Source organism: Cornus florida, unplaced genomic scaffold (assembly GCF_030987335.1).
Source record: "Cornus florida cultivar Cherokee Brave unplaced genomic scaffold, ASM3098733v1 CherokeeBrave_3.0.0_Hap2_Chr09, whole genome shotgun sequence".
In the NCBI taxonomy this organism is placed as follows: Eukaryota; Viridiplantae; Streptophyta; class Magnoliopsida; order Cornales; family Cornaceae; genus Cornus; species Cornus florida.
The window spans coordinates 48,127,981-48,200,069 of NW_026775579.1; the positions used below are offsets into that span (position 1 = coordinate 48,127,981).

Sequence of the window (72,089 nt, forward strand, 5' to 3'; positions counted from 1 at the left end):
AAAATTTATATCATCTTCGTGTTGCTTGGGTAAGGGTTCAGCTAGAACTTGCACTCTACAATTTCCTCCTCTCGGTAGTTGTTGTGGAGGCATGATTAAGCATCCGGGAAGCCAAAACCAAAGTTCTGATACCAAACTGATGTCGTCTTTACCAAGAGGAGGCAACCAAAGCTCTGGTACCAATTTGTTGGGGAGGCAAAAGCACGCGAATAAGAAAAATTCAAAGAAAGCTGTAATACTCTTATATTTTGAAGGATTTATTTAATTAAATCAATGCTTTTAATTTGATTTATTTGATGTCCTTAGTTGTTTATTTGGTTATTGATTAATTGGTATATTTTATTTAATTGTTGTGCAATTGTTATTTGATGACTTGGCGTGTTGGTTTTATTTAATTTGTAGGAAATTATTTGGTTGTGTGCTTGAATTATGTGTAATTAACTAACAGGTCAGTGGCCTAGCGGTACCAAACCCTTACTTCTCAAAGAGAGGTCGGAGGTTTGAGTCTCAGTGGAGGCATGTGTGTGTGAATACCAACTAGGAAAAAAAAATTATGTGTAATTAATGTTTTATTTATTTAATTTTCATTGGATTGAGTTAAGGTATTTGGACCAAATGGGCTTGAAGGGAGTCTTGGTGGGTGAAATAATTAAGGCCCATGGTTATATACACAGATATATATTGAATATATGTGATAATATATGTGTATATATATATATATAATATATGTATATATTACATGCTTGGTATTTAAATTACGTATGTCATGTTATATAGGTCATATGTATACATATGACCTCTATATTAATATATTATATAATTGATTTTATGATTTCGTATAGGCATAATCAGCATTTGAATATGGTTCATGGGCAAGGGCAGATCCAGCCTTGAGCCTACCCAAAATATATATATATATATATATATATATATATATATATATATATATATATATATGGTGGGCTAGTACTATAATAATAATAATAATATAATTAATAATAATTATATTATTATTATTATTATAGTACTAGCCCACCCCAACCCCATTATGCATTTCTGAATCCGCTCTTGCTTGTTATTGTTTAATATTGGAAAGGATTTGAATTTTATTTTCAATAACATTAGAACTACAAGTTTGGTAATTAGAAAGGAAGAGACCAAGCAGCAATTCTAAATAGAGTACCAGACGAGTGCATGAGCGAGAAAGTGAAAAAATCTAAATCGCACAAAGTGAAAGTAAGGGCAAGAGCGCACGGGCAGAGAACAAAACTCATTTAGAAGAATTGTGTGACTTTGGTACCAAGAAAGTGGCATCCCCTCAAATCAAGATGCAGCTATCAAGGACAAGATTTTGGGATGAGCTCTTCAAAATGGCATGACTGAAAAAGTGAAAATTTTAAAAGATATCTCAGTATATTTCTTGAAATAACAAGAAACTGAGTTGACTGAAAACCATATAGTTCAAACTTTAAACTAGTTTATCTCTAGAATCAATTCCAGAAAAAATAAATTCCATGCTACAAAACACAGCATTATAATTAAAGTTTAAAAAAAAAAAAAAAAACACAGCATTAGTGCAAATATTACCCATAAAACACATAAATCATCACTTCATCACCATGTAATCACTTGAAACACTGCAGTGCAGTCTTTAAGCAGGAACATGCCCAGGTGAACTTGAACATTAACTAGTAGTAGTAGTCTACATGCAGTCATTCCATAGTACATCTTGTTTTTCTGCATTGCTAGACCCTGCTCCAAACACACCACATGTGAACAACACAAACGAGGTTTATTTTAAACATCCAAACAAACATTCATGCATAACAAATGGACAAACAGCGATAACAAAAATTTGATATGTTAACCAGCATTGGGAATATGCTGCTAAATATTCAATTCAGTGTACCGGGATCATAGAGCAACAGATCAGATCAAAAGAACTAGTTTACCTCTGATATCTTTTCCCCTTTTCCAATATCTATCTTCAGGCTGTGGGAACTTTAGGGACTTCACTGCTCCTTTCGGCTAAAGATCATATGCATCAACCATTCCACAACATAACCAGTAAAGATCGTACAATAGACAATTGCAAGTCAGAACAGTGAAAACAGATATCCCAACCAGTCTTCAACCAATCTCTTTTCCCTTTTTTTTCAATACCTTCAACCCAGAACACATATGCATACATACATATATGTAGAGAGAGAAGAAGTAAGAGAGCAAAAACCATTTCATTGGCAAAATCACATGCAAACATAACTTCAAGCGGTAAATTTCTACAAAGCACTAAATTTTGTTTCTTATAATGGTTTAACTATTCACCGATGAAGACTAGTGAAATCTCAATGTTCAACAAAAATCAAGAAGACATGAAACACTCGTCATAGTGAGAGAAACTTGAGACGCCTCATATGAAAAAACACAATTATCAAACTAATTAAGATAACCCAAACCTTAAGCTACAATGTACAAAACAGACGCAACCCATCAGTTCCAGATATTTGTGTCACTGGCAAACGCATCATGTCAGGTCGAACCCAATGCACATGATGTCCCAACTTCTGAAGCAGAAGTCAAAGGAACACAAATCACCATTTAGTCGACTTTGAATATAATCAGCTTTCCATAATATACTAGAATTTGAATCAACATCCTGGAAGTGATTGTGCAGAAGCAAACGGAGAAAAGCTCGCAGCTGACTCACTACAATGCAGTGGATGTGGCTGCTGACTAGAAGAGCCAATGTAACTCAGCGAAGCATTGCTAGGACTAGGAATATGTGAAGACAAGTATCTCGAATTAGCAGGTGAGAGAGAAGGGTAACCCAATGAGCAGGGAGAAACCAAATGGGAAGCATGAGATCTTTGAAAGGATGCATTCCTAAGGTCCACTGAGCTTCGGCTTACACTTAGGTAAGGGGATTGGCGGTATGTCTGAGGAGACTGCTGCACATAAGGAGGGCTAGCAAAGGAATGAGCATGAGAAACTGGAGACCAAAACGAAGATGGGGCTATTTGTACTGCCGATGATGATGCTAATGATGATCTGACTGATGACGACACAGCAGATGAAGCAACGGAGGCTGCAGGGCTGGATGAAAGCAATGGTGTGCATTCTGATGCTGGTGGATCAACAATGCTGGTTCTGACATCACGCTTGCAAACTGGGCAAAAGGTTCTCCATGTAGTAAGCCAAGCATCGACACAAAAAGCATGAAATTCTGTCAAAGTCCGAGAACAGAGGTTACTCAAAATTGACATGATAGAACCAAAATGATATGACCAATATTGACAAGATTAAAAAGGTTCTTTAAATAAAGTTCAAATTTAGTAATGCAATACAATAAATGCCTAAACATGAGGACCAATACATATTAAAATCTCAAGTGCCAAAAAGTTTAATTTTAGATTCCATTAAAAACAGGATTTAAAAACCAAAAAACAGCCTCCTGTAATAATTGTGGAAAGAATCTAATTTCTTTTCTACTGATAGAAGAGAACTTGTATCACCCTAAAAACAGCACACAAAAGAATCAGAATTTTCCCAAATCTTGTCGAGTGATGAGATGCCCAACACGTTAAAATGTCTCCATCCTAGCTTTATTAATTAATTTAATGAGCTAGCCCGTACACGAGGCTACCACCATTGTGAGTTATGGAATGGTCAAATGTACGTAGCCTTACCTTTGCACACAAAGAGGCTGTTTCCTGTTTCAAACCCGTGACCTCCAGATCACAATGGAGCAAACCTCACAGTAACACCAAGGCCCACTCTCTTAATTAATTTAATAAACCATTAATTAGGATACAAATTTGACAAGACAGAACCAACAATCTTTTGAGATAAACTAAATCAGACTAGTTAGTGAGCACACCCTCAAACGCAAACAATCTTTTAGATGAATTCTGCAGTGTGTACATTGTAAATTATTATAATTGTTGAGTTCATTTCTATCGGAAAAAAGTATGTTATCATATCTGAAGGTATCTACCATTTCTAATGATGTTTTGCCTTCACCAGAAGTAAATAACCCCCTACACTTTTGCCGATCATATACTTGAAGAGTTCAGCAAGGTAAAACTTAAGCAATGACTATACGTGATTAAAGGGAAGCATCACATAGAAATTGATGCCTCCATTGCGCTTTACATGAATTTCAAGATGCAAAACAAAATCTTGCAGAATAAGCCCAATAGAGAAAATAAAACCCCACAATTAATTGTATAGGATCAGTTTGAAAAGCTTTAAATAATCCCCATGCCAATAAATTTGTCAATGTTGTTGCCCTTCTTTAGTAAATGAACTCTATATCGAGTCCACTCTTCAATGGATCTTATCTTATTAGTGGATTTCTACATAAAACTTAAATTTGCATGGATGAAGACGACTTGCAGACCCAATCACAGAGACCTGAACATGGGTTTAAGGTTTTTAAGAAGACAATGACAATGGTAATACTTTATTACCATTGGAGGATATTGCATAATTTCATTTGGGCAAGTGGGGGTTACATCTGTCAACAACTGTAATAAAAGGGCACTTGGGGAAATTTTAACCCCAAAAAATGCTTACATCATCTGTACACGTTGACTGGGCTAACCATTAACAGCCGTTAACAGAGGGGAACACAGTATTACAAATATATAAACCTCAAGGAAGGTAAGTGTAATTTGGCAAACAAGAGGGGAACAAGGTGTATATTGAAGAAACCTTAGGGGGTTACATCTGTCAACAACTGTAACAAAAGGGCACTAATGGAAATTTTAACCCAAAAAAATTCTTACATCATCTGTACACGTTGACTGGGCTAACCATTAACAGCCGTTAACAGAGGGGAACACGGTATTACAAAGATATAAACCTCAAGGACGGTAAGTGTAATTTGGCAAACAAGAGGGGAACAAGGTGTATATTGAAGAAACCTTAGGGGAGGTTAGTGTAATTTACCCAATCTAAAATCTAAGGCATTCGGTTGCAAGTTTTAAGGTTTTCCACTAAAGGAGAGAGACAATTTTCTTCAAATCATAGCCAAATCTCTTGGATGGGTTTGAACAACAATATTCATCTTAAAACTATATTCTCTGAGAATTGAAAAGGAGAAAGGGATTCGGTGGTGAAGAGCTGAAAGCTATAATAATGTTTTGGAGTTATTAAGTACTTAAATTTTTAACAGGTTTTATATTGGGTTTACATTAATTCATCAAAATAAAAAATAGTGGGCTTACATAAAATATTTATATTTGAGTAGAATATTTTTTCACTCCTTTGATTAGAGGCAATGAGGAGGTAAGTATAGAATTTAGTTAAATGATATTTTAGCGTGTTTATATACAAAATATATATTATTTTGTTTGATTTTATTTCATTCTAACTACCACATAATTATCAAATTTATTTTTAACCACCACATATCAGGAGAAATTTCATTTAATGATGGTGGCCTAACAAGGGGACTAGCTAAAATAAAAAATTGCGACAAAGATCCATGTATAGGTATCTCACCGTATCTGTTTATACTGGTGTAAGAATAAGTTAATCTCATCTATGCATAACATGTCAAAGAATATGTCTTTTGGCAATCAAACAATTGATTTGAATTTCCTTCCAATGTCTATGATGCTTGTCAATCAAACCATTGGTTTGAATTTCCTTCCAATGTTTATCATGCTTGTCAGAAACAAAACTAATCAAAAATTTAGAACTGTGTCATCAACATCATACTTTAAATTATAAAAGACGACTTAACCCAAGTGGTTTCTCCCCTCCTTCCAAATCCTTCCAAATGGAAAGTGGAGTTGATTCTCAAAATGGGACAAACGGCTTGCGTGACTTAGTTAACACCTATAACACAGTACAGAAGAAGTCTACAGAAAGTTAATTAAGGGTGTAAGACCAACTATTCTTACACCAAATATAATAAGTTGATCATGCACTGATGTCCAAAATAATGTTATTGGATATCAAAATGCTAAAAGCCTAAAACTTGGCAATCAAACAATTGATTTGAATTTCCTTCCAATGTCTATGATGCTTGTCAATCAAACCATTGGTTTGAATTTCCTTCCAATGTTTATCATGCTTGTCAGAAACAAAACTAATCAAAAATTTAGAACTGTGTCATCAACATCATACTTTAAATTATAAAAGACGACTTAACCCAAGTGGTTTCTCCCCTCCTTCCAAATCCTTCCAAATGGAAAGTGGAGTTGATTCTCAAAATGGGACAAACGGCTTGCGTGACTTAGTTAACACCTATAACACAGTACAGAAGAAGTCTACAGAAAGTTAATTAAGGGTGTAAGACCAACTATTCTTACACCAAATATAATAAGTTGATCATGCACTGATGTCCAAAATAATGTTATTGGATATCAAAATGCTAAAAGCCTAAAACCTTACCCTATAACATAGTACAAAAGAAGTAAATAGAAGTTAAAATTATGAATTTACAATAATCAGTTTTCTTACAGTGGCTTTCCACATTTTGTAATGGGAACTTTGTTTAGGGAGTACAAAACAGCATTTGAAGGAAGAAATTAAATTTAATATATTTATATATTACTAAAAGTCCTCTTATATTGTACTACAAATTCTCTCAAGCGCATCAACTTTGCAGCACAAGCGTCAAATTTTAAAAAAATGAGAACATTCATTTCAATTTGGACCTAAAGTTGCAAAAGCTCCATCAAAAGAGTAAGCATGCAAGGACACTCATGTGATTAACACGAGCACCCACAAGCAAAATTGTTTCCTAACTACTAAAAAACATATCTTCTAAAATTCCACCCCAGAAAATATTAGCCTGCGAAATAAGTTCTTACAAAATATTAGCATACTAGATTTCTTTAGGATTATAAGAGAAAACTTACTGTGACGACAAGGCAAAATTCTGAGCTTCTCACCAACGCTATAGTCTTCAAGACATATAGCACATGTTGTTGAAGTACAATTATCCTCTAAAACAGCTGTGAATATTAGGCTTGGCATTGCTTTTACTAGACGACTGCTCATCCCATGGAATTCCCTAACATTTGAAGGTTGAGGCCGTTCACGTCTTATGCGATGCCTCCGGACAAAGAAACAAGTAGCCAGCACTGCAGACATGGCAAGTAATGAAATGAAAGATATGGCCATGATTGACCATGCTGAGTCCTCAAAGCTCGGGATTATCCACAGTTGCATGTTGGTAACACCTGCGTACTTTGTGAGTACTTCTCCTGAAGCTTTGGAAACAAGCACAGCAGGTATTTTTACACCAGATGAACTTCCTGCCACTGCATTTTTCATATGTCTGGATTAGATAGTCTCATAGATTCAACTAAACCAAAAATCATCACCGAAGTAAAACAACACCACTCAAAGACAGAAAGAACAACTAAATTAAAAATCTGGGAAAAAAAAGTTCATCTTCAATTTGTCATGAAAACAAATGATAGTTTACATCATCCCAATTATGAGTTCTTCAAATCCTCGCAAAAGGGTTTCAAAGTTTTTGTTTAAAAAGAACCCTGAGATGGAAAATTTTTTACAACCCACCTTTCGGAAGCGCGGGGCGTGGTGGGGGGTTGTTAACATGCTCTACATTTATTGCCATACATAGTAATAGTGTAAACTGAATACATTACATATAACTTACATAATATGTAACCCCCCAAAAAAGGCGAAATATACTTTTAAATCATCATTATGCTTATATAATTATGAAGATACATAATCACCACAACATGGACAAAATGTCCCATAGCACACCCCAAAGTTTATAACAATAAGACGTGGGTTTGGTATTTCAAATCATTATTTGGGAAGACCTATGGTTGGAAAATTCAAATGGGATCTTGTTTCTTCTTCAGCAACAGTTTAAAATGGTGGTGTTCCTTAGAAATTATTTCCGAACATCATGATCAAGAAATGTGTGAACTTGCCCAAAGAAATGTTTGAACTTGCATCTATTATCGTGTTACTAAAGGATGTTTATTTGTCTACATTCTTTTCAGAGGAAAACTTGGTGTCTTGCAAGTAATGATTTTCAATCAAAATTCTTTCTTTAATATCTTATTGAAGTTTAATAATGTCCACATTTCGGGCCAGCTAAAATAATTGAAAGGCAAAGTTATCACAAGTTAAGATTTTGGTTCTGATATTAGCTCTTAAAAATACAAAAACTAAAGAGAATTGAAAAATGAGAATTTGTGGTGTACGAGGAGTTGCGAGACATTTTACCACCAATTTTTTCATTGCCAGTATTCTCTTGCACCTTGACAAAGGCTGTTTCTACAAGCAAGCATTAGTATATCACTCCTTCAAACAATTGATCTCTGATGGTGATCCCTTTTAGGGGAGAGGAAATAGGGGCAGAATTCTGTGATATTGTGCACTTTTTGCCACTATTTGAGTTACATGGCTTTTAAAGAGAAGTGTTCCATTATTAGTATAAGATGAGATAGGATAGCATTTTTAGCCTATGGAGCAATTAGCCGCCAAATTTCTTTGGGGAGTCTCACCAGGAGGATTGGTATCAAATTTGTTCTTTCAGACCAGTTGTGACAGTTTCTCTCCTTTAGTCAACCCACCCTATGAGAGAAATTTAATTTATAATGGTTGCTAAATTGAAAACCTAGGTTAACTCAGTATTGCGCAGGGAGGGATTTAAAGAATAGTGTTTCTTTGTTTTCTCTTGACTTGCAAGAGTGGGCTCTGAGCCTCCACCGTAGAGGTAGGGATCTTTTCTCATTTGGAAGGCTTAAGGGAGCTAGTTAGATGGGCTGTTCTACCATATTGGTGGGGATGGACTCCTTGATCACCAACTACTAAGTGTAGACCAGTTAGTTTCAGCTCAAGGAAGTGTGACCATCTCAAGAGAAGGTAATGGACTTTGGCTAAAAAGTTAAGGATGAAGTCTAGTTAAACATTGAGATGAACTAATGATGAGAATATTAGCCAAAGCCGTTTTGAGATGAACTAATGATGAGAGGGTAGTTAAAAAGCTGTTTTGGACCTCCTCCTTTTTTTTATAAATCTGAAGAAAGATATCACCTGACATGTGACTGGTAGCCCCGGAATCGATGAATCCAATCACTGGGAATGGAAGAAGCAGAAGCAGATCCAGATACCCGACTTGCCATGATTGCAGAATCAGAAGGCCCGAGATCTTCAATCTTCTGAGTGATAGAGCTAGGTTTTTGCCCTTTACATCTCCGTTGAAGAATGCAATCCAATTATGTAATTGGATCAAATGCCCTAAACTTAATAGAATCGGGCAAGTTTTGACATGTTAACAAGCTGCCATAGTCACCACCCTATTATTTTATACTCTTTTTTTTTTAATCTTAAGCAAAATTTGTTTAAGAGCAGGTTTTTTCCCTTTAAGTCCCTCCTTGTAGAAAAATCAACCCCTTTATGTAATTGGGTAAAATCCCTAACTCTTTAACGAATCAGAAAAGTGTGAAATGTTAACAAGTTGTGGTTGTCGCTGCCATATTCAAATCCTATTTTTTTCAGGATGAAATTGGATACCGCATTGTATTTTTTTCCTTAAGCCAAACACTGTAATTGGACTCTCCATCTCATTCCAATATTTCCGTACTGTTGAAACCAAATAAATGAGTGGCCATGGTTATCTCTACTTCTCAGCGTTCTCACTGACTGGTGCCATTCAACTATGCATTTGGATACCATCTCATTCCATTTCAACAAAACAAGAATAGCATGGAGTCCAAGTAAATTGGTGATTACAATCCAATTTCAAGCCTAAATGACTCAAGGACCAAGTACAATAGTATTTAGAAGTTTCTTCCTGCATTGCAATCCCAAACTTCTGATTCAGGTTGCATTCAAATCTTATGTAAATAATTGAATGAAGTAACTCTTAGAAAGTTTTTGTGAGTCGATAGAATTATCTAAATCCCGAACTTCCGATTCAGGTTGCATTCAAATCTTATGTAGATAATTGAATGAAGTAATTTTTAGAAAGTTTTTGTGAGTCAATAGGATTATCTGACATCTGTAAACAGTTGAGTAATTTTTTAGGGTTACAAAATTGATAGTCTCCTAGCATCTATTGCCTTAATGTAAAACAATGTTACAGTTCAATGGAAAAAGTTATTCCCCATACATGAATGATTGTGGAACTTTAACCCCACTCTTAAAACACTATCTGGAGTACTCGGTGCACTTTTGACACCCCTTTCTATCACAAACTCTGATCTCAAGGTTGAAATTGAATTGTTCCACATATGCCAATCTAATTCCACCTTTTAATTGATTAAATTAGTTCAGCCTTAAAACCTAAGGAATCTATCCCTTCTTTCTTAAATTGGAGATTTACAATGTGGATATTCAAGAAGACAAGTTTATTCAGTGCTTATAGTGAAGTCACTGGTCCAAAAGTTTCAGTTGAGCATAAAGAGAATCGCTGCAAGTTTAAATGACGACAACTTAATTTAGTTCAAATGGTAAAATCACTGGTAAAAACATCATTTTGTGCTTAAAGTAAATATAGTTTTTCTTTTCCATACTCCTTATGTATATATATTCCTCTATTAAATGTTGTCGGTCAAAGCATTATTGCAATCGATGTGAAGATATCAATTAACTAAAGGCTATTAATGAGGATTGAACCTATCAATTCGAGATGTTGGGTGGGGTGACCTGCGTGCACACATAATCATTGACTTTATTTGCACGAAATGATGCCCCACTGGCTCAAAATTGTGTTATCATGCTTACGGAGTCTAAAATTTAACCATCACACTAAGCAAGGACCCTTAGGTCTGAGCTAATTAGCACAGACAAGGACGCAATATACCCACTCGACACGACACAGATATGAATCATATGATGACACATTAAATTTTAGTGTAAATTACTCCGACCTCCCTTGTGGTTTGCCTTAATTACCCTTAGATAAAAAATAAAATAAAAATGTAAAAATTACTCTGACACACCTTATCAAAGTGAGTTAATTAACATTACAAAGTATTTTACACTCTCTCAATATCTTAAATTCTTTTTCAATGCCTTCTTTTTTCTCTCTCTAAATTCATCCTCCCTCCACCACCATCACCCCTCCACATTCTATCTCTCTCCATCTCCACAAGCCCCCCCTCCCTCTCTCACAAACACACACAATCTCCCTCTAAGCCCCCACCTCCTCACTGACCACCATTGTTCTACTGATGAATTTTGCAGTGAACTAAATCCCACCATCATTCAAAACTTATTATATCCACCATTTTGCTTAGGATATAAAATTCAAGAATAATCAATGTCCTGTATCTCCTTGAGAAAAAACATATTTGAAATTGATCGAACTAAGATCGGAGCTTGTCTTGTTCGCAACCTTCAATAGACCCTTTTTAACCCAATTCGAGGTTGACATTTAACTCTTTCAAAGCTTCTCGTGGGAATTAAAGCAGACGCATCTGCTATCTTCTACCCCCTGCCATGGATTTTGAATTCAAACCCTAAAAAATTAATTTCATCTACAAACACCTTCACAAAACCAAAAAACAATGGATGATCAAAAAGGAAATTAAGATGATTATACTCATATCTGAATATTAATGGGGAGATCGGTTTCTATTCAATTCTATCAACTGTCAATACTAGATATACTATATATTTACATAAACATGTATGTATATGCACAACTGAGCAACGAAAAATCATCCCATTATATATATGTGTGTGTATATACATACACATATTCAGTAAAGAGGAGGAGATTTGTAAGGGTTTTTCTGGTTACTTTTCGAAGTTGTTCACTGAATCAGCTGGTTGGCGACCTTTGCTTGATGGGCTTCACTTTGACTCTATTTCGGGTGAGAAGTGCTCTGTTTTGGAAGTGCCATTTTCAGAAGAGGAATTTTTCTCTGCTTTGAAGAGCTGTAATGGGGATAAAGCCCCTAGTCCTGATGGTTTTTCTATGAGATTCCTTTTGGAGTGTTGGGAGGTGGTCCGTGAGGAGGTGATGGGCTCTTTTCACGCCTTCCATGTGCAGGGCTCTTTTGAGAAAAGTTTGAATGCCACTTTTATTGCTCTTATTCCGAATAAGGGAGAGGCAATGGATGTTAGAGATTTCCGCCCTATTAGTTTGGTGGGATGTTTTTACAAGTTGATTGCGAAAGTCTTGGCCTCTAGGTTGAGGAAGGTTATGGATGGCGTCATTTCTGACTCTCAGAATGCCTTTGTGGGAGGTCGTCAAATTTTAGATTCAATTCTTATTGCTAGTGAATGTGTAAATTCCGGTTTGAATAGCGGTGTTCCGTGTGTTTTTTGCAAGCTGGACATTGAAAAGGCGTATGACCATGTGAGCTGGAGCTTCCTTCTCTACTTATTGGAGAGGATGGGGTTTGGTGGGCGTTGGAGGAGATGGATTCTTTTTTACATTTTTAGCGCTCGATTCTCTGTCCTTGTGAATGGAGCTCCGACAGGTCTTTTCTCTAGCTCGAGGGGCTTGAGACAAGGGAATCCGCTTTCTCCTTTCTTGTTCCTTTTTGTGATGGAGGCTCTTAGCAGATTGCTAAAGAGGGCTGTGGAGTTGGGTTTTTTTAGAGGTTTTTGGGTGGGCAGGGATGTTGCTAGTCAACTGGAGATTTCCCATTTGATGTTTGCGGATGACACTCTTGTGTTTTGTGATGCGGACGCGTCCCAGTTGAGATATTTGAGATGCGTTTTGATTTGGTTTCAAGTTGTTTCTGGTCTTAAGATTAATGTTGGCAAGAGTCTTCTTGTGCCTGGGGATGTTCCTGAGATTGAGATGTTTGCTTAGATCATTGGATGTTGCACTGGCTCTTTTCCCATTTCTTACTTAAGATTGCCTTTGGGAGCCCTTTCGAGATGTGTGGGGAGCTGGGATCTGGTTGTGGATAGATTCGAGAGGAGGTTGGCGGGTTGGAAAAAGCAGTACCTTTCCAAGGGGGGTCGGGTTACTCTGATTAAGAGCACCCTTTCTAGCCTTCCTACTTATTTCATCTCTCTGTTTCAGATTCCTTCTTCAGTGGCTGAGAGAATTGAGAGATTGCAGTGCAACTTTCTTTTTTTTTGGGGGGGGCGGGGGGGTTCAAGTTTCACCTAGTTCGGTGGGATCATGTGTGTCGACCAATTCGGTGTGGAGGCTTAGGGTTAATGGGGTTGTTGCCTTTCAATAAGGCTCTCCTTGGTAAATGGCTTTAGAGGTTTGGGAGTGAGAGACATTGGCTTTGGAGGAGAGTTATTGCGAGCAAGTTTGGGGAAAGCAGTGGTGGGTGGTTCTCTCTTGTGATGCGTGGTCCAAGGGGGGTGGGGGTTTGGAATTTCATTCGGAGGGGTTGGGTTGATTTCTGCAAGCATGTTCGTTTTCGAATCAAGAATGGTAGGAGGATTAGTTTTTGGAAGGATCTTTGGCATGGGGAGCTTCCTCTTGCTCTTGCTTTCCCACGACTCTATAGGATTGCTTCTCACCGACAGGCCGTGGTAGTTGACTGTTATCACCTTGATAACGGGAGACTGACTTGGGATGTTCAGTTCAGGAGGCATTTTCAGGATTGGGTGATCGAGGATGTTTCTCGTTTTTTGGAGCTTCTGTATAGCCAAGTGATCACTTTTGGGGAGTTGGATTGTTGGTTTTGGGTTCCTAACTCGCAAGGCCGTTTCGAGGTTAGGTCCTTTTTTAGATGTCTTTCGTTTGTTCCCGGAGACCCTTTCCCCTGGAAGTCTATTTGGCGTTCCAAGGCTCCTCGCAAGGTCGCCTTTTTTGCTTGGACCTCCGTCCTGGGTAATATTTTAACCAAGGATAATTTGAGGAGGAGGAATCAAGTGGTGGTCAATCATTGTTATATGTGCTTGTGTGATGAGGAGACAGTTGATCACCTCTTTTTACATTGCAGCATGGCCAGAGATTGTTGGGATTTGATGCTTGGATTATTTGGGGTCCATTGGGCTATGCCTTGTTTCTCTAGAGGGTTGATTGAGGCTTGGAGAGGCGTCTCTGTTGGGGCTATCATTCAGGATGCTTGGAGGCTACGCCTCTTTGTATTTGGTGGTGTATTTGGCTCGAGAGAAATAGGAGATATTTTGATGGAAAAAAGAAGCATGTTTCTATGCTTAAGTTCTCTATTATTTCTACTCTTTTTTGTTGGGTTTCAGGGAGAGATTATAGATCTACGGAGGAGATTATTGTTTTTTTGGCCTCTTTAAAGGTCTAAGGCGCCCTTTGGCCTTTTGTTTCTTTGGGTTCCGCTCCCCTTTTGAGCGTTTTTAATAAAATTTTACTTATCAAAAAAATATATATATAATCACTGTGTCTTTGTGTACAGGGAATTATTGAGAACAGAGAAAATAAAGAGACAATAAAAAAGAAAGGAGGCTGAACATAAGGGTGTTTTAGGGATTTAAAAATTATATTTGACGGGACATAATGTTCATTTAGCAGTGGGCGAGGTCAGAGTGATTTCAAACAAACCTTGAGGGAGGTTGACCAATTTTTTTTTGCAAGTTTAATTTGAAGGTAATTAGACCAAACCTCATGGAGAGTAATTTACTCTAAATCCTACAAAACTAGGATACCTAAAAAGCTGGACAATCTATAAATATAAAACCATATTATATGTATCTATTATAGAAGAAAATCTAAGAATATTAAACAAAACTATAAAGTTGAAGATGGGAAAGGATCATTACTTGAAACCAAATCACCATATACATTGTCATAGATAATGGCTGCTTTGAACCCTGCAGTTTGTGCTCTTCTAACTTTATCCTCAAAATGGCATCCTCCTCTAATAATCAATGCAAATGGCAAACTGGCATTACATTTAGATGAACCAACCTTATTAGTCAATTGTGAACATGCATCAAGAGGCTCCGCTAAGTACAACTTGCCACCCTTCCCAGACCCTTTTACGGGTGGAGCTGAAATTATCAATGGAACAAAAGTCAAAAAAATGGGTCAAGATGACATCCAATCACCGCCTTGAAACTCACTAATCAATCATTAGTCAAAATGACAGTATAACTGACATTACAAGTTACAACCGCCATAAACAGATTCTGTTAATGTTCCCATAAAGTTTTAAATTTATCTCATGTTATTCATCAAATGGATATAATCTGAATTCAATTGACCCAATGTGATTTGATAAAACTTGGATTGGATAGAATATCCTGATCACAAGTCTTAATCTATCCTTACTTACTTACAACTGAACATATCCTTAACCTGTTTGTTCATCCCAACTGAACCAATATATATATATATATATATATAAATATATATATATATATTCAGGAAATTCAAGCAAAAACTGAACCAAAAATTTAGTAAAGAACATTGAGTGATTCTAAAAGTCTCAGATAAGTTCGAGTACAACATGCATAGCCTTTTTTTGGTGCAAATTAGGAACTCACAGAAGCTCTTTCAACACTAATCCCCAAACCCTATAGTCATTCAATAAGATCTTAAAATTTTCTAACTAAAAAAAAAGGAGAGATTAAAATCTTCAAATCTTAATCTTAAGAGTTAAAAATCAAACCCTAGTAGAGAACGAATAGTTAAAAAAACACTGAATACTCACCAAAGGTAGCTTCGATGCCTCGGAACGATAAAGTCACGTTGCTGCCCATCAACACCACATTAGCAGACGCCGTACAAGCCATTAAAGAGAGAAAAAAATAAACAAGAACCACAAGCTTCACCATCTTTGTTATCGAATCGAACTATTCAAAACAAAAACACCAAAAACTCAAAAATCATAAACCTAATGTGGGTTTTACAGAGAGAAAATTAGGGTTTTTACGATGCAGACATCAGCTTCCATGCCTCCCAGGAACACTGAGTTCTCTGAATCCATGTACTCCGTACAACTGAGAGGTAAATTTTGTATAATTAAAAAAGGAAAATCAAATGTTGGGCTATAAATACTAGTGTATGATAAGATTTGGTGACTCGTAAATATGTAATAACCTAATCATTATCCATATTGTGATTGTGAATACCAATATTCTATTTTTGGATTCATGGTTATAATCACCGCCTTAAGATTAGATTACAATATTTGGTTCATTATTTTTTCAGGACTAAAAGGGATATTATCATTATTTTTTCAGGACTAAAAGGGATATTACTTATTGTAAAATTAGCTATACGCAATTAAACGGTCTTGGTTCATTAATATTTAGTGGACCAATTAAATATAAATTTCAGAATTTTGAAAATGGCTTCATAAGGTTTTATTAATAAATTACAAAATTGAATAGTCGGAAACTTTTCATTAAATTAGTTCACAAGTATCAAATAAACCACGACCATTTAATAATTTTTGTTGGAGAATCTAAACACGGGCACCCCTCGGGGAATTAAAAGCCACCGCCCATTAATAAGAAAATTTTGTAAGCATAAATAAGTTTCAGTGTTATTTTATTTGAGTAACTTGGAAATTGGGTTTTAAAATATGTAAAAAGTCAAATTAATTATTTAATGTAAGCACATTAAAAAAAAAAAAACTTTTAAGATGACCTCTTAAGAATATTTCTATTTTTACTTTATTTTAAATCTTTTATCTTGATAAAAAAAAATAAATAAATAAATAAATAAATAAAAATCTAACTCTGTTTTGTAATGTGGTTACTTCTTACTTACATTATTATGATATGGGGGAATTATTAGATAGTTGTTCAAAACTCATATCAAACCTTATTAGAGTGATTAGACAATGTAATTTGAGTCTAATCAAAATTCATATTCTATTTTTTTATTTTTTTATTTTTATTTTATTAAACTCTAGTGAATTTATTTTTGGAAGAGGAATTTTGATTGGACTAAACAAATAAATGGTAGAAGACGGGCGCATGAGTTTTTTTTCAATGAAAAAAAAGAAAAAAACAATAAAAGATTATTAAATAATCTTTATCAGTACATGAACAAATATGGTAGAAGATGTTGCAAATTTATTTTGTTTTCATTGAAAGGAAGAAAGAGATGTAAGGAGAAAATAGAAAAAAAAATATTACATACTAAACTTTTTTTGTTCAGTAGAGATCATAAAAGAAAAGAAAGAATAATAGTAAAAATGATCTATTCTTCCTCCTTATAAATTTTTACCCGTCCAAAAATAAGTTTCAATATTATAAATACATAACCTAAATGAACTATTATATAAATATTATTAAATGAACTAAATTTTAATATTATAAATATTATTGGATATAATGGTAAACACAATTAAAATTTTTTCTTCCCTTCTCAGTTAACAAACATAGTAAATTATGAATTTATTCTCTTTTCTTCTCGCTCAGTGAACATAAGAAATACATAATTTCTTTTCTAGGATGTCTGCCTTCTTCTCTCCCTTCTATCTAATTTATTTATTTTCTAGGAGCTTAATTTTTTAAATTAAAAGATCAATGATTCATATCCCAATAAAGATAAGTGGGGTGTGCAATATACCCATTTAAATATACTCATTTCCTTGAAAAATGGACATAAAAAAAAAAATGTGAAAAATATATATGGGATAATTCATTTTTGCCACTGAGAGAGAAATCGGTCAGGTTATTTTAACATTATACCCAGAATTTAATTCGAACAACTTTATAATTAAAAAATATTTTTTAACTTAATATTTTATTTTTCATTTCTTGAAGTCAATTGTGTAATTTTATCACCTCACTAAAGATTAATGATGAAAAAGATACAAATCTTTTTATAGTTCTGGAAGTTTTTTTGAAAGCTAATAGTATTATTTGCAACTGCAGGACGGCCAAAGAGGGTTTTTTATTTTTTAGCAATTTGCCCTATGAAATTATTTGGCTTTTATTTTTTTTATTTTTCAAGGCAACAAATATTACTACATTTGCCCCATATTAGTAATCCACTGTCTCATTTTTAGATGTCCTAAATTAATTATCCACTTTAAAAAGTCAAAACAAATAAGCCTTATCTTTCCATCATTATCCTTTATATTTTCAAAAAATTTATATACATAAATTAGTAATTTTAAAAGGGGACAATGCATTAATTGCATCTCCTCTTAAAATCTCCAATTTATAAACATGGACATCTAGTATGGAAGGAAGGGAGTAAATGTTAAATTAGTAAATGAATAGAATAAAAAACTGACACTCTAAAGTTTACGGGAGACACTAACCTACTGTGTTATTGAGAGGCAACTGTTTATTTTTATTTTTTATTTTTTTATTCTAGAACAACAAATAACTCTCTTAATTTATATATACATATATATATATATATATAGATATTTGGATAGCATGCCTCGATAGTCCGTGGTTAGTATCTCTGGTAAATTTTAGAAGGATCAGACTTCAACTCTTTACACATGTTAATCTAACTTTTAATTATTCTTACCTTTATTTGGATAAACTCTCCACTTTTTAATTCAAAAGAAGAGGAGGTATTAGGTACAGTGGTACACTGTACGTGTAACCCCACACACACACACACATATATATATATATATATATGTATATATATTTTTTTCTTTGGATAAACTCTCCACTTTTTAATTCAAAAGAAGAGTAGGTATTATGTATAGTGGTACACTGTACTTGTAACAGCATATTTTTTATATTTCGTGATATTTGTGTCAATTTTATTTTTTAAGTATATATTTAGTATTTATATCAATGATACATGCACCATATTAGATAAGACTTTGTCCAAGTGTTATCCTCATTTATCTTTTTGGCTCTTTTTGCTTTTACGAGGTAAATAACAAAGGACCACATTGCATTAATGACTTCTCTTTTTAACTTATCCCAATTATAAGTACTATCTTACCCCTAATCAACCCTGTGATGTAAAAGTGGGCACCATTTTGTACCACAATAGTCCTTTGATGGTGGGTGGGTTGGACCCGCAACCTCTTTGGGTCAAGTTGAATGAACCAAGACAACACATGAATGATACTCAATTATTCATTGGATCACAATGATTATCTCCACCAACCAGCTCTAGATTACTATGAAAATAGCTAGGAAAGAAACAAACTTTGTTTATTTTATGGACAGCTAGGCCACTTGGATGACTAAGTACGAGCAAGAAAAAACACAAACTTCATTTATGGACAAAGTGGGCAAGTGGATGACTAAGTACAGTAAAAGAGCGTTGACACGAGAAACAAAACCAAACATCAAAACCATCAAAATCACGCGCCTCTTCTTCTAATAGGGGTACACAAAGAATTGATAGAATCACTCGGAGACGAATTAAATCGGTGCTTCACTTTTGATTCTTCCGATTGTGATTTTAAAATTTTGAAATCATTAATTTTTCGGTTTAGTTTAGGTTATGGACTAATAATTATATATATTATTTTTTTAATTATATAATTATTAATATATATGCCTATTGATACTTGTTTGGTTGTAAATTTTTTAAAATACCCTGATTTTCATATTAAAAGAATATTCATGTAAAATTTCTCCATCAAAATATATAATAACAATAATATTAAATATATGTTCTCATATACTATATTATATAACAACATGCATTATGAACAAGCTTAGAGTCATTAAATGGTATCGATAAAAATGTAGCCCAAGGTATTGCTAAAAAAATAAATGGGTCTGGATCCACGTCCAAATGGTTCCGATTCCAATTCCAATTTCTAAGAACCGTTAGGAATGGTTCCGGTTCCAGTTCTGTCAAGAACCGTACCTAATCGGACCGTATGCATCCCTATCTAGTAGTGATAAACTTGCACCAAATGCATTAAGTATATGCTTAGTGGAAAAAACAAGGCATGTGTGAAATTTGGGTTGTCGTAGAAATGACTTGTTGTGCGTTTTGACCCACTATTGTTATATTTTTTTCAGGTCCTTGTTAGTAGCAAGATTAGCAATTGTTCGTGCATATAAGAGACTTGACATCATCATTCTTCTGGTGTCATCGACGTAGGATTCTATCTTCGGATTAAATATTTCACTTATTAGACATTTATTTATTTTTCAATTACGCAATTTTATTAAGGGCCCGGATTTGAGGATTCCAAATTTTATTCTATTGGAGAATTTATTTTATGAAGATTTTTATTTATCTCTGAGGATTAAATGGACTTATTTAGAGAAAATTATTTATTTATTTATTAGTTTTCTTTTCAGTAATATTATTTATTTATTTATTTATCTTTTTATATTTTATATTCAATTTAAAATATTAATTATTTGATATCGGTCTCGTGTGCGGACCTCATCAACTTGTGTTCCAAAATTGAGGGTATCACATTGTGAGTCCCCTGCTGGAGGCAGCATAACCAAAATGACCAAGTTGGGTGGCAGCATAACCAAAATGACCAAGTTGGGGGCAAACACCATCCCCACATTAAATTTCTCCCCATTGTCTCCATCCACCTCAATCAATTATTATTTGGCAAAAGTTTTAAATCGCCCCCTGAGCTATTAAAAGTTGCAAAATACTCCCCTGGAGTATTTTTTTGGAGCATGTCAATCCTCTGTCTATCAAAAAGTTAGCAAACGTCCCCCTAAAGCTATTCGGGTCCACTTTTCGTTCGTCAGACATGCACAATTACAAATTTAACCACAGTATTAAATCATAAAAAATGTAACAAATTATCCCCCATGAGTGCCCCTGAAACATCATTTACCTTAATAATTTTTTTTGTCCCAAATCATACTTACTCTTTCAAATCGTCCAGAGAGAAATTGACTAGACACAAGGTTTTCAATTTCTAAGGTTTTTTTATTGAGTGAGATTGTGGGTTTATTACTGTTTGATTTCTAAAGTTACATCATGGGTTTTGCCTATTTGGTTTTAAGGGTTTCGTTTTGTCATGATCGTGGTCTCCTTGAAGTTCAACAAGGTAACCTGTTTTAATCATTCATAAATGGTCTGACTAATTTTTTATGATGGTATATTTTTTTTTTCACAATTTTATGATGGTATTAATTATGTGTTTTTCAATTTTATGTGCCATGTCAACAATAGGGACCCACAACCTATTATAAAAGGTATTATTTTTGTATATATAATATATTCAGTAACTTTCAACATGTTTGATCATATATTGAGTCATCTGAATTTAAAAGAGAAGCGTAATATAATGTTTGATTTTACTCTTTCTAGAGTGAATCAAGAAGCAGCCTCGGTGGATTACCAAAATATGTACTGTGCTTTCTTTTGAATCAGTGAAATCATATTTCTTGCCTTTGAAAAAAAAAAAAACAAACAAACTTTCAACATGTTCAAAACTTTTTGCATCTTCCTTTGGCCTTTAAGGGTTTGCTTATCGTTATTATATTACAACTTTGTTGTCATTTTCTTATTTTATATGCTATCTGAAATTGTTAATTGCTTAACTTAATATATTTTATATTTTATTTGATTTATTTTATTTCATTTAAACACTTAATTAGAATTGTTAATTGCTCAGCTTTATATACTTTATTTGGAATTGTTATTTTATTTGGTATATTTATTTAGAATAACATAGAATGAACAAGTTAATTACACTTGAAATGCACCATAGAGGTTTTTTTTTGTCAAAGCACACCCCCCAAAACTTATACAGGTGACACTATAACCCTTATTGAGAAAGTATATATTGACTATTTATCTAATTTTTGATCTAATAAAGGCGGACAAGGACCTTGGGTATGATGATAACAATGAAATTTATTTTAGGAATTCAATGGTGACCATTGAGGAAGGAATAAAATAAATTATAAGAGATCAAGATATATTGGAATGCAGTAATGTTCGTAACAGATTTAATTTGATTAAAAAAACAATATATTGGTTGAAGATGTAGACATTGTGGAGGAGGGAGTAGAACACATTGATATTGACATTGTGGATGAGGGAGTAGAACACATTGAAGTTGACTTGCAATATGAGAATACAATTTCATCTGATGGAAGTTTTCAAATAAAAAATTTAAAACACCTCATCACTCCACTTATATAAAAATCAATAGACGAGCATCATTAGGTTTCTTGGCAAACAAATACAGGAAGACCTTGAAGGATGAACTTAAATGGAAAAGAAGTGTGATAAAGAAGATAATCTTAAGGGGTTTGGATGTTAATATTTCAAAATATAATGTTTGTAGGACAAAAAAGAAGGCTAACTTGCACATTGAGGGGGACCACTTTAAGAAATTCGCAAGGGCTAGAGACTACAACCACCTTATTCTAAACACCAACCTTGGTAGCATTGATGTGGTCATTGTTAATAGACCGGCACTATATGACCATGCAAGGTTTGAAAGATTATTTATTTGCTTTGAATTCTGGAAACATTAATAAATATGAAAACTTAGAAATACCACCTCAATTCAATTGTGGGTGGCAAGTGGCGTAGCACAGAGGGACAAGTGGGGGCAACTGTTCCCACTGAACTTTTAATTTTTTAAAATTTTATATAGAAAAGTTTTTATATTTGTATTGTTCCCTTCTAATATTTGACAGCTCACATATTCCCCCCACAAAACTTTTAATTTTTTAAAATTTTATATGAAAAAGTTTTTATATTTGTATTGTTTCCAATATAATCATGACACAATTCTAAATATATATAATATATCTATCAATTTATTCTTTTCTAGAAAATATGATATTTTTTTTCACTTTCCCAAAATATTATATTTTTTACCATTTTCCCAAAATATTATATTCTTTACCGCTTTCCCAAAAAAAAAAAAAATCATTTCATCAAGATATTCCACCACACTTTTGACTTTACTACACTTTTGACTTTACTACAAACAAATGGATTATTTTCATCATATCTTCATCTTCAATATTTTCCACAATCCAAACATAGCAAGTGGAGCAACCATTTACCAATAGACAGAAACTCAGTCAGTCGTACTGCAGTGCGACAAACAGGCAATCTGATATATATTTTTTTATCATTTAAATTTATTATTATTCTATATTAATATTTTAATTAAAAAAAATTATTAGTTATTACTATCAAAATTATTTTAGGGCTTGTTGGTCTTTCATATTTATTTATTTATTTTTGCATATGTGATATATTAAAACAGTTAAGTAACTCTATTATTTTCTTTTTCACATAATTGAATGAACTCAATTTTGAAACAATAATGAATAATTTAAAAAATCGTTGTGAATGTATGAAGATGCAAAAATTTTCTCTCTTTATTTTGACAGAGTTTCATTACACTTGAAGAAATTTTTCTCCCCCTCTCCACTCTCTTTTCCCTCTATTTATAGGCTATTTACAGTTTCCTAGAAGATTCCTAACTAACTTCTTCCATTGGGCTCATCCTCGAGGCTTTTACCATAATGGGCCTGATCATCTTCAGGGGCTTTCAGCTTCACTTTTCAGCATTGGGCCTGCCTTATGAAAGCTTGGTTCGGGCCCAGGTCAATTACTAGGCCCATTCTTCATCATGTGAGTTGGATCCGGCCCATGCCGCCTTTGGTGTCCTCAACTGCCCCTATAATCACTCCCTCATTAATTAGGGTGTGATTATTTACTGAACTAATGATGACTTGACGGCTAATGATGACTTGACGGCTCTAGCAATCACGTGGGGCATCGAGCGGTCGGCCTCGGAATCAATGTTTTTGAAATTTGAATTTCTTTAACTTCCTGACGTCTCGGTTGATGGGACCACTTTCTCTATATATACCGTTCCTTCACACCTACAGTCTTCCTTGTCGTACCTATCATATCTCACTGTCAATCCATTCACAATCCAGTCTCTGCAAGCAAATTGAATCTTCTCTGGTCAAACCAAATCTTCTCCGGCGAATCCTGTGAAAGGTTCTTCAACTTCAGTTTCCTTGCAACATCCTTTGCAGCTCTCCATCCTCTCAAGGTTAGTTTCACTTCTTTTTTCTTCTTTAAATCTTTGCATATTTCCCTAAGGATCGTAGATGTTCTTACCATGCCTATAGATTTGGATGTTCTTTGCCATGAAACTCCATCTCCCTTCTGATATTCATCTTAAGGAATGCCCTAAAAATGTAAATATTAAAACTGGTGCTGGCCTTCTTTCCGGTGAAACCTTGTTTTCCCTTCACCATCTCAACATTATTAGATTCCCTCTACACCCTTTCTTCTGTTATGTGTTCAATAGGCTAAATCTTTCTCCTCTCCAAGTTAACCCCAATTTTCTTAGGGTTCTATCCATTCTGTTACTTCTGAACTGTAACGGAGGCCTAGATCTTGACTTAGTTGACCTTCTCCTTTGTTACAAGGTCAGTAAGATCAGGTTGGAGGACATATATTACCACTTTTACCCTATTGAGAAGAGATCCATCTGTACGGACAAACTTAAGTTTGAGAAAGGGTGGAAGAAGGGCATTGTTGTGGTTTGGGGGGCTTAGTTCGCTCCGGCTGCCAAGGACTACCCTATCCCGAACGTATTTGGCGAATGCTCCGTGTCCTCTTACAAGAAATTCAAAACCCATAAAACGGACTGCCCTTGTGAAACTTGCATCCCTCGCTTCTATTCGTTTCTTTGCAATTCTTTGGGTATCCCGCAAGATAATGAACTCAGTTTCAACATTTGCAGGGATAGGTTCATTTATCTAAAGGACCACGTTCTGAACGACATCCCTTCTTGTTCGGAATTCCTCACGTCCGAGAATCTTAGAGATATTTCACTCCTCGGCACCACCATGAGTCAGCTTCGGATTACTTCCTTTAGCAGGAAGAAGGATCCTCCCAGGGTCGTTGCTGCTTCCGGAACTTCTTCTTCACCAGCATCGGCATCTTTATCTACCACCACCTCTAGCACCACTTCGAACGTGGTGACTGTCAGCCCTATCATCACCGTTCCACCTGCCAACTCGAACGTTGTTCCTCAAGTTCGGAATATCTCTGCCCCCACTGCATTCGTTCAGGATAAGGATCGAGGAAAAAGGCCTCAGCCTGAGAGTGAAGGCAGCCTTGATGATGTTCCTCTAGCAAGGAGGATTCGAACTTCTGGGCCGGGCTTGCCTATTCCTCCTCAGGTCAGACCAACTGCTCCTTTTGGGTTCGGCACAGCCACCGCTTCCCCCTCTGGAGAGGCTTCATGGACCCTCAGATTTGTCCGAGCTGATGGCTCGGTAGTGAGGCCGAGCGAAACCATGTTCAGAGAAGGCCCAACCGCCATGGCCTATTACAAGAACATGTGGTCTCCCAAAGACATTGAGGTTGCCAAATCTTTATCTCAAAAGGAAGTCTTCAGCCGCTTTCCTCTGGCTGTTATGGAGGTAATTCCCTACCCTCCTCCTATTGCATTTAAAAATGTCTTCATATTACAATTCCTCTAGACATACGTTCGGCTTAATTAGTACTCATGTATGGTTTTCCAGACTCTGTTTGGCATGATGGCCATGCAAAAACATGTTATGGCTGCTAATGCCAAGGCGCGCAAGTTCGCCAACAACCTTGACGCAGCCACCAAGGAGAATAATATCATTGGCACCAAGAATGCTGAATTGATGGTGCAGCTGATCAAGGCTGAAAATGAAAGGGATAGTCTGAAAAAGGAAGCGGACTCCCTTCCATATGAGAGGGACGCTCTTCAAATTGAGAAGAGCGTCTGGCAGATTGAATGCGAAGCGTTTAAGGCTGAAGGAGACAATCTTCAGCGCTTGTTTCATGATGAATAGGCAGAGCGCATGGCTTTTGAGAAGAGGGCTCTGGATGAGCGTAATGCTTTGCTTGGCGTCATCGGCAAGGTTAACGGCGAAGTAATGGCTATGCAAGGTCGTTTCTCCAGGATCGGTGCCCTCAGGTATACTGAGGGGTACATAGAGGGTTACAATGAACGTCTTCCGACTGAGGGTCAGTCCAATTCCAGTCCAGATGATGTTGATAAGGAGCTGGAGATCAACCCTCCTGGAATTTAGGCTGACCCAGATCCTTCTCCTGCCGAAAAAATCTTTGACGAGTGTCAAGACACAGCTGCTTCTGGGCCTATTCCTACCCCTCTGGCTATCCAACCTCTGGATGTTCCTCCCTTGTCCACTGTGGTTCCCCCTCCACCAACTGCTAAGGGTGGAACCCAACAGGATGGAGCAATCATCCAACTTAACTCTCCCCTCCAAGAAGAGAGTACAGTTGACATTGAGCGCTGCCAAGAAGCTGAGGGCAACTGACTAACATTCTGCAAATATTTCTTTTCCTTCTGCATTGTATTCACTTCATTTGACCAAGATATGTAAATGTAAACTGGTTATGAATTCAATGAAATGAATGATTTTTGACCAATTTTTGTCTCATAGTGCTTTCATCATTTCATTGCTGTCTCCGAACATCATTTGTTGCCATTTTTTTATTTATTGCTGACCAAGATATGTGCCTAGCGCTCGGCTGAATGCCACTTGCCATTTGGCTTTCTATTTTTAGCAAGTATTTGGCGTTCGGCTCATAGTGCTAGCTGCCACTTGCTTTGCTTAAGTGCCTAGCGCTTGGCTAGAATGCCACTTGCCACTTGGCTCTTTTTTTTATTATTATTTTTTTTAGCTAGTGTTTGACGTTTGGCTCATAGTGCCAGCTGCCACTTACTTTGCTTAAGTGCCTGGGGCTCGGTTAGAATGCCATTTGCCACTTGGCTTTTTTTTTTTTTAATTATTATTATTTTTATGTTTTAGCAAGTGTTTGGCGTTCAGCTCATAGTGCCAGCTGCTACTTACTTTGCTTAAGTGCCTGGCGCTCGGCTAGAATGCCATTTTCCACTTGGCTCTCTCTTATTTTATTTATTTATTTATTTTTTATTTTTTTAGCAAATGTTTGGCATTCGGCTCATAGTGCTAACTGCCACTTACTTTACTTAGTAAGAATAGTGCTAATCAAAAAAAAAATTAACAAAACAAACTTTTTTCATGAATCTTGAAAATTTTGTACACTTATGAATCACGCAAGTCAGAACGAACATTGCTCGGAATAAAATTCTACTTCTACTGGTAGTACCTTTTCAGAGATGTGGCATTCCATGGTTTATTGACCAATCTTCCAGCCATGGTTTCTAAAACATATGCCCCATTTTCTATAACTTCTGCAACTCTATACGGTCCTTCCCATGGTGACACCATTTTCTTGATAATTCTAACTTTTCTTTTCAGAACCAAATCACCAGGTGCAAAGTCCCTATGCCTCACCTTTTTGTTGTAATTGTTCATAAGCTTCTGCTAGTATGACGCGAGCCTTATTGCTGCTGCATTCCTTTTCTCTTCAAATAGGTTGAGGTTGAATTTCAACATGTGATCATTCTACTCTTGATTCCACGCTAAGCTCCGAACAGTGGGAACTTGGTGCTCAATCGGTATTACTGCCTCAGTACTGTATGCCATGGCGAATGGGTTCTCTCCAGTCGGTCATCTCGGAGTTGTTCTATATGCCCAGGACATTCGGGAGTTCATTCAACCATTTCCCCTTTCCTTCTCCGAGCTTCTTCTTTATGCAAACAAAGATCATTTTGTTCGTGATCTCAGCCTGACCATTTGCCTGTGGATGGCTGACTGCTGCTAACTTTTGATTGATTCCATACTTCTCCAGCAACTCCCTCACTTGCTTGCTATCAAGATTAGTCCCATTGTCCATAATGATTGACCTCGGTACACCAAATCGACAGATGATATTTACTCCAAATGAAGCGTCTCACATGGGTCTGAGTCACACTGGGATACGGTTCGGCCTCCACCCATTTAGTAAAGTAGTTTGTTGCAAGCAGAACGTACTTATTTTGTGATCTGGCGGTCAGTAACGGACCAACCACATCCATCCCCATTGCGCGAAAGGCCATAGTTTGGCCATTACGTGTAAGTCTTCTGGTGATTGGTGGATCAGTGATCTAAACCTTTGGCACTTATCGCACCTTCTCGAGAATTCCTCCGCGTCTCACGACATGTTTGGCTAAAAATACCCCTGTGTCATCGTTTTGTGTGCAAGAGACCTTCCCTTTAAATGATTACCACAAACTCCGTCATAGATAGTTCGCAATATCTTCCGAGCCGCTGCAGGGGTAACACATTTTAAGTAAGGTCCTAAATAAGCTCTCCTGTACAGCTGATTATGCACTATGGCGTATTTTGCAGCATTCGATCTGATCCTTCTTGCCTCATCCATCTGTTCGGGCAAAACACCATCTCGTATATACGCCATAATTGGATCTATCCAGCTCGGCTCATATGGTATGACATTCACTTGCCAGAGATCTGAGCTCGATGGTTCCTCAAGGATAAATGACTGGCATAATACACCAACCAGAATCACCTTTGCCAATGTTTCGCCTGAACTAAACGCACTGCAAGCCAGTCGATCGGCATCTTCGTTATACTCCCTCGGCAATTGAATGAATTTGATCTAATTAAAACTTCTTGCCTCGCGCATAACAATTAAACAGTATGCCTCCATTGTTTCATCCTTGATTCTATACTCCCCAGTTACTTGCCGAACGATCAACTGTGAATCACTGAAAGCGATTAAGCTTTTGACTTTTAGCTCATTGGCCAACTTCAACCCAGCCAGCAGCGCTTCATACTCTGCTTCATTATTGGTTACCCTGAACTCAAGTTTGATCGCTTGGCTCAGCGTAGTGCCTTTTGGTGTTTGTAACTTGATCCCAATTCCTGCCCCCATTTGATTTGAAGAGCCGTCAACGAAGAGCTTCCACGAAGATTCTTCAGGACTCATCCATATCACACTCCAGTAAGAAATCAGCCACAGCTTGCCCTTTGATGGCTGTTCGGGGTTCATACGTTATGTCAAAAGAACTTAGCTCTATTGCCCATTTCGTCATTTGTAATACCCTTAATTTTAAAAAGGATATTCCTGGTATTTAATGGTATTTAATTTATTATTTAAGTGCATTTTATTTGATTATGTGTCATTATATTTTTTATTAGGTGCTTAATAGTTTTATTTTATGGTGATTTAATTTATTTCTTTTGTGATGATTTAATTTATTTAAATGATATTTATTTTTAGTTATTTGATTAGATTACTTGTTAGTGTTTTAATTATTTAAGTGGCATTAATGGTTTAAGTGTAATTGGTTTAATTATTCTATGTGTGCCTTATTTTATGTGTGTCTTATTGGGTTTACTAATTATTATTTTGTTCAATTAGATTATTTGTTAAGTATTTAATGGTGAATAGGGTAATTAGGTAAATACATCTAACTAGGGTTTTAATTACAGTATAAATTAGGGTTTTATATTATAACCGTCGTAGGTTTCTACGTTAATTGGATGGGCCGGTTAGGATTGTGAGTTGGACTTAAATGAACCTAGGTTTTAGGAAAACTCTATAAGTATAAGGTAGACGTCTGTGTAGGGTTTTTTTAAACAAAGCACACGTTTTGTGGAAGTGGAGAAGGAAAAACGCAGTTTTTCACATTCTGCCAAGGTTTGATCAAAGCTTCGATCCTGCTTCGTCCGTAATCCGATCGAGCTAAATTTTGGAGGAGAAGTGCACGACTCAGTGATGCACAATCTGAACGGTGGAGATCAGAGTTTGACCTCGGGAACAGTGATTCGTACTTGTGAACAATAACTGGGTCGCATAGGTTTTTTCCATTCTGGCCAGATTTCATCAAACATCCGATCCTGCTTCGCCCGTGGTCCGATCGAGCTGAATTTTGGAGGAAAGGTTCAAGACTCAGTGACGCACAATCTGTACGGTGAAGATCAGAGTTTGACCTCGGGAACAGTGATTCGTACTCGTTAATAGTAACTGGGTCGCACGGGTTTTTTTTTCCATTCTGCCCAGATTTCATCAAACATCCGATACCGCTTGGTCCGTGGTCTGATCGAGCTGAAATTTGGAGGATAGGTTTATGACTCAGCGTCGCACAATTTGAACGGTGAAGATCAGATTTTGAGTTTGGGAATAGTGTTTCGTACCCGTAAACAGTAACCGGTTTTGGAACTCGCCGGGATTTTTTAAGAAGACGACGTTGAAACTTTGAACAAAAGTTTCTGAGGCAAGATTCTATCCTTACTCTTTCCCTTAGGCTTCATACTCTTTGCACTCTTAAATGATTTCAGGATTAATGAAGATTAAACCAAACTAAAATGATATCTGTTTTGCTATGAAACTGGTAGTTACAGTAGTGTTGTATGCTTGTTCAACCTAGACTAAACATGTTTGTGGATGCATTGTGGTTCTGTCGTTCACGTTTTTCCTTACCACTGCTAGTATAAATTATTGGAAGGATGGGTCTAGATGATAGCTATCTTAATTTCTGTAATAGCAACTGTTGGAACTTAAATACTAGGAGGATTTGAGTTTAACACTAGATCGGTTTTGTGGAACACTATAATTTGAGCATGTCTACATACATACTGTGAATATTGTTTTGATGCTTACATTATCACAGTTAGTATCAACTGTGGAGGTTAGGATTTTGTGATACATACCCTACATATCTGTATGTCATTTGTAAGGTGTTAAATGGAAGTTTTAATTAATTCTGACTTTATATCAGACTAAAGGGAACAACTTAAATTGGGCATGTATATGTTGTTGTTGTGACCCTGTTTATCAATGCTTATTTTATCACTGCTAACATTGAATGTTGGATGTTGGAATTTAGTTGATATATACTTGATTTATTGGTATTATTGACTACTGGAGGATTGGAAAGTAGGCACCGGTATGGGACGATGGCATACTAAGGATGGGTTTGGTTTTTAAAACAATACCATTACCCACTTACTTGGAATAAGGATGGGATTAACTAAAAGTTAAGTCCCGTGGATTTGTATTGTTATGGCAACTACTTGTTGAGCGGCAATACCAGGGATTTTGGATGGATTTTATATATGTACTGTTATGGTGCCTCGGTATGAGCTTGAGCCTCAGGACCGATGGCTAGGGAGCGTATATGCATCGGGATGTGTAGCTGGCTACGATGGTTGGAGGTGTACCCTGTTTAGGTATAGGTACATATGCCCACTTCGTGTGCGTTTTAGCATGTTACCTCTATTCAGGTTAAGACCGGCCTGTAATCCAGTGAGAGTCCTTTAGTGTGACTATATATATATTTACGGACTATTAGCTATTGTTGAATTGTTTAGGATATACATGCGTATCGGGCCTCTGTTTGGATTGTAGTAGCATAGAACTTGCGCGTGGGCCTGACCCACTTCTATTTTTCAGGTACACGACAGTTCCAGGCTTAGACGTGTTCATGCTGAGCAGAGGTCTCTATTCACTCTTCCGACGATATAGGGCTCTCTCTATAGTTTTATTTCTGGACGTTTATTACAGTTGTGCTATCTTCCGTTTGGATGTTTAATAGGGTTCCACTAGAGATGGATTCCTAAGTTGTAAACTGATGGAGTTTTGGAGTTTGGGTTTGATGGATTTTAATAATTATAATATTTTGCGGATTCTATTTGTAGTTCCTTCCAGCTTTAATTTCATTTCTTAATTTATTTTGTATTCCGTGTTCATTATAAAATATTAATTGTTTAATATTCCCTCGGGTTTGGGCCTGGGCCTGATCAACCCGTGTCTCGGATCCGAGGGGTGTCACATCATTCGTTCGGACAAATCGAGCTTATGTAAGATCACCCTTATGGGAAATGTGGTCATAATGACTATAGGATAGGACTCGAAGTAATGCTCAAGCTTCCTCTTTGCATTTACCAAGGATAAGATTACTCGTTCGGCCTTTGAATACCTTCTCTCTGGCTCGATCAACGTTTTACTTACATAGAAAACCGGGAATTGCTTACCCTCTGCACATTATATCAGTACACCACTGGTTGCAATGTTAGAAACTCCAAGGTACAAGAAAAGCTTTTCACCTGGTTCTGGGGCATTCAAGACTGATGGGTTCCGCATATATTCTTTCAACTTGGTCAGTGCTTGTCTCTGTTCGTCCCCCCAGGACTGTTTTCTGTGACTCCTGATTGTATCAAAGAATGGCTTGCATCGGTCGGATAACTTAGAGATGAATCGACTCAGTGCCGCTATGCGTCCGGTGAGAGCTTGGACTTCCTTGACAGTGCTTGGTTCTGCATTTTTTAGTAAAGCTTCCGCTTGGGCTGGGCTGACCTCAATCCCTCTGTTATTGACCACGTGGCCAAAGAATTGCCCGGATCCCACGCCAAACAAGCACTTAGTTGGATTAAGCCTCATTCCATAGCTTCGTAGTATGCCGAACACCTCCACAAATACTTTAAGTGATGGTCCTTCTGTTTGCTTTTTATCACCATGTCGTCAATGTAAGCCTCTACCATCTTGCCCATTTGATCCTTAAAAATCTTGCTAACCAACCTTTGGTACGTAGCTCCGGCATTCTTCAATCCGAACGGCATGACCTTGTAGCAACAGATCCCTCGTTTAGTGACAAAAGAGGTCTTTTCCTCATCGCTTGGGTCCATTGGGATTTGATTATAGCCTAAATAAGCATCCAGAAAGGTCAGTCGTTCATACCCAGTTGTTGCGTCCACCATTTGATCAATCTTTGGAAGTGGAAAACTATCCTTCGGGCAGGCTTTATTTAGATTGGTGAAATCAATGCAAACTCTCCATTTTTCATTCTTCTTTTGCATTGCAACCACGTTCGACAACCAGATCGGGTACTGTACTTCTCTGATGAACCCAGCCTCTAACAATCGATTAACTTCATTTGCAATGATCTGGTTGGGCTCCGGGGCAAACTTTCTCTGCTTCTGCCTCACAGGCTTGACGCTCGGATCTATATTAAGGGAATGACAAGAGACAGAGGGGTCGATCCCCGGCATGTCCGAATGGCTACAAGCGAATACATCTGCGTTCTGGGAAAGGAAATTAATCAACTGGTGTTTTTCTTCCTCGGCAAGCCCTGAACCTACCTTTGTGGTTTGGTCTGGCCTCAAATAATCAATTTGAACTTCAACTAGGGGTTCCTCGGTTAGCACCGGAAGCTCCTCCTCCTCCCCGTTCGTGTTGGGGGGAGGTTTCTTTAATTGCTATTGTGTGCTAACAGATCGGATGGGAGCTTTTCCCTTTCCTGCGGCTTTTAGAATCACTGAGTAATATTCCTTTGCTGCAACCTAATCCCCATGGATGTCAATCACCTTGCTCCCGTCCGGACTCAGGCATCTCATCACCTGGTGCAGGGTCGATGGAACCCCCTGTACCCTATGAATCCACCCTCTCCCCATCAACAGATTGTAAGAGGGATGGATCTCCACCACCACAAAGCTTTCGACAAGTTCCCTTTCAGCTGCCCGGACCAGTAATTCTACTATGCCGATCGGTTCAACTCGTTTTCCGTCAAATCCCAACAATGGATTCCCAGTACATTTGAGCTCCTCTTGCTTGATTTCCAACCGATCAAAGGTAACTTTAGGCATGATATTGGCACTGCTCCGTGGATCAATTAGCACCCTTTGTACCAAACACTCTGCCACTGTCAAACTAACGACCAGAGGGTCTTCATGAGGAATCTGAACTCGCATCAGGTCTATTTTATCGAATCTTATCTACTTTGATGCGCTCTGCTGGTGTAGAGTGTTGACACTGCCTATTTTCCTCTTCATTTATGCTTGGCGAAGACGCGTTCGGAGCAATTCTTCAGATTCTTTAGTCCGTTCAGGCCGACCATGAATTGCATTTATAATCTGAACGGGTTGAGCGTTATGGTGGTTTGGCTTTTGATTTCTTTTGACTTGCTCAATTGGTCGATTCTGCTATTGTGCTGGCCCTTGAACATATCCTGCAAACTCTCTCCTGGTAATCAACATCTTCACTTGCCTCCTTAGGTTACTACATTTATTAGTCTGGTGACCAAAATCACTATGAAAAGCACAATGTTTAAATTGATCTCTCTGTTTGAGAGGTTGCCTGATTGGTAAGGGAGGGCGAAACTTATTTTTGTTTTCTTGGTATAGCATTGCCAGCGTAACCTTGAGTGGAGTAATCAACTCATCCTCTCTGGGCCTCTTCTCTGCCTTCCAGGAGGTCTGTCGCTGTGACGGAGCTTGTTTTTGCCGAATCTTGGCTTTGGACTTCTTTTCTGTGGAGATAATAGATTTCTTCTTAGCGTTAGCTGCTTCTTCTTCTTCCAAACGCACGAAACCGTCAGCTCGCTCGTTCAGTTCGTCCATGGTCTGTGTTGTGTTCACCACCAGGTTTGTGTGGAATAGTGTTCCACGAGTCATTGCTAATTTGAACGCTTGAACTACTGTGAAAGGATGACACTCTATCACCATGCTCTTGGTTAGGTTAAACTTGGTAAGAAAGGCTTGGAGATGCTCATCCTCATGCTACTTCATAGCGAACAGACTAGAGATATCTTTTGCCGGGCGCTTATTCCCATAGTACTGGCTTATGAACCGATCACACAAACTACAGAAAACTGTCCACTGAGCCCCTCGGCAGGTTCTTGAACTAGTTGAACGCCGGTCCAACTAAGCTTGTAAGAAAACACTTACACATCAAGGGATCATTCTCCGTGTTCAGTGCCATCTTCAACTGAATGTGATATACATGATCAATCAGATCGGTTGTTCCTTCGAACAGAATGAAAACAGGTATGGAAAACTTCCTCGAGCTCGGAGCATTCAGGATCTCGTTAGTAAACGGCGAATCAACCGTCCGTGCTGCCGAACGTAGGGCCTCATTCTCTCTTTGAAACCTTGTGACGATTCTTTGATCTGTAGGTTTTCTTTCTGAGCTCCTATAATCATATGTGGCCATTGAAGGCCGATAAGGTGGATCGAACGACCTTTCCTTAGTGAACTCTTTTTGCCACAGCAGTCTTGTGATAATCAAACTCCATATCCTGTTCGCGATTATGCCTTTCCTGATACAGATTGAAAGCTGTAGCTTCTTCCCGCTTGGTCTGCTCACAATGTGGATCTAGATGTATAGATCCTTCTCGATCTTCAACTCGACGAACATTTGGCGGTAAATTCTCCATCCTGACCTCCTCGCGGTGAAGATCCACGTGGTTATCTCCCTCTTGCTCACTTTGATGTGCTTCATCAGGCTGCACACCTCTTTCGCCCACCGGAGGCGGTCGCGGTGCAACCGGAACTTCTCGGCACTCCATTCCAGCTCTCAATTCTGCATTTTCTTTTCTCGGAGCTTCGATCATGCTCATTAGTTCATCAAGCTTCATCTGCTGGCCATTCTCCACTGGATTCGAACTCTCTCATCCGATCATCATTCCGGATCGTAGCAAAGTCATTAACCGCAAATTTCTGATCAGATCTGAACTTCGCTAATGTGAACGCATTAGATCTGGATTAAAGCTTAGCTGAATTTCGACCGTGATTGGCCGGATCTAAATTACTCCGGCAATGAACTCACCAAATTCAGCAAACTCAATAAATCTCTACTGCACAACTCACCAAAACAAGCACAAATCAAAACTATGTAAATCGAACGCCAACCTCTCAAAATCAACTGGAATCGAGATTCGGCCAGATAAATCACGATTTCACCGATCTTAATTCAGCCTTCAGCGATCAAGCTTTGTCTTCACAAACTACACTGGATCGAATCAATCTGAATCAAACATCAATCAATCCTTATCGAGTTCCCACAGACGGCGCCATCGAAGATGCAAGAATTTTCTTTCTCTATCTTGACAGAGTTTCATTACACTTCAAGAAATTTTCCTCCCCATCTCCACTATCTTTTTCCTCTATTTATAGGCTATTTACAGTTTCTTAGAAGATTCCTAACTAACTTCTTCCATTAGGCTCATCCTCGAGGCTTTTACCATAATGGGCCTGATCATCTTCAGGGGCTTTCAGCTTCACTCTTCAGCATTGGGCCTGCCTTATGAAAGCTTGGTTCGAGCCCAGGTCAATTACCAGGCCCATTCTTCATCATGTGAATTGGATCCGGCCCATGCCGCCTTTGGTATCCTCAATGTACTGAATAGAAATATTATGAATTAATATTTTAATTTTTACATATGCTGTTTTGGTTCAAATTATATATATATATATATATATATATATATATATATATAAAAATATACATACATATATTATTACTATTAAATATTGCCCCCACAGAAGAAAATTTCTGGCTACGCCATTGTGGGTGGCACTCTCAAGATCTAACCCATTTTGAATATACATCTCAACCCTAATTCCAAAACCAATTTTATCCTGAATATGCACCTCAATTCCAAAATTCACTTTATCCCCCACACACAGGACAATTCCAAAATCCATCTTAGCAACCCCATAGACACCTCAATTCCAAAATCCATCTCATCAACCTTTTCAATCATAGCCACTCTTATGGAAAAAGGTTTAAATTGGTCCGAAGAAGAAGATATAGCATTGTGCAAAGCATGGATCATGATTGGTGAAGATCCAATGATGGGTACAAATTAAAATAAGATTGCATTGTGGCAATGAATCCACACTCACTGAAGTAAAAAGAACACACACGGTTCTGATGAACCATTTTTCACACTTCCAACTTGAAGTAAACAAATTTTCAGGATACTACAAAAATGTCCATGATATTTCAACCAGTGGCTACAATTAGAAAGTTTTGGTAAGTTTTTTTACTTTATGCATTTTTTAAAAAATCTTAATTTTAATCCAAATTATTAATTTCAATTTTTGTTTATTTTTTTATAGATGGATACTATGTGAGAGAGCTCTATAAACTTTTTTTTTTTTTAAAAATACAAATTTAAATACGAGCACTGTTGGAATGTTCTTCAGGATACGTAAATATGACATATACATTGCAACACTTATAAAAATCCAACTAGATAAGCAAGGAAGTGATGTGTTGATATAAATATTAATGAGCTTGGAAATTGGTCCAAATCGACTACAACAAAACTAGGTTCATCAACTTCTGCAGTATCAACTCCACCTTCAGTAAACCTTGGAGATGACAACCCACCGGCCGGTACTGAAGATTCGAATATGTCACGCCTCGAGGGACGAAAAGCAGGGAAGATTAGTAAAAAGAAAATGACATCTATTGAAATAGAAATTCTTAGACAATTGGAAGCTATAACAAAACAAAGTGTTGTGTTTGGTGAAGTAAGTGTGGAAAGATAGCGATCCAGACTTCAACTTTCCATAGTGAGACAACGAATTAAGCAGCTGGAGATAGAATTAGGGCTGCAAATGAGTCGAGTCGAGCTTTGCCTTGTTTGGGCTCGGCTCGCTAGTGCTAGAAGGGTGCTCGGGCTCAAGCGAGCCTGGTCAAGCTAAGCTTAAGCTCGGCTCGCGAGAATTTTGGCGAGCTCAGGCTCGGCTCGGCTCGAGCTCGCATAGGTATCAAACAAAAGAAAAGAAAAGAAAAGAAAAATTCAAAAGTTTCAAATCTATATAGAGATGGAAGAAAATCTTGTCCTCTACTTTATGGACCTCCGATCTCCGATCATCTTCCTTAAGAAGTTAACAATAATAATGATTCCATCAACGCTAAAATGGGACTGAGAGACATGAGGGACATCTCTATTGGAAATCAGCTGTCGGAGATAGAGAAATAGAGATATCTCTGTTGAAGAATAATTGTTTGTGAGCAAAAGAGAAGGCAATGCTAAGTTGAAATGGATTATGGGTGTCGTTGAGGCGGTATATAATTAGGGTTTTCCTATCCAGTTCTGTATCTACAGAATACAATATATATATTTGTTAAAGAATCCAACGCTATGATGGGTTAATAGGTTAAATGGAGCTGGGCTTAATTGAATGTATGGGAGTTTGGGCTTACAATGAGTAAAATGGTTGCACTTATGAAAGATGTGTGAGTTTGGGTTAATTTCATATGGAATGGGCTTAAACAATTGCAAAAAGTTTTTATTTTTATTTTTAAAATGAGCCTTTCTAAACGAGCCTAATGAGCTGAGCCTAGCATTGCTCAAGCTTGGCTCGTTTACTAAACGAGCCTAAAAAATGTGCTCAAGCTCAGCTCATTTACTTCACGAACGAGCCGAGCCCGAGTTAATCATGAACTACTCGGTTCATTTGAAGCCCTAGATAAAATCAAATTTGGAAAAAGAACGGACTAAATAGTTGGAAATAAAAACGAGAGAAATGATGGCTGAATTGGAGTTTGAAAAAAATATAGTGCATCCAGATCTATCGAATGATCCAATAGAGGCATCAAAAACATGGATCATTCAACAACAAAATGCAATCTTAAATAAACTAAATTAAGAGGGTGGTCATATGTAATTTATTTTATTTGTGAAAAAAAAAATTTAATTCCTTTTTATATTTTTTTATTTTATCTTGAGAAAATATGTAATGTCTTTTTATTTATGCAACCCTCAAATTTGTTAAAAAAAAATTGTTCAATTCAAATATAAAATAGTTTTCAAGTGGTTGGAAAAATAGATGTTGAAGAAAACGCAAACAAACAAAAAAATAAATATATTCTTAAATTTTTTTACTCAAAATGTTAAATAGATTAAAAATATAAAAAATTAATAAAATAATAAATACTAGTTAACTCATATCGTGGCTATCCGCTAGCAATACACTGTGGCTAACCACGTCAACACAATTATTGCCTTAACTCCATATTTGTGGTTTTTCACTTTAAATTAAAATTTTCATATATGACATCAAAAATAATAAAAAAAAATGTAAATACTAAGTATGGGTGGACCGTGAACCCTTTTGAATATCTTTTTAGTTGTTCTTTATAACTCTTTCATTAATTATCATATTTAAAAAGGGTAAAGTGCAAAAAACCTTCCTGAACTTTCAGGCATTTGCACAAAACCCCCCTGATTTAACAAGTGCCCCCTGAACTATTAAAAAGTTGCAGTTGAGGACAATAGTGAAATTTCTGGTACCCGAAAAAAAAAGATTACTAAATTATCCTTTAACGAAACTAAGTAGTTTTGGTACTTTATAAACTTATGTTGCTGATGTGTCAAAACAAAATTTCAATAACCAATAAGAATTTAACAAATCATCATTTTATCACAAAACAACACCCCACACTTTGCATGGAACACCTATTCCCCACCTCATTTTAGTACTCCTTCCATTCTCATGGCTGCCACCAACCCTCTCCCACAAATTCTTCTTCCTCAATCACCTCCATCGTTCACAGCCCCCCAACCCCCTTCCCCTCTCCATTTTCCTTCTTCTCACAACACCCTGCTAACTCAAGAACCAAACCATGAAAGCGACAAAAATGGGTTTTGCCGTAACTTTTCTCTCTCTAACCTTAATCTCTCTCCTCGCCGTCACGGCGCCAATGATGGCTCAGGCTTTTGATTTTGCACTTCCAATCGCACCTTCAACACATTGATTGACTACGTGTCTCACTGAACACCACCCATCTCTCGACCATTAAAACCCTCTTCGGCGTCAAGAGACGCCGCACCCTCTTTGGTTTGAACAAACTCCCTCTCTCCACCTTACCCAACCAGTCCATTATAGCGAAGAAAACGATCAAATTCTCTACCTTGTCTTTGCACCAACCGGTAGTTGATTTACATGGTGGTCGCCAACAACAGCTTGGACCACATCACGAGGGATGTATTCTCGGTGCTGCTGATGTATCAGTAGATCTAGAACAGGAATGAGATTGCTAATCAGAACTTGATCGAAGTTAACAAAGAAATCTGGATTTCTGGATTTCTATGATGAAACGAGAAGGAGATGGAGGCAATTGTTCCAAACAAAGATGGCTATTTGGTCAGGATAGGATTTGAACTTTCGAAAACTGATTTGGGGTTCAATTTGGGAAAAAAAAAAGTATCATCAATTTGGAAATTTTGTTTTATGTTCTCCACATTCACATTCAATTATTCTAAACAGAGATGGCGATTTGGTAGGGATAGGATTTCAACATTGGACGATTGATTGTGTTCAATTTGGTGATCTCTTCAATTTGGAAAAAAAGAAAGAAAAGGAAAGTATCATCAAATTCGAAAATTTTGTTTTATTTATACATATAACAGTTCTGCTTTCCACAAACAAAAACCAAAGGACTAGAGTGAGGACTCAAATCCAGACTCCATAAATCCGAATCTTGATAGATGATCTCACGCCAATTCTTACATTCGGTCACCTTAACTAAGGAAGTCCTGCAAGGCCATTCTCTTGACTTGTAATAAGGTAGCAAGGGTAGCTTTGTCATTTTAAAATTACAGCCTATACATATGATGATTACACGCCTATTTAGCCAGAGGAGCCTAACGGAACTTTGCCAATGGGTAATTTTTGCAACAATTTTAATAGTTTAAGGGATTAACTGTCAAAATAAAAGTTCAGGCAGTTTTGAGAGAGAGAGAGAGTAAAGTTCAGGCATTTTTTTTTGTACTTTACCCTATTTAAAATAAAAATAAATTTTGAATTCTTTTTTCCTTTTTTTTTTCCGCATAAATTTGAATGTTCAACATGCCCCGTCTTTTCCCTCTCTCGTTTTCAAAACAAAACCTTTTCTTCCCATCAAATCTCTCTCCAATGAACCCTGAAAATCTACTCCAACAACCCCTCGCCACCCAGAAGTGCACCGTTGGCTGTCCGATCCTCGACCGCTTCCTCGGCGGCGGCGTCCCCTGCAACTCCGTCACGGAGCTCGTCTCCGAGAGCAGTTGCGGCAAAACCCAACTCTGCCTTCAACTCCTCATCTCCGCTCAGCTCCCCATCTCCCTGGGCGGCCTCGCCGCCTCTTCTCTCTACATCCACTCCGAATTCCCCTTCCCCTCTCGCCGCCTCCAACAACTCTCCCACTCCTTCCGCTCCTCACACCCCAACGTTTTCGGATCTTACGATCCCTGTGATCGCATATTAGTTCAGGCAGTACATTCCGCAGACCAACTGTTCGACGTATTGCAACGGGTCGATCCACTTCTCGCCAATACACCAAATCGCTTGCCCGTTAAGTTGATCGTGATTGATTCAATTGCTGCGCTATTTCGCTCTGAATTTGAGAACACCCCGTGTGATCTTAAGCGCCGTTCTTCACTGTTTTTCAAGATTTCGGGCAAGTTGAAGTCGCAGGCAAAGAGGTTTGGTCTTGCAGTTGTGCTTACAAACCAGGTGGTTGATTTAGTGGTATCACCTGAGGGAATGAATGAGCTAAAGGTTGGGAATTTGGGCTGTTTGTATTCGTCGGGGAGACGGGTTTGTCCTGCTTTGGGGCTATCGTGGTCCAATTGTGTGAATTCAAGATTGTTCTTGTCGAGAAATGAGGAGAAAGTCCGCGAGGACACTGGTCTGGTTGATGTGGGTGGTAGTGATTTTGTCAATAGACGAACAAAGCGGCAGCTTCATGTTGTTTTTGCGCCCCATTTGCCTGATTCGTCTTGCGAGTTTCTGATTGTGAGAGAGGGAGTTTTTGGAGTTGAAAGATAACGATTGGTTAAAGAGCTGAGATGGATCAGATGGTTTAGAAATGGATGTTTTTGAGTTTAATTTTACTTATTTAAGTGGGAAACTTGAAAAATGAGCAGCACAACTTCTTCCCTTGAATTCTGTTTGAGGTAAGTTTCCTATGAACAAACATCGGAGACTGGTATTTTTCGTATTGATATAGGATGATACTTGTAATTTCCCATAAATTGTATTTAGAAAGCGAAACATTTTTGCATACTCATAACTGTGTTGAGTAGTGGAGACCTTGGTTAATGTCTGGTTGAGTCAGAATGCTGCTCAAGTATTTAGTGAAGTATAGTGCTTTTTCTTTGACTATGGCTCATGAAATGCAATGAATAGGAAGTCAGCAAACAACTGCAAATAAAATAAGTTGTTTATGAACAACTCGGCATTACTTGATAAGATCTCACTTCGTGGTCTTTTTTTAAGTGAACGATCCAGAAACAACCCAAGTCCAAACAATCATTTACTCAGCTTATTTTCTTTAATAGGTGTTTGAGAATGGGCTTTGTTTAGGCTTGTAACAAGTGGTTTTTTCCCCTCATCAATCTTGACTTTGAGCTCGGTCTAGGTTTGAACTTGAGATTGGCCTATAGAGCCAAAATAGAGCTTGAACCCCCTTTCCTCTGAAAAAAAAAAATAATAATAAAAAAATAAATAAAATAAAGGAATATAATCTCGAACACTTTTAACTTAGTCAACAAGCTTGAGCAAGCCCAAACAAGTATATGATCGGCTCAGACCAGCCTTGATGGCAGTCCTGTCAACTCATTTGTAAATTATGAACCTTTTGCCATCTTATTGTTTCCCTAAATATGTACAATCATTTCTGTATTTTATAAATTAAAAGTCTGCATTTCAAAATATAAGGAGTTTTGTTGACCTCCTCTCGTGGTTAGAATAGTGGAAGTAGGATTGAACTTCAATTGCCTAAATCGATCAAATGAGCTCGAATAAGCATTATAAACCATGAGTTTTAGCTGCTTTTCTAGCTAATTTGTTTATTTCATATTGCAAATTATAGTGTGTATGTACTTTAAAAAAAAGTAGTAATAAGTTTTTACATACATTTTTTTTTAACAGGAAAGAACCAAATGCATACAAAAGCTGCAGTTGTAGGTTGACCATATATGCAAGCATTTCTTATTTGGTGAAAATTTGTACATTACTCGTTAGACATGGGATAACGGAATGGTGGGCAGTCAGCTGGTATAAGGAACTGAGAGCTTCTTTTGGTAAATGCATCAGATGCTGACGAGCAAGCTTTCAGCTGTGCTGGGTTCTGAAGGTGATAGGAAGGTTATTGCCAGCTAACATCGAAGTGGATGATACGGGGACGGTGAGAATTGAGAACTTGGAACTACTCATTCCTTTGGATTGGTCACTGATTGTTATGATTATCCATTTGGATTAGAATCATTTGGGAGAGGAAGGGGAGCTTCGGAGAGAAAGTTGGAGGATGTTTTGGCTTGGGTGCTGATAAAAGAAGAATTGACAAGACCCGTTGAGACATTTGAGAGATAACAGAGGAAGAGAAGGACAATGAAAGAGAACCCAGTCTCTTTTAAAGGCTTGAGGTTTGTAAAATGCTTGATGATGAAGGGAGAGGAGGGAGTGGATGGAATAGGGGCTAGGCCAGAAAGGAGAGGGGGTATAGTACTGTTGTTGACTGTTCACATCATGTCACGGAATGCCCGGGGGTGGACGGAAAAAGGGGAGGCAGAAGTCAAGGAATACAAGGATCCATGGTTGGTTGGCTTCCTCATACAGGAGAGTGAACCGCATTAGGAAAGTGATTATTGATGAAAAAGGAATTGAATACAGAGAGTTTGCAATGGAGATAGAAGCAGGTAGGGATGTGAAGTGGCTATTGGTTAGAGTTGGTAAAATTGTTAATCCTCTCGAGAGTTCTACCAAACCAGTGTGATTATTCACTTTCCTTCATTTTATCCCTTCATTTTTTTTTTTTTTTTGAAAAAAAAAAAAAAAAAAAAAAAAAAAAAAAAATTTATAGTGACTACCACCCTCGAATTTTATAGTGACTGACCATGAGAGTGTCGTTGATGTTTGTTAACGCCATTAGTGTCGAATATTGATTGTGCATAATAAATTACAGAGACAATGAATTTCATTTCTACTTTTCACCTTGTATGTGTCATGCTCTGCTCTATATGTTTAGTGGGGAATTTTAAATTTTAATGGTGTTTTTTATAGGGAGAGTTTAGTTGGGGAGGCACTCTTGAGTGATCATAACTCTACTCACTACCCGTCTTAGAAATTAAAAGATGCAAGCAAAATTAACGATGGAAAAAAGACCCAAAGGCAACAGCAAAACTTTCTGAAAGATACAGAGGTGTCGTGACAATGGGATGTCGGATACTTAAAATTATTTTGATTGGTTACGAAACTTTATATTGGAAAATTTGTAGGAGGGATAATTGAGGCCAAAAACTACAAAATAGAAGTTGATGAATAAATATTTCTCTTAAAAATGGATAATTTTTATGTATTATAACTAACTACAAGAGATAAAGATCTTACGAACTCAACATGGATATTAAAAAAAATAAAAATAATTGTTGTGGTTTTGTGGAGTCTGATTAGGTGGAAGATTTTTAGGAAGATTTAATATATGGAAACTTAAAGAGTACTGAATTTTAGGAAAAATTCAGTTTCCTAATCTGTTAAGGAAAATTTAGTTTCCTAATCTGATTTGACTTTCTTATTGGTTTATGGAAAATTCAGTTTCCTGATCTGATTTAATTTTCTTATTGGTTTTGGATTTTACAAAAGACAAGTTCTTGTAGGATAAGTTTGGGACTCTATAAATAGGGGTAAAAATTAGAGATAAATTTGTGCCAATACAAGAGAGAGCAATTGAGAGAGATTGAGAGAGAATTCTCCTTGTAATTCTTTATCATTTTCATAATAAATTTGTTCGATGTGCTCCATAGATGTAGCCCTAAGATTTGGGTGAACCATATATATCTTGTGTTCTTGTGTGTGATTTTTTTATTCTTCGTGATTGCTTGTTTATTCCTTAAACAATGTTGTTTATTTTGCGTTTCCGCTACAACAACTGGTATCAAATCCAGTTGATTGTGTAGTGCAATTCTAACAACTGGTATCAGAGTCTTTGGTTGAGAACCTAGGGCATAGAAGGTGTTTGACGAAATTCCGAAAGTTTTTTGATCAGATCTGTCCGTTTGAGTGGGAGTAATGGCATCAGAAGATAAGACATTCACATCAATGATGGAGAAGTTCGATGGCACAAACTTCAGTTTCTGGAAGATGCAAATTGAAGACCTCTTGTTTCAGAAAAATCTGTATCAACCTTTGAGAGAGAAGCCAGAGGATACAAAGGATGCAAAATGGGAATTACTTGATAGGAAGGCTCTTGGCATCGTTAGATTGACGTTGTCAAAGTCAGTTGCCTTCAATATCAAGAACGAGAAGATGACGAAGTCTCTCATGGCAGCCCTTTCTAATATGTATGAACAGCCTTCTGCAGCGAACAAGGTGCACTTGATTAATAAGTTGTTCAACATGAAGATGGTCGAACGTGGTAAGTTCAACGAACATCTAAATACGTTTAACGAGATAGTTGGGCAATTAGAGTCTGTTGATATCGACTTCAAAGACGAGGTCCGAGCACTGCTAATTCTTGGGCAGTTACCTGAGAGTTGGAGTGGCACAGTTACAGTGATCAGTAGCTCCGCAGGAAAGACTAAGTTGAAGTTTGATGAAGTTGTGAACATGATTTTGACTGAAGAAATTAGAAAGCAAACAACAGGGGTTTCCACCAGTGGTTCGGCGTTGAATGTTAAAAGCAGAGGCAAGGGTTCAAACAAGAAGAAGGGCAACAGTAATAAAACCAGAGGCAGATCCAAGTCAAGGAATGGAAGGACACAGTCTCAAAATTTTAAGAATTCCATATATCTTAGTGATGTTGAGTGTTGGAATTGTGGAAAAAATGGACATTACCGTGTTGATTGCAAACTTCCAAAGAAGGGAACCGAAAGAAAAACTGAAGCAAACTTTGTCTCAGAAGAATCAGATGATGCATTGATATGCTCTTTGGAGAGCAAGGCGGAGTCATGGGTTTTAGATTTTGGCGCATCGTTTCATGGCACCTCAAACAAATAGCTATTTAATAGCTATGAACTGAGTAACCTTGGTAAGGTGTATCTTGGTGATGATCAGCCTTGCAACGTCGTTGGCAAAGGTGAAGTGCAAATCAAGTTGAATGGGTTAGCTTGGAAGTTGAAGGATGTGAGACATATCCCTGACTTGAGGAAGAATCTGATTTCGGTGGGACATTTGTCAGATGAAGGTTTTGTTACAACCTTTAATGGAGACTCGTGGAAAGTTTCCAGAGGCGCTATGACTATTATTTGGCACTCTCTACACAACTACCAGTGCTTGTGGGTCTATAGCAGTTGCAGAAAACAGAGAAGATCACAACCTTTGGCACCAAAGACTAGGTCACATGAGTGAAAGGGGGCTCAAGATTATGCACTCAAAGGGGAAATTACCAGGCATACGGGCAATTGATATTGACTTCTGTGAGAGTTGCGTGATGGCCAAGCAGAAGAGGGTCAGTTTCAAGAAGAGTGGCAGAGATCTCAGAAAGGAGAAACTTGAGTTAGTTCACACAGATGTTTGGGGGCCAACCACTGTTTCATCCATTGGCGGAAAATCCTACTTCGTGACTTTCATTGATGATCACACGAGGAAGGTATGGGTTTATTTTTTGAAGCACAAATCTGAGGTATTTGATGTGTTCAAGAAGTGGAAGGCCATGGTGGAGAATGAGACAGGTTTGAAGATCAAGAGGTTGAGATCAGACAATGGTGGTGAGTACGAATACACTGGGTTCAAGAAGTTCTGTTTTGATAATGGGATCAGATTGAGAGGACTGTGTAAGGAACCCCACAACAGAATGGGATGGCAGAACGGATGAACCAAACATTGACAGAAAGAGCCAGAAGTATGCGCATACATCCGGGTCTACCCAAATAGTTTTGGGCAAAAGCGGTCAATACAACATCCTACCTAATAAATCGTGGACCATCGGTGCCTTTGGAGCATCGAATACCAGAAGAGGTATGGAGTGGCAAAGAGGTAAATCTTTCATGGTTGAAAGTTTTTTGTTATATTGCATATGCCCATATTAGTGACTATGCTAGGGGAAAGCTCGACCCCAAGTCACTAAAATGCATTTTCGTTGGGTATGACGGAGATGAGTTTGGTTATCGACTTTGAGATAATCAGAATAAGAAAATCATCAGAAGTAGAGATGTGATTTTCAACGAGAAGGTGATGTACAAGGATAGAGATACAGCACAGTTAACTAGTTCTGTACAGAGTAAGCCTGAGTTTATTGAGTTGGATGATGATCCAGAGAGCATTGATGCGGAGCAGACAGATGAGGGTTCTTGGCCAGAACTCACAGAGCATAGTTCACCGTATATTCCAACTCCTATGCCTGCACCCAAAAGGTCTACGCAACCTCATGTACCGAATAGGAAATATTTGGATTATATATTGCTCACAGATAATGGTGAGCCCGAATGCTATGATGAAGCATGTCAAGTTGAAGATGCTAGCAAGTGGGAGCTTGCAATGGAAGATGAGATGAAGTCCCTTATCTCTAACAAAACATGGGAACTATCCAAGTTGCCCATGGGGAAGAAAGCTCTTCACAACAAATGGGTGTACTGGGTGAAAGAGAAACATGATGGTTCCAAGAGATACAAGGCGAGAATGGTGGTCAAAGGCTTTCAGCAAAAGCAAGGTATTAACTACACATACATTTTTTCCCCGGTTGTGAAACTGAGTACCATTCGCTCAGTTCTTAGCATTGTTGTAGCAGAGGGGTTGCACCTTGAGCAGTTAGATGTCAAAACTGCTTTCCTCCATGGTAACCTTGAGGAGGAGATTTACATGCAACAACCGGAAGGTTTCTCAGTCAAAGGGAAAGAGAAACTAGTGTGCAAGTTGAAGAAAAACTTATATGGTTTGAAGCAAGCCCCGAAGCAGTGGTACAAGAAGTTTGATGGTTTTATGAAGCGACATGGCTATAACAAGTGCAATGCTGACCATTGCTGCTACTTCAAGAGGTTCAAGTAAAGTTTCATTATCCTTCCACATTATGTTGATGACATGTTAGTGGCAGGTTCTGATTTTGAAGAAATTAGCAAATTGAAGAAGTAGTTGTCTAGTGAATTCGAGATGAAGGATCTTGGTGCAGCGAAGCAGATTCTTGGGATGAGGATTAGCAGAGACAAACAGAAAGGTACTTTGCAGTTGTCTCAGGCTGAGTACGTTGAACGGGTTCTGAAAAGATTCAACATGAATAATGCTAAGGCGGTGAGTACTCCCTTAGCTAATCACTTCTGATTATCTCAAGATCAGTGTCCGAAGACAGAAGATGAAAAAAACTTTATGGCTAAAATTTCATATGCTCAGCAATTGGAAGTTTGATGTATGCCATGGTGTGCATAAGACCAGACATTGCATATGCAGTAGGAGTAGTAAACAAGTTCATGAAGGATCCGGGCAAGCTACACTGGGAAGCAGTAAAGTGGATATTGAGATATCTATGGGGTACCACAGACAGATGCCTATGTTTCAAAAGGGGCGAAGTGAAGCTACATGGCTATGTAGATTCAGACTTTGCTGGCGAGGTGGACCACAGAAGAAGTACTACCGGGTATGTGTTCATGGTGGGTACAACTGCAGTTAGTTGGGTTTCGCAAACACAGAGGATTGTAGCGTTGTTTACTACAGAGGCAGAGTATGTGGCGATGACAGAGGCTAGTAAAGAGATGATTTGGTTACAAGGTTTGTTGACAAAGTTGGGATTCGAATAGGAGAAGAATGTTTTACACAGTGATAGTCAGAGTGCGATGCATCTGGCAAAGAATTCAACATTTCATTCAATGACCAAGCATATAGGACTTCGGTATCACTTTATCAGATCTTTGTTAGAAGATGGGGTGTTGACACTTGAGAAAATACTTGGCACCAAGAATCCGGCTGACATGTTGACCAAGGCAGTGACCATGGAGAAACTGAAGTTGTGCACAACTTCAGTTAGTCTTTTAGCTTGAAGACAGAAAGAAGCGCATCGACATGTATGGAACATGCATGAGAAGAAGATGGAATGGGTTTACAAGTGCTCCAGACTCCAAGTGGGAGATTGTTGTGGTTTTGTGGAGTCTGATTAGGTGGAAGATTTTTAGGAAGATTTAATTATATGAAAACTTCAAGAGTACTGAATTTTAGGGAAAATTCAGTTTCCTAATCTGTTAGGGAAAATTTAGTTTCCTGATCTGATTTAATTTCCTTATTGGTTTTGGATTCTACAAAAGGCAAGTTCTTGTAGGACAAGTTTGGGACTCTATAAATAAGGGTGAAAATTAGAGATAAATTTGTGTCAATACAAGAGAGAGCAATTGAGAGAGATTAAGAGAGAATTTTCCTTATAATTCTTCATCCTTTTCATAGTGAATTTGTTCGGTGTGCCCCATGGACGTAGCCCTAAGATTTGGGTGAACCATGTATATCTTGTGTTCTTGTGTGTGATTTTTTTATTCTTCGTGATTGCTTGTTTATTTCTTAAACAGTGTTATTTATTTTGCGTTTCTGCCACAACAACTGGTATCAAATCCGGTTGATTGTGTAGTGCAACTCTAACAATAACAACCACGAACCTCAAAATCATATGATTATTATCATGTGTGCTGGCGGAAGAACCTATCAATTACCTAAAATCATATTAAATTCTCCATCCTAAACGTTTTTAGGTGTTTTCCATCCAAATACTAATTATCACTGCACCAAAAATAACATATCTATCTCTCATTTTTCAACAACTACTCAACACACTCTCACTTGCACACTAGCCGATTTTGTTTCACACTCCCACCTCTAAATTATGATACTACAACCTTTATATAGGCTATCATTTTTCCTAATCTACGGTTAGCGTGCATTACAAGACCAAGATACTTTCCATCTATCTAGATATTTATATCTCTAATTCACTACAAAATATATTCTTAAATTTACAAATTTATACAAGGTCTCTAATATTTTAGAATCCTCTTCCTCTCTATAACACCTAATTTTCTACATAAATGTGAAATATTATACACCTCAAATCGTCACATATTCTTTGAAAACACCATACCGGGTCCTTCTCAATACTCCTGTGTCGGTTGCATATATTACTTCTTCTCACGTTGTGTGCAATGTGAATGTGGAGCAAGGTAGTACTTAGGGGTGGCAATTGGGTGGGTTGGGGTAGGTTTTGGACTGATCATAATGAGTGAGTCAATAGTAGGTTAATCAATCCATTTATGATGGGTCATAAAACAGTTGGGTATTAAATGGGCTAGTTAACACACACAACTCAATTAATCAAATATTTTTAGACACAAATTGTCAAATTATTTTTTGATATATATATATATATATATATATATATATATATATATATATATATTTTAATTGTTGAATACCAAAAAAAAACTTAAATATTATATAAATATTTATCTTAAATTTATTAATTTTTTGGTCTCATCGTTACAATTTTTTTTTTATTATTTTTTGGAAAAAAAATTACTATACAACTTATTTTGAGAGTTATCATAGCTCACAAAAAAAAAAAAAAGAGACACGGAGGAGAGAGAAATGGAGAGAAGAGAGAGAAATAGGGGAAAGAGAAAATAGGAGGAGAGAATAAAAGGGAGAAGAGAGAATGTGAGAGTTATCACAGAAAAAAAATAAATAAATAAAAGAAGAGGTAAAACGAGGAGAGAAGCAGGGAAGAGATAGAAAGGGAGGAGAGATAAAAACAAGAGAGATAGAAATATAAAATATTAATATTAAAACACCTACCCTTCCAGTAATATTACTACTATTATGATAGCTGAATAAAAAAAATTATTTACATTAAATTTTTTTATTTCAAGAGTTACAAAGTTTTTTATTTATTTTTATTTTATTTTATTTATTTATTTTTTTTATATCCATTATTGACCCACTCACTTAAATTTAAATACCCAAATATAAACAGACTTTAACGATTTCATGGATTTGGTCTCATATTGCCACCCTTGTTCTTCATCTTTTGGGTATTGTAATCAAACAAGCTATCAATAGTGTTTTAATGAAGAGACACTCTTTGTGACTTTTAGTCGTACAGTCATTTATTTATTTTATTTCTATTTACAAGTTGAATAAGACAAAAAGGCTAAATCTCACTATAAGACTAGTTCAAAAAAAAAATTATCATGCCGTGAAGAGCAGTCTCAAGTAGGGATGGTAATTTGACCCGCTCTCGCGGTTACCCGTTCCACCTCGCTTATTTTTTTTGTGGTTTTGGGGGACCGTTTAGCTTATTTGGGTGGGAATGATTTAATGTATTAAAAATCTGCGCGGGTTTGGTGTGGGGACGGGGGGAGGTCGTCCCGTACCGTTTAAATAGGTAAATTACTTAAGTACCCTTATTTCATTAGTATATATATTTCCCATTATATATATTAAGTACCTTATATAACAATATTAAAGTAATAAATGATTTGATTAGAAAAAGGGTTGCAATGGTGAAGAACTGAAGATGAGGGGAAAAAAAAAAAAAAAAAAAAAGCAAATCTATTTCAACAATAAATAAATTATGGTCTTAAATAGGGCGGGTCGGGTACCCGCGGGGGTAAAAATGTTAAACAGTTGCGTAGATGGGGTGGAAAGTCCCCACGTTTTTGCTGTTTTGGGTAGGGACAGGGGCGGGGGAGGGTACACCCGCCCAAACCCGCCCCCGTTGCCATCCTTAGTCTCAAGTCAATATTTAATAATAAGACTCCACATCAATACATCTTAATAGATCTTCAATGTACACCTCTAATACTTTTTCCCATTTCACTATCGTCAAGATTTATAATTTTTTATTTTTGAAGTTTTCATTCGGTAAGAAGGAGACACGGAGAGAAACGATAATAGAAGGGATGGCTTATCCCTCTTTATTTACAAATTTTCATCCATCCAAATTTGGGCGGAAGACACGAGAGAAAACAAGTGGAACTATTATAAAAATACTAAATTACAATATTATCCTTCCCAAATATTAATTAAAATTAAACCATACACATCTCATCTCACGCAAAACCCTATCAAGAAGAACTCACTGTTGAACTCTATCAAACGCTTTCTCCAGCGATCTCTCTCACGTAGGTAAGAAACTCTCTTTCTTGCACTTGCTCGATCTGTATATATACATAGATCGGCAGTATTTACAAACAAGTTTGATTCATGTGTTATATATATATATATACCTTCCCCTTTATCATGCTTTTGTACCCCACGCTTGCCTTGAACCTGACCTATGTAACCCTTGTTTGGTCGAGATCTGGATCTTATATATATATATATATGGATTGGTTGTTATATAATTGCCTTATTAGTAAAAAAGAAGAAATAATACACAGTCTACATAAAGAACCATACAATGCCATAAAGCATTTTTTTAGAACATATTTAGAACCAAAAAAACTCCATGTTCACGCCTAGTTCGAAAAACAGTAGTTACTTCACTAGTATTGTCATATATTGTACGACTACAACTAGTGGTGCAAATAATGATTATATTATTATTATTCACGATGAAATATAATTATATATATATATATATATATATATGTATATGTAACGACCCGGTCATTTGCATTCCTTTCATTTTTCTTGAAATTTTACGAATGAATTTTTTTCGTTTAATTTTCTTTTATGAGCTCTGTTTCGTGTCGCTTAGTGTCATCTCGAGTGTTCGGAATTGGTTCCTGAGACTCTTTTCTGTGGATTGACAACTTCCTTTGAGGACCGAGTCATTTTCACATTTTTCGTTTTTCTACACTATCCGCTATTTCGTTCTTTTCCCTATTCTGTCTTATCTCCGTTTGTCAGTTTTTGGCACAACCTCACTTCTCATGCTCGGAATTGGTTTTTGACTTCACGTGCCTTCATCTTGAGTGGTTTTCTCGAAATACGTATCTTTACTTTTGCAAGAAAGTATTCTGGTTGCTCCCGGTGCCCACAGGGGCATGAATGCACAATTCTTTAGAATCTTTTTTATTTCTTGGGATGTTTTTCGTAAATATCTTTTGAAGATATTTTATTTCAGGGGTATCTAAGAAAACATCTTTTGGAAGATATTTTCATTCTGGGGCAGTTTCGCAGTTAACCCTTTTTGTAGGGGTTATTGTGAAATTAACGAAAGTTATTGCAAAATGTATCGTCTGGAGCCTGGATCCTCGTACGGGATTCATTTTCACATTTCGTCGAGTCGTGGACTCTTAGAATTCCGTTCTGGTCATTTTTCTCTAGTTTCAGAATTTCTGGACCCGGTTGCCACCGAACTTGTTTGGGGCATAACTTTCTGCTCGGGACTCGGTTTTTGATGCCGTTTCTTCCGTTGTTCATATTTTCTCATTTTGAATCTTTTTTGTTCATGGAGTTTTTTCATTTGAGCGCGTTTGCTTAAAATCCACTTTTCCAGACCCAGCTAGGCCCTTCGGGGTACTTTTAGGGTTTTTCTATAAATAGGGGACTTAAAGAGAAAAATCAGAATTTTCTTTTCTCTCTCCTCTCTCTTGGTCGGCAGCCATGGCTGCCAAGGGGCCGCCATGCTTCTTCTTCATTTTCTGGCCACTTCCCTCGAGTGAAAACTCTTTGGCCTTAACGTTTAATGCTTGTCTTGACGCTGCGTATCTTATGCCCTTATTATAATCCATTTCCAATGATTTTTCGAGTTCAGGTTTGGAGTCAAGTTGAGATTTTCATGGGGCCTCTTGCGGATTCTTGTTCACGGTGTTGTCCCCGACAAAACCACTCGGTATCGTCGAATTCGGAGCACTTTTATTTTGGTGGGCCTTTGAGATTTTATCTCAAATTGAGGTAGGGGATGTTCTAGGTTTAAATTCTTATTATATAGTATGCTTGTGATGCTTATACTACTTGTTTGCATGATTAAATATAAAATCTAGAGATTTTATTATTTATTTTTCTTGTACGGGATCTAATTTTCCCGGTTGCTCATGACTTGGTTTAAACATGTAGCATGATTTTATATTACCCCTTGATATGCTCATTGTCGTGTATTAAAATTGGAACATTTGAATAAGTATTAAATATTTTATTTAATATTTATCTTAGGTGAAAGATTAATTCACATGGCCTTAACTAACTTGAAATCAATATGTGTTAGCATATTAAATTAGGCCTTAGCATGCTCTCCAACATAGTTGAATTTGAAAGTAATTGGAGGTGTTTTGAAAATTAGTAATTATTAATTAATTTAATTAATTAATTTGTCCCGAGTGCACTAGTTACTCTATTTGAATTCCGACTTGATATTCTTGATTTACATGCCATATAGCTTCACATATATTTGATTTAGAATATTCGGTTAGGTTTTGAAACCTTTTATTTAATTAAATTCCATATTTAAGATTTAATCCTCATGGTGATATACAACTTGGAATTGTATTGTGGCATGCTAGAAAATTAAGCTTTGGTATAATTGTTCATATGTATTAAATTGGGATTTATTGCATGAGAATTGCAACTTTTGTTTTATATTTAACTTTAGTGAAAGTTTAATTCGCATGGTCGTAAATTGAATGAAATAAACTTGTAATGTGATATTACATTAGTCATTGGCATGTTTTCCAACATAGGTTAATTTGAGAGCATTTGGTTAAGTTTGAAAATTTAGAGATTTTAATTAAAAGAATTAATTAAAATCTATTTTGTGGTCCCATTAGCTTAATTAAGGTTTTAACTTGATGTTTGTATTGGCCATAACTAGTTACTAGTATATATTAATTTGGGACTATCTGAAGTTGTTTTAGAACCTTGGGATTTAAATTAGTATGATTTAATTAAAGTTCTACTTTATTGTTCTAACAACCTAATTGAGTTTTAGAATGGATATAGGTGATGACCTTGCCATGTCCTTTAACATGTATTAAATTGAGGTTAATTGGAATTGAATCGGAATCTAGAGAATTTTATTTTGTTTATCTATTTAAATTCTATCAATTTGCTCCATGATCTAGTTGTGTTTTAGAAGTGGTTTCTATATTCAAATCATGACTTAGACTTGTTGTATATTCATTTGGTTATGTTTTGAACATTAGATAACATAGTTGCTATGTTTGTACTCATGAGAATATATTTTCCTTATTGAATATATTGTTGCCTTGTGTAATGATTTGCACACTTCGTATTTAACATCTTTCATGCATAGCGTGTAATGAATCGTACACTGAAGATTCGACATTCATCATATCATATTAGTTGTGGATTTAGAGCATGTATTGTATAGGTTTCCAAATTTGATTGTGCTTGGTAGATAGTTGATTTTCTTGCATATTCCTGTTGATAGATGCGTTGTTGCACAACTTGTTGATTTTGGAAACTTGGGGATGTCGTTGTTTGACTATGGTTAGGACGTGGTTCTAGTACGAGGGATAGTCCCTCTATATAGTCTAGTGCGCACATAGGGAGGTTACCCATGGGCTAGTAACCCTAAAGTAACTATGTTGTCGGTCTGATCCGGCGTGACGTCCGAGTATCCACTTTGTTTGACTTCACATTTCATTTTCAAGTTGATAACTAGATGATGTTGTAACTTGTTGTTCCTTATTTGTCTTTCCATTTTAAGTTACATGATGTTAACTTTGCGAAATTGTGCTTTATGTGTTGTATTGGAAGTCCCAATGTTGGTTAATACATCGATATTGAAAATTATGTTTTGACGTTCTAACATAGCTTAGAAATGATCCTATTGATTCATTTAGAACTTAGATGTTAGGTGGCATGACCCACTACGGTTATTTTGTGCTTTAGATTCTAAGTTGATGGTTTTGAGAACTTATACCTTGTTGCATTGTATAACATGCTTTTTTGATGTTGAATTGCGTGGATAATGTAATTTTTTTTAACTTATATTCAAATATGCTTTTGTCATGTTGCAATTACATTGATAATGTGACCCGTGGTAACTACAAGCTCGTTGTATTAATCGGATTACTCCAACTTTGATTTGTCTCATTTATGTATTATATCATGATTCTTGTTGCTTCGTATAACATGTTTCTATGTTGTTGAAATGCATGGATGAAGTGATTTATGCTAGAAACACTCTAAGGTAGCTTAGGATGCTCCCTGAGTCTCATTTCAATATAGACGTTAGGTGGCATGAACCCCTTTAACATGCTTCACCTTAAGGTGATAAATTTGTAAAATGCTAGGTCGATGCATGCTCATCTCCTACGAGTAGCTTTATGTTACTCACCCCTACGATACTGGGGTATATTTCAGGTACGAAGACTTGGTTCGTGAAGCCTAGCATTCCTTGGATGTCGTGTAGCTTTCAAGTTCCCATTTCATAGAAATGTTAGCATGAAATGTCATTTTGTAGACTTATATGTCAAAATATGTATATTTGATTCCATGTATATAATGTGTACTTAAGTACACACCTTTCAATGTATTTGATATGTATGAGATGAGGCCGGAGGCCAATGACATGTATATTGTATTCTATGCAACTTTTTAACTTCATGAAATTTTATGAAAACCTTGAAAAATCGCAAGTCATTACTTCACCATAGTTGCATCGGGTGTGGGAATTCCATTTTCATTCTTTTATAGGATCTTATAAATCTTGTTTGAAGTTTGGCCAAGGGCCAAACGGTCATTTGATCCCGTTTTGTATTTTTGGATTCCGAGTTTTCATTCCAAGTTCCATTTTTGCCTTTTTGCCCGTTGGGGGGTCGGATTTTGTATCGGTGGTATTTTTAAGTCATAGACCATTGTAGCATGTCCAAATAGGTAAGTTACGTTTGCGTGCATGGTCATTTCTGGGGAAAACCTTATCGTTTGTGTTTTGAGCCTCTTGTGAATTCATTTCGCATTTTTTTTGCATATTCTGATCTAGGGGCATTATAGACTTGTCATTGTGGTTTTATTTTCTTCTTTCAACATGGTTGAATAGAAAACATGATTTTAGGGGGGAGTTTCTTTTTCATGTTTTTCCAGAAAATGTCGTCTTGATATCGGAAATCGCTTACGAAGTTCAGCTCTCAGTTTTTCAATTTAATAGCCTTTTGGACCTCCACGACCAGATTTCATGGAGGGGCATTTCGGGCATTCTACATTGCGTTTTTTTTTTTTAATTCTCTCGCGTGTTATGTAGAAAACTCAATTTTGATGGGGGTTTCTTCTTTGTGTTTTTGCAAAAAAATTCATCTAGGCCTCTAAATTCAGCCTCTGTTTTGGATTTTTCTGAAAAATAACCCCACAACAGCTTTATGGGCTGCTATTGCCAGCCATGTGTGCACCCAGCGTGCGCGCGGCGTGCATGGGCGCGCGCATGGGCGTGCGCATGGGGGCTGTCATGGCCCACTCGTCGGGCCGCCGCGACGTCAATTCTTCTTTTGGGCTTTTCTCTTTCGTCCGGATTCCGATTCAAGTGATTTTTTTTTTTTAACTTGACTAATTTTTCGCTGTCTTTCTAACGGTGTGCTCGGTTGCACTCGGTTCTTCCTGGATAATTACCAATTTACCCTTTTTGCCTCAAGTGCTTGATTTTCTTCATCATGTCGTTTCTCCTTCGTCCGGACTCCGAATCATGCGATTCTTGAGTCCATCTTGATTAGTTTTTCGTTGTCCTTCCAGGGTGTGCTCGGTGGCACCCGAATCTATAATTTTTAGAAATAACTATTTTGCCCCTGGGGGCTTATTTGTCATATTTTCGATCTTTTGCTTCCGTATTAGTTCTTGTTGAGTTCCACGACCTCATGGAAGGTCACTTTGACTTCTTAGAGTTTTGTTTTCTGTTTTCGCTTCCGCATTCGGATCCGTTATCGGATCATCCTTACGGTTCATCACAGGACACGCTGGCCTAAAAATCAGGGTCGTCACAGTATATATATAAATAAAGCAAACAACAAATTAGAGTGAAATTAATGGTATTGTTTAAATGAGTATTAAAGATGATGGCTATTTACCAGGAAAAAAAATAATGAAGGGTATAATGGTAAAAATAATTTTAAATTCTCTCTTCTCTTTTCTCGTAACAAACAAAGGAATTAGTAGGTTCTTCTCTTCTCTTCCATCCAACCAAACAAAACGAGAAAAATTCATTATCCCTTCTCTAGGGATGTCTCATCCTTCCCTTTTTCTCTCCATTCCATCCAATTTTCTTCCTTTTTAATGAACGGAGCATTAGAGTTTCGAACTCTCACCATACATTCTAAGAGACAGAGGAACTAACACTAATTTATGTTATTAATTCATCAATTAATTTATACATTAATTCACAGACCACCGCGTAAGAGGTTGTTTGGAGACAATTCATCAATACTTGATCTATTGGCGGCTGATGCGTAATTCTTGTTGTTAAGGGTATGCCCTTTGCTTTGGGACGTGGGCATAAGGGTCTTTATGACATAATCAATAATTCGATTCATTTTCAATTAGGCCTTACTCTAGCTTCTTTAGGGGTTAGTACTTCATTGGTAGCTCTAGCTTCTTTAGGGGTTAGTACTTCATTGGTAGCTTAACACATGTACTCTTTATCCACTTATACATTCGTAGTACAAGATTTTACTACTTAGGCTGCGTTATATACTCATCACCAATACATCGCAGGATTCATCATGACAGGAGCTTTCTCAACGAGCTATATTTTTCATTAGAGATTACAATTCAGAACAAAATGAGGATAATGTATTGGCAATAATGTTAGACCATAAAGAAGCTATCATATCCCATTTAAGTTGGGCCAACCTCTTTTTGGGTTCCATACATTGGGACTTTAAGTTCATAATGATGTCATGTTTGCTTTTGGTACTCCGGAGAAACAAATCTTGATCGAACCTATATTTGCTCAATGGATACAATCTGCCCATGGTAAAACTTCATATGGGTTCAATGTCTTTTTATAACGAATGGTTTGGTTGTTCTTCAAAATGAAAAAAATAAATAAAAATAGACCCGGGAGAATAAAAAAAGCAAGGAAATAATTAAATTAATTTCAATATATATATATATATATATATATATATATATATATATATATTCCCCACTTGTGGTGGTTATATGTTAGGAAGCACATATAACGAACGTGGGATACAGATACGACATGATAAGGTACAATAATACGACAAATCTTTAAAAAACAGGATAGGAGTACAACAAAATTTGACATAAAAAATTAATAAATTATATATATATATATATATATATATATATATATATATATATATATTACTTTTTGATCAATTTTTAAAAAATATTATGAATCTAAATACAATCATTAATATAACATATAAGTTCATTTCACAACAGATGAAACAATCATTCCTAGTGATCAAATAATAAATTTTGAACTTTTCTTAACAATTATACTATGTTATTATTGTTGAAAAAGTTGCATTTTAATGTTCAAACTTGTTAAAATTTTGTTATGAAGTGTTTAAGAAGTGTGGCATACGTAATCAAAATATCTAAGAAATATCTGAGAAGTATCGGATACGTGTTAGAAATTAAAAAATATATATATATTTTAAAATTATGAATACAGCATCAATATTCGACTTGTATCCGATGTGATTACGTTACACTCTTAAAAATATTCGTGTTTCTTAAATTATAAGGGATTTGCTCATAAGAACCACTGTAAGACCATCTGCACCAGCCTCTCCGGATTTTGGCTCTCCAAAAATACCACTTCAACTTTTCCAAGAGCCACATCAGCAATTCCAAAAGTTACGTCAGCAGCTTTTGCTCTCCAGAAACACACACTCTATCAGGCTCTCCAAATTTTTGCTCTCTAAAATATATATAATTATTATTATTTTTAAAAAATATTCCCAATGACTATATTTTTAACCACAATATTCCTAACGGTTATATTTGTAACTGCTATATTTTCTCAGCGATAATATTTTTCAATTAAACAATCTTTTTTGCAAATTATTAAAAAAAATTACGATTGATATTATAACTTGAAACAATAGATTATCCATTATGGATTTAAAAAAAAAAAAAAATTAAACAAAACAATTAAAAACAACTTAAACAATACAATATCCTAAATTAGAATAAGAAAATAAATAGACCAAGGATTACAAAATCCTATGGGAACTTTGGGGTAGACCGTGAATTTAAAGATGTTAATATCTCATTTTGTCCTGCAATAATCCAAACTTTTCCCGCTTCTGTTGGTGCCGAATTTGGATCTGTTAACATGATCTCTTTCTTTTCAAGTCTCTGTTTCTCTAGAATCTCTAGCTGCCTCGTCTTCTCTTTCTCCGTTTTTCTTACCTCTCGTGCCACTTGGGCATCTTTCATTTTCTCCTGACGATACTCATAACGGCTGGTGAGATTATTAAAATTCGAAACGAATGAATTTTGCAATTCAAATGCTGAATTAATTTTTATTCGGCGCTGCTTTGCCGCTTTTCTTCCTGCAAGTCGTTGTAGTTGCTTTATTTTCTTCCATACCGGGTGAATCATTTTCCCCCATGTGTGGTGATTCTTCAGTTGAAGCTCTATCTTTCGTGGCTGCATGACTTGGCGGAATAGTAGGTAATGAGTGCCCAACAGACTCATTAATGTCAAAGTCAAATCCACTCCTCTTCTTCGGCTGTTTTTTCTTTTTTTCCTTTTTCTACTTGTTCGGCACAATGTGAATGCCATTTATTGTTATGCTTCAAGATCTCCCAACAACTTTGTAACTTAAATTCACTATCTGTTTAGCTACGAAACATGTTTTTAGCTGCTATCACCTACACGAAAAAATTAACAAAAAATTAAAAGTCGATTATTTAAAATATTTGCGAGTTATATTTAAACAATAAAAAACTCACCATATTATCATTGCTGAAGCCGCTGGGATGATTCATTTTGATGGTAGTCATGCACCCGGAAAATTTGATGATTTTTTACCTCCATTATTTCGCTCAGTTGGAGGAACACCAATGTGTTGTACATATTGTTCCAGGATTTGCTCTCATAACTTCTTCTTACTTTGGTCTACCCCCGTAATCGCATCAGAGGTAATGGACATCCAAACCCAACATAAAGCCTCATCTTCAGCCTTGGTCCAATTATTATGTCAGATAGCCGGTTGTTTTGGCGAGGGTTTTGAGTTACTTGATTGTGAAACACTAAAACGATAATATTGATGAGAAGTTTGGGATGGTTGATAAGAAGGTTGGGATGGTTGATGAGAAGGAAATTGAGAATCTTTTCCATAATAATTGATATTGTCTTCGGGAAATGGCAAAAACTCATTGTTTGATGGGTTGAATTGAGTGTTGTAATAAAATGGATGTAGAGGATCAATTGAATCGAAATGAGTTTGAAAATAATAACTAAGATTGAGAAAATAGAAGAAGAAATAAGTTGAGTGGTAGATAATAGAGATGTGTTAGATGTGATGAATGATGGTAGGAGTTGGGGTATTTATAGAGATTTTAAAATATTTATTTATTTATTTATTTTTGAATAAAGTTAAAAAAATTTGAAATTTGAAATTTATTTTATTTTATTTTAAATTATAGGCTTTAAGTCACTGTTTGTGTCAACCAAACAGTGCCTTAACGGCCAAATACACTATTTGTGGTACACATTAAAAATTTAAAGCAATTTTTATTTTTTTAAAACCAAATTTTAAGGAGAAAAAAAAAAAAAAAAAAGTTTTTTAATTTATTTTTGGCCCAAATAATTTTTTTTTTTGGACAAAGAGTGCCTAAACAATATATTTTTTATTTAATGAATTTTAATTTTATTTTTTTAAAAAAAGAGCTCAAAATAACATATTTTTAGGTTTTTTTTTAAAAAAAAAATTCTGCCAAACAGTGCCTTAAAAAAAAAAAAAAAAAAAAAAAAAAAAAAAACAGTGATTGCGAGTCGGCTCGTTGAGTATTGCGAGACAAAGTAGGCTCCGCATGCTTTAGCTAGCCTGTTGTGTGGCTAACGGGCCTGACTCTCGCAGAATTTGGGCATCCGCGAACCCGCTGTGGCTGCTCAATATATACAATATTGAAGAATATATTCTTTTGCTGGTATCCATTTACTTGGCAACATTAACGCATAGGCCTCAATTCTTTTATAATTTGTTGAATAAATTTTTTAATAAACTTTGCTCATGTTTATCAAGCGAGAAGTATATTAGAAAAAATCAAGAGCATTGGTCCAATTGCACTAATAAGAGAAATAAAAATTATAATTATAATGAATTGAGTTTTATTTGAATTCTTAAATGAATTGAGTTTTATTTGAATTCAATCCGAATCAAGTATAAATGTTCCCTTCATGTCATGGAATGCCCGGGGGTGGACCGAAAAAGGGGAGGCAGCAGGATACATGGTTGGTTGGCTTCCTCATACAGGAGAGTGAACCGCATTAGGAAAGTGATTATTGATGAAAAAGGAATTGAATTCAGAGAGTTTGCAATGGAGATAGAAGCAGGTAGGGATGAGAAGTGGCTATTGGTTAGAGGCCATTTTCAGTAGAAGAAGAGTTGGTAAATTGATAATCCTCCCGAGAGTTCTACCAAACCAGTGAAATTATTCACTTTCCTTCATTTTATCCCTTCATTGATTCCAAGATCATGACCACCACCCTTGAATTTTATAGTGACTGACCATTGAGAGTATGTTAAGACAATAAATCTCACCTCTACTTTTCACCTTGTATGTGTCAAGCTCTACCATATGTTTAGTGGGGAATTTTAATGGTATTGTTTTTTTATAGGGACAGTTTAGTTGGGGGAGGCACCTGAGTGATCATAACTACCCGTCTTACAAATTAAAAGATGCAAGCAAAACTAACGATGGAGAAAGACCAAACGGCAACAACCACTCTCCATGAAACCTCCTGAAAGATATAGAGGTGTTCTGACCAGTTGGATGGTATGTCATGAAGCTTCATTCATATTCAAAAATTTGTAGCAGGTATAATTGTGAATAAATATTTGTCTTCAAAATGGATAATAAAGTCTATTTATTAAGAAACAACTCACTAAAAGGGTTAACATCTTTACAAACTCAACATAATGTATATATATTTAAAAAATAATAATAATAACAAACACGACAAACAATCCGTCCAAAATAGTAGTCAGAGGAAAAAGGAATAAAATGCCTATAAATTTTTTAAAGATTGGCTAGTGAATTAGAGATATAGATATATGTGTTTCTGTTTTAATTGGTCACTGTTATAATTTCTGTTTCTTTTTGAGGTGGTGGAAGAACCTATCAATTAGCTAAAATCATATTAAATTCTCCTTCCTAAACGTTCAATCGTGTTTCCCATTCAAATATTAATTATAACTGCACCACAAATAACATGTATGTCTCCCCTTTTTCAACAACTATTAAGCCTAGTCTCAGTTGCACTCTCTCACACTAGCTCATTTAAGACTATAACCTTTATATAGGCATCATTTTTCCTAATCCACGGTTAGCATGCATTACAATGACAAAGGATACTTTCCATCTATCTAGATATTTATATCTCTAGTTCTCTACAAAACTTTCTAAACTCAGTCGAGAATATATCCTTAAATTTATACAAGATCTTTAATGTTTTAGAATCATCTACCTCTCTATAACACTCCTAATTTTCTATACAAGTGTGAAATATTATACAACTCAAGTCGACACATATTCTTTGAAAACACCATACCGAGTCCTTCTCAATACTCCTGTGTCGACTGCGTAGATTACTTCTTCTCACTTTGTGTGCAATGTGAATGTGGAGCAAGGTAGTACTTAGGGGTGACAATTGGCTAAGTTGGGGTAGGTTTTGTACTGATCATGAATAAGTGAGTTAATAGTGGGTTAATTGTTGGGATTTATATGCTCTGGCATAGCAAATTCCTGTTTGGATTAAAGTAACATATGTTCCTGACGTTTTTGAAATATTTATGTTTTGTACAATTGGTGAATTTAATGTATTATATTTTCGATTCATTATAGAATTGATAGTGTCCATTTGATTACAAGAGATATTTATATATATGTATGTGATGGCAATCAATGCATGATATATAAATAGTAATTATAAATGGTTCATAGTCGGTAATTATGGATGGATTCATAATTAATTAAGACTTGAACTGGATCCGAGTTAGGTTGAGATATATTGCGAGAACCGTCGTATGCAATCGCTCCCTATCACCGTTATGACATTTGACTCTTAAGCATGAGAAAATTATAAACTCTTTTATTAATTAATAATTACTTTGATTTGTTCGGCGGATTTTTCGAGATCCTTAGACCGACACTTTGGGTAGTTATGTAATTAATAGTTAAAGGGTTATATTTTCAATATTTGCATCATTGCTACTTGTATTTATTTTGTATTGATTATGGTTGATCACAAAGTAAATTCGAAGACCTTCGTATGTTTTTAGACAAAATGATTTATTATATATTTATTTATTTAAATTATTATTTTTGTCAAACAAATGTTTTATTGTGATCGAGTCAGAAATAATTAAAGGTACCAAAATAAATATATTAATTAAGTAGTCGGATTGATGGCTTCATTTATCCAATAACTAATTATGCATAGAGGGGTCAAAGTGCAATATTGACTTAGAGGTTATTTATTATTTAATTGGAGTTCAATTAATTTCTTTTAGTGGAGTAGAAATTAATTTATGAATTAATTGAATTGGGTCCATGGACTGGGTCAATTATTAATTCATTATAGCCAATAAAATAATAGGCCCAATGGATTCTCACTCATAGCCCAACTTGATATTGGAATCATATTAGATTTGAGACATGTGAATTAGAGATTGAGAAGGATTTGTTGTTTCCTTTTCTTTATCTTTATGTTGCCTATAAATATACATGGTCTATGTATATTTTTGATGTGATTTTTTATGAGAAGGAAAAATGAATATATTTTCTCTCTATAGAAAATTAGGGTTTATGTTCTCATCTAATGGAGGCTCCCACAAGCCTAGTTTTCCAAGGTCATTCATGGAGGCTTATGAGTGATTCCTAAAGGCAAAATAATTACCAAGAAGATGGAGATCCAAGGAGAAAGCATCTTGCTAAGGGATTTACAATAAGTGAGACCATTCACTTTAGCAGAAAGATTTAAAGGTTTACTCAAACCTTTGATGTAAGTATTCAATTTGTTTAATTGAATGATACATCATATTTTATTTTTGCATAAAACTTGTTTCTATGTGATGAATCAAGATCTATGAATGAAAAGCCCTCGAAAAGTTTTTAAAACTAGCACGTTTCCTAACAGTGGTATCAAAGCATGGTTTGATTCATCACTAGAGATTATGTTTTTATCAAAATTCATCATTCATGGATCCAATTTTAATATGCATATATTTATTTATTAATGTATGTTGATGTATGAATTAATATATTAATATATATTGATACATAATGATGTATGTATAATTGTGAATGGTTGATGATGTGTGTTTGGGCCATGGATGAAGCTTATAGGTTTATTGAATGTAATTTTATCTTTGGATGAATGTAATTAAGGCTTTGATTTAGCCGTTTGAAAGTTCAATGATGTAATTTAATTTTTCTCATTATATTTCAAATTGTAAATTTATTTAAAGCCATATAATCTTCATCAAAGGATGCTATGAAGCTTTAAGAAGGTCCAAATGGGTTAAATTATGCTCCAGTAGTTTTCTGGAAATTTTCAAAATTTTTTTGGATTTTTTTTTAGGCTTAATTTAATTTTCTGGGAATTTTTTTGACTTTTCTGGATTTTTTCAGCCTTTTTCCGGTGACCGGAGCATCGCTGGCAGCGAAAAGAAGCATCGGAGGAGGCTGGAATCAGATGTGATGCATGGGTGGTGAGCCTGGCGCGTGAGGAACACGCGCCAGGAAGTGGAGCTTTGAAGAACATGCTGGCACGTGCATCTCATGCGCCAGCCAAAGCCTTTCTTCCTCCACGCGCGTGCAGGCGCGTGGAGGCGCGTCCCACGCGCCCCTGGCGTGTGCAGGCGCATCCCACGTGCCCAAGGCGCGTGCCAGTGCGTGGGGGTGTGTGCCTTACCCTGCTGCATGCCCCAGGCGCGTGCTAGCGCGTGTGGGGTTTTCCAAGCGCGTTCCAGGCGGCGTTTTGCTTCTCTAGGCACGTACAAACCTCTGCAGGAGTTCACAAGCCGTTGATTGACCCTCGCGCAATACTTAGAGCAATTAAATGTTAAAAGCTAAATCCATTGGCCATTTAATTTGCTTTATCTGTGGTTTAATTATATATGTGATGCATGGAATAATTTAATACTGATTATTGTTATTCATGCATTGGATCCATGATATTTAATTAAATGACTTGATTTATATTAATTAAATTATGAAAATTAATTGGATTTGATTACTAATTAATTTGAGGGCACTTATTTGGAAACGAAAAATTATTTTTGTAAATTATTTTTAAAGTGTGCTTCAAATTAAATATTAGTGAATCGTTTAAAGTCCAAATATTTTCTAAATTTAATTGGATTAAAATCAAGACGTTTTGCATGCATTATATCATGTAAATGAATAAAATGAAAATCCTAATTATGAATGATTAAAAATTGAGTGGGAGCGGGGATTTTTATATATTGCCCCATGGCCTTCGTTATTAACACCATTGTAATTAGATCTTCAAAAATAAGGCCCCACGCATGATTTGAAGAGTCTTAATATTACAAGAATGGTTATCTTATGAAAATAATAATATTAAATGTTCATTGTAATTAGATCTTTAAAAATAAGGCCTTACACATAATTTAAAGAGTTTAGATTATAATGACAAGATATTTAATGTTTTATTTTTCATTAGAGCTTTAATAACGTTATACACTCAATCTAAAATCAATAGTGTTAGCTCCCCAACGGAGTGGTCTACACTAGGTGATTTTAGAAAGGCTAAACCAAATCGGGAATCATTTCATATAGATAGACAAGGCATTGTCTTAAGAGATATGGAAATTATGGGATTTGCCCGTCAATAGTAATAATGAACTTCGCCAACCGAATAAGTTATTGGCGTATTGGTTATCCGATTTTTCATGCAGTAGTTAAGGGACCCACATAATATTTTAATGGAAGTGCTCGCCTAATAGTAAATGAATTTCAATAATAATAATAATGAACTCCTCCAACTATCATATGTTATTGACATATTGATTGGTTGATTTATTATGCTACAGAGTTGAGGGACCCGCATTAATTAAAAGGGATTGTTCACCAATAATGATAATGATCTCTTGTTCGATTGAAATTTATTATATTATGTGGTTAACAAACTCATTTTAATTTTAAATATGCATGATAGTATTAATAATTCACCTTGCATATTGTACGAATGCATTTATATTCAGATTAATTATGTCTAATCCATTTTATATGCTTGCTAACATATTCAATGTATGTGGACCTCATTTATATTGACTGGAAAATAAATTTAGATATTTTATTCACAACGTAAGAGTACAAAATGTTAGTCACTAATTAACTCTAGAGGGGGAGTGAATAGAGTCAATGGCCAATTTTTGTAATTTAAAAATATTAAATCTAACAGACTATTAATCACAGAGAAACTGAAATATTCAAGCAGTGTATGGCACAATTATAAGAGAGATAGAGATGAGAGATTGCAAACAATGACTCGGCGATTTAGCGAGGTTCGGAAACTCCTACTCCTCGGCTCAAGGTCCCCCTTGAGACTTCCCAAAATCATTAGAGCTTCTCCTTAATGGTGGAGAGCAAACCTTCAGTTTAAGCAAGACCTTGCTTCTCTTCCTTGCTAAGAGAACACCCTTCTCCTAGACTTTCTTTTGGGTCACACCAACCCTTTTACAATAACTTGAAAAGAAATGAATTGTACAATAAATCTCTCAAAGATAGAAATACACAGTTCTGCTCACGATTATAGTAAAGATGAATATATATCTGAAGCCCAGAACTACTACAGTAGAATGAAATGAAGAGAGGAAATGAAAGCAGAGGGAATGAAAGCTCAACGAATGCTTCTTTAATGCTTTTTTTGAAATGGTAGGATGCTCTCTGTAAGTGTGTAACTTTTTGATGCAGACCAACCTCTGTATTTATAGATAAACAATGGTCGATATAGCTGTTGCAGGTGGTTGGACAACAATAAATGAAAAAGTTTCCGTTGTAGATCAAAACCCTAGAAGGAGCCGGCTTTTTGCAAAAGTGGAGGCGGCTCAAATTCAAATGGAGACGGCTCCATTAAAAAAGTGGAGCAGGCTCTTTTTCTGAATAAGAGAAGGCTCAATAGAAAGTGGAGCCTTCTCTAAATTTTTGGAGCCTTCTCTACTTTTTGTAGAGCCTTCTCTACTTTCAGTAGGAGGCTTGATATGAAATCCAGTAAGATGTAAGGCTCTTATGAATATGTTTAACAAACCTAATGAGCTAATTTTATGTTCTTTGAGAGATGAGATGAGAATGATATGCATGAATTGTAATTTTGAGCTTCAAAATATATTCAACTAAACTTTGACATTGAACCTTAGCATCTCACCATCCTGTGATACCCCTCGGATCCGAGACACGGGTTGATCAGGCCCAGGCCCAAACCCGAGGGAATATCAAACAATTAAAGTATTTTAAAACGAACACAGATGACAAAAAGAACAATAAAGATAGAATAAAACTGAAAGAAACATTAATTATAAAATCCTCCATGGACAACTGAAAAATGAAACTCCAATCCTCCAAAACTTCAAGGTTACAACTTGGGAATCCACTGATGGACCCCTAACCAAAAGTTCAACTGAAACTGAAAACTGAAAATAGATAATGCTAGAAACATCGAGAGAAGTCCTACGTATTTAGATGAAAGTGAGACTGTCCTCGACAAGCACGATCAAGCTCTAAGGCTGTAACCGTCCTGTACCTGAAAAGAATAATAAAGGAGTGGGTCAGACCCACGAGCAAGTTCTAATCTAACTGCAATCAATACAGTGACCCGATACGCAGATACACCGTAGACACCTCACAATATCAATCTAGTCCATACGTATAACTATATCCACACTAAGGGACATTCACTAGTCTATAATAGGGGTCTCAACCTGAATAGAAGGCAACATGCGAATACGCACCCAAAGGTGGGCATGAGTACCTAGACCTAACAGGGTACACCTCAACCTATTATAACCAGCTACGCATCCACTGCATATACGCACCCTAACCAACGAGTCTGAGACTCAAGCTCAACTCGTGGTACCATAACCATATATATAAAGTCCGTCCAAATCCAGGGTATGCAGTTCAACTATTTATTAAACTGTCATACAATAAACCAACTAGTTAGTCATTCAACTTATTCAGTTGATATGACTTAACTACCATCCGTTAATCCAGGAAGTCATCCAACTTGTTTACAGCTGATCTGACATAGTCACAATTAGGATTCGATATCTTTCAATCCATTCCATTAATCCATTAGGTTAGGTTTATGCGTTTTGAGCTAAACCGTCCCTAGTATGTCACCGTCCCATACCGGTACATACCATCCTCCATATCCATGTAAATTACAACATATATAACAGTTCAATAATTTACAGACCAAAAACTACCATCCAAACAATTGCAGAAAACTATTTAAAACTTCAGCAATTTAACTCCAAGCATTTAACCAATAACTAACATATCAGGGACTCCATCCAGAGCATGCATAGACCAAATTTAATATGTCAGGGACTTCATCATGCATGTGAATAGGTTAAATAATCATATTATTAACCAATAAATTGCTAAAACAATTCAGAAGATTGTTTAAATATTTCAGCAGTTTAAATCCAAGCATTAGCCATATAGTTGCAGTAAACAATTTAATAATTCCGCAACTAGCCTCCTAAGCATGCATAGATCAAAATTAATAATTAAATGACCTTATCCTGCACTTGAATGCATTCTAAAACAAGTTTTATAAACACATTATGTTTCATCAAATTGCTGAATTTTAATTCAACAATTAATTCAACTTCCATTTGTTAAGTGCCTTAATTTTTACACTGTTTGTCCCGACAACTTAGAATTAAACTTTACTCAATTTAGGGTCTTAATGACACTCAAAATTCATTCCTTGATCCCTCTGTAAAGTTCCAAATTCATTCCAACAGTCTCCATGCTCCAACAGTGAACATAGTATGTAGAAAATTAAAAAAAATCGTAAAATAAACCAAAAATACCAAGGGAGCCTGCTCCAGAATTTGGAGCAGGCTCTTTTCCAGCCTAGAGCCAGCTCTAGGACTTCTTAGAGCTGGCTCTACTTTGTTGTGGGAGCCGGCTCCCACTTCCATGGAGCCGGCTCTCACCTCCTTTGAGAGCCTCTGTCCCCGTTGCTTCGTTTCAGTCCGTCCGCTCCTTCTCTGATCGAATCCAACCACTCTGTTGGTCTCTAAAACCAATCTTAGGACTCTTAATTTAGTCTAGAAGCATTCCCCAAGATTGTTCACAATAGTTTTGAAAGCAATTACAGAGTTTAATCAGGCCATTTCAACTAGCGTTGTTGAAGAACGGCACTGAAACTAAATTGCAAGATCAGTTTTATCCCAACCCCTCTGTTCTTCCTCCAATTTTAAATTTGAAGTCTTAACTTACATCTAGTATCCAATCAGACCTCGGTTGATTTCAGTAAGATTCCAAATAAAAATTAAACCAGTAAGACGTTATGCCAAAACAGAGTCAAGAAAACATACGTGCTATAATTGTTTGGTAAATAAATTTCACAGATAAAGCGATAAAGTAAAACATATATAAAACATGCATGGTTCAATTTAAGGCCAATTAATCTCCTAGAGACTGTCTAGGTGCACAGAACACAAGCCAAAGGGAAGGAGAAAGAGAAGAACTTGCCTGTACAGTTTTATAAACAGAACCTTGACGTCGTTGTTCTAAGCTTTCCGGCAACCACTGACTACCTTCTAGCCTCCTCTGGTTCTGATCTAATCCACCAAACACCTCCCTTGGTCCTCTCTGTTATTCTCCTTGACAGACCGTTACGACGCTCTGTTCTCTCAACTTCTCTCTTTACTGTATATGGGAATATGGTGAATAGGGTTTTAGAAACCCTCGGCAGACGTATACCCATATATTTATAGAGTTATACCAAAACCCTAAATTAATTAGAGCCCTAACTAAATCCTAACCGGCCCATAGAACTTAACTAAATCCTGTGTCGGCTAAAGAAACTAAACCCTCAATTATGAAAATAAAATAGTTAATTAAAATACTTCCTAAATTACTTCCTAAATTAAAACCTTTAATAATCAATTAAATAAAATAAAATGCAATAAAATGCAATTTAAACAAATAAATAGATACCAATTAAATACACGTCACACAGGTAAACAATTAAATAAAATAATTAAACCAAATAATCATGCAAAAATACAATAAAAATAATAAATAAATGCCGAGACTATCCTTTTAAAATTAGGGGTATTACATTCTTCCCCCCTAACAAAAGGAATTCCGTCCTCGGAATTCGCCCTTACCTTCTTCCAATATTTCAGGAAACTGCGAGCGAATGACATCCTCTCGTTCCCAAGTGGACTCGGCCTCATTGTGATGGCTTCACTGCACACGAACCAAAGGGATAACCTTATGGCGAAGGATTTGATCCCGACAGTCAACAATACGACATGGGGGCTCCAAATAAGTTGCATCCAGCTGCAACTCAATCTCCCCAACATCGATATGTTGATACCGATCCTCATCACGCAGAAATTTCCGCAACATGGAAACATGGAACACATTATGGACGCGATCCAAATTATCCGGAAGTGCCAACCGATAAGCGACAGCTCCAACTCGATCCGTAATCATGAATGGACCGACAAACTGCGGAGACAACTTCCCTTTCTTCCCAAAGTGCATAACACCCTTCATAGGAGATACTTTGAGAAGAACCTGATCCCCAACCCGAAACTCCAAAGCACGAGTGCGACGATCAGCATAGCTCTTCTGCCTACTTTGGGCAGTACGCATGCGATCTCGAATAAGAGCAATCTTTTCAGAGGTATCCTTGATGAACTCAGGACCTAAGAATCGATTCTCTCCAACCTCCATCCAACAAACAAGTGATCGACACGGTCGACCGTATAACGCCTCAAAAGGTGCCATTCCAATAGTCTTCTGGAAACTATTGTTATAAGCAAACTCCACAAGTGGCAAATATTCCTCCCAGTGGCCCTTGAAATCCAGGACACACGACCGAAGCATATCTTCCATAATTTGATTCACCCTCTCAGTCTGTCCGTCAGTCTGAGGATGATAAGCAGTCCTAAGGTGTAACTCCGTACCTAAAGCCTGCTGAAAACTCTTCCAAAATCCAGATACAAAGCTTGAATCCCTGTCCGATATAATAGACAATGGAATGCCATGTAGCTTCACAATCTCTGAAATGTAAAGCCTCGCCAACTGCTCCGAAGTGTAGTCAGTGCAAATAGGCAAGAAATGAGCTGACTTGGTCAACCTATCCACAATGACCCATATGGAATTATGCCCCTTGAAAGAATTTGGCAACCCTTCCACAAAATCCATAGATATGCTCTCCCATTTCCACTCTGGAATTGGTAGTGACTGTAGAGCTCCTGGCGGTCTCTGATGATCAATCTTAACCATCTGACAAGTACTACACTGAGAAACAAAAAGAGCAATGTCCCTCTTCATACCTGCCCACCAAAACTGCCGTTTCATATCCTGATACATCTTATCGCCTCCTGGATGAACATAGAA

At 36.5% G+C, this 72,089-nt stretch overlaps 3 protein-coding genes across 3 annotated transcripts; 1 reads left to right on the top strand and 2 right to left on the bottom strand.

Moving 5' to 3' along the window:
• Nucleotides 1–2,215: 2,215 nt before the first annotated feature.
• On the bottom strand, nt 2,216–15,985 carry LOC132273838 (receptor homology region, transmembrane domain- and RING domain-containing protein 2-like). The gene is made up of 4 exons (XM_059774919.1): nt 15,555–15,985; nt 14,662–14,892; nt 6,873–7,277; nt 2,216–3,223 (listed from the first exon to the last, which is right to left on the bottom strand). The coding sequence occupies exons 1-4, from the start codon at nt 15,676–15,678 to the stop codon at nt 2,649–2,651; spliced, it is 1,335 nt and encodes a 444-aa protein (XP_059630902.1). The 5' UTR covers nt 15,679–15,985; the 3' UTR covers nt 2,216–2,648.
• Nucleotides 15,986–32,973: 16,988 nt separating this feature from the next.
• Nucleotides 32,974–33,381, bottom strand: LOC132272579 (uncharacterized). Its single transcript, XM_059773699.1, has one exon. It carries the CDS (start codon nt 33,379–33,381, stop codon nt 32,974–32,976), a length of 408 nt encoding a protein of 135 aa, XP_059629682.1.
• Nucleotides 33,382–40,030: 6,649 nt separating this feature from the next.
• Nucleotides 40,031–43,400, top strand: LOC132273840 (DNA repair protein XRCC3 homolog). The gene is made up of 2 exons (XM_059774921.1): nt 40,031–41,363; nt 42,340–43,400. The coding sequence occupies exon 1, from the start codon at nt 40,267–40,269 to the stop codon at nt 41,233–41,235; it is 969 nt and encodes a 322-aa protein (XP_059630904.1). The 5' UTR covers nt 40,031–40,266; the 3' UTR covers nt 41,236–41,363; nt 42,340–43,400.
• Nucleotides 43,401–72,089: the final 28,689 nt, after the last annotated feature.

Coding starts and splice junctions, on each gene's coding strand:
- LOC132273838 (XM_059774919.1), bottom strand. CDS start 15,678: ATGGTGAAGCTTGTGGTTCTTGTTTATTTTTTTCTCTCTTTAATGGCT. Junction 14,893..15,554: donor AGGCATCGAAGCTACCTTTG/GTGAGTATTCAG, acceptor TGATAATTTCAG/CTCCACCCGTAAAAGGGTCT. Junction 7,278..14,661: donor ATATGGTGATTTGGTTTCAA/GTAATGATCCTT, acceptor TGAAAAATGCAG/TGGCAGGAAGTTCATCTGGT.
- LOC132272579 (XM_059773699.1), bottom strand. CDS start 33,381: ATGCGAGTTCAGATTCCTCATGAAGACCCTCTGGTCGTTAGTTTGACA.
- LOC132273840 (XM_059774921.1), top strand. CDS start 40,267: ATGTTCAACATGCCCCGTCTTTTCCCTCTCTCGTTTTCAAAACAAAAC.